The sequence below is a fragment of the Adiantum capillus-veneris genome, chromosome 23 (genome assembly GCF_014529385.1).
Source record: "Adiantum capillus-veneris isolate H3 chromosome 23, ASM1452938v2, whole genome shotgun sequence".
NCBI lineage: Eukaryota > Viridiplantae > Streptophyta > Polypodiopsida > Polypodiales > Pteridaceae > Adiantum > Adiantum capillus-veneris.
The window spans coordinates 128,384,281-128,456,369 of record NC_140953.1 but is presented as its reverse complement, the minus strand read 5'-3'; the positions used below and the strand labels follow the sequence as shown (position 1 = coordinate 128,456,369).

Genomic DNA, 72,089 nt, shown 5'->3' with positions numbered 1-72,089 from the left:
AATGTTGATGCTCCAGAGAGAATGTATGAGTGGCTAAGAAGCCTTCTCAAATGTTCATAACTTATGATTGGAAAAATCCACATGTTTCGTTGACAATTGGGGGATACATGATACGATTTCGCATAAATTGCTGCTGATGGTGGGGATGAACCTTAGACCGATGAGGGATGTGTAAGATTAAGATGTGATGGCTGATGAGATTGACTAGGGTAAAAGCGCGGGGGGGGGGGGGGGGGGGGGGGGGGGGGGGGGGGGGGGGGGGGGGCTAAATGGGTCGACGGTCGTGGTTGGTGGACGGCATTTCCAAGCTTACTAAACTTGGCCAACGAGAAAAAAGAGGCATGTCGCCAAAACAGAGAGGTGCATTAGATTTGGCCAACAAAAAAAGCAAGGCACGATGAGGAAATTTGAACACGTGACTACATAGACTAAACTAGGCATGCGATCAATGGCTGATCCTGCCCCTGCCGTTAATCCCATGAGTTGTGTCCGTGTCAGTTATCAACAAGGGCCTAAACCCCAACCCCCCCCCCCGTCCCTGGCCCAAAACCACCAAAAACAAGGTGAGATTTCACGATGGCTTTTCAAAAAGGAAATCAAGATATGAGGGAAATAAAAATACAATATATATATATATATATATATAGAGAGAGAGAGAGAGAGAGAGAGAGAGAGAGAGAGAGAGAGAGAGAGAGAGAGAGAGAGAGAGAGAGAGTCGCAATCGCTTGTTCTTGTGAAAAAAGCTCTTTACACTTTAAAAGCTTTAAAAATAAACAGGTACACAAAATAAAAGCAATGTAGTCCCATCCTAAGAAAAAAGAAATTGTGTGTTCATGTTGAAAATAATATAAGATGAACAAGGAAAAAAAAGAAAAACAAGACAGTCTTAAAAAGCCCTGTAACGCTATGAAATAAAAGGGACCCATTTGACAAACTCCATCAACATTTAAGATGAGTTTCCATCGTTGGCACTGAAAACATTGGAAGGATGCCCAACTCTACTCAACACTAAGGCTTCTTTTAGAAAGCCAGAAAAGGAGAATGACACCCCCAATGACAAGACAAAGTTGGACCTACTTTGTACAATTCAAAGGATAGTGAACTGCCAATTTATTTGAAATGAAACCTTTTCATTGGACAATGGGTGAGTTCAAGCCTTGTTGGCACCCATGTCTCTGTCTTGTTTTGGGGTTGGTGTGTCTCCTTTCTCACACCCATTTTTGTTACACCACATTGCACAAATGGAATTGTAACTTCCGGCTCTAATTGTCAAACAAGCTGAGATCAAATTTTTTGGAAATCTCTCGATGAAACGAATCAAATGAGCTACTCACCCATTATAATTGAGCTCCGAGACCAGAAATCTAGGCTCCCTTTCTTAGATGGCCTTATATTGGTGGGTGGGATCTACGAAGGGATGGATGAGAACCATATTAAGGCTAGGTTTACATGGGCCAGCGGCATTGCAAAGGAAAGGGACGTCTCTGCTTGGTGGCGTACATGGATTGGATGAAGTAGAGGAGTAGACCTTTCAGACACCTCGATCTTGGGCAACCCTCCCCCCCCCCCCCCCTCCCCAGAAATAAACTGCTGCCAAGTGATTTGCACACTCAAATGGCGGACTGTGCGGCTCGGACTCAATCAATGGTTGCAGTTCTTGTTACTTTTCATGGCTTTCGTCTCTTGTGAACAAGGCAAGCGAAGGCAGTAGAAAAGGTATTCTCTGTTGTCGAGATCGTCTGAACCCACCCTAAGTACAAGGCAATAATGAGTCCCTCTGCCCCCCACAACACTTAAGTCCCACGGGGTATTCAATGAAGTTGGACAGATGGGATCAACGGTTGTAGGCCGAGCGAGGGAATCTCGAGGCAGATGGACGGACAAAAAAAGGTTGTGGTCAATGCCCCCAATGTGAATAGAACCCACCATATGTCCGTTGACACGATGTTGTCCTAACCACGCGGGCACGTAGGTTTTGATGGCATCTAAGGCAAAACACACCCTTATATGGTGAACACAAACGAGAAAAAGTAAACTCGGCCAAAAAAAAAGGTAAAGTTGGATAACATCACACACGCGTTTTTGAATTTCTAGCCCTGCTCGCGCATCGTTAATCCCACGGCTTGGGCTTCGTTAAAGACCCCGTGGTCTTTAGTGTTGAGCACCACACCCCCCCCCCCCCCCCCCAAATACAGGCACACGGTTCTATGTGCCAAAGGGTCTTAAATGAACCCCAGGCGGTGGGATCAACAGTGGGCAGGGCTTTGGGCGAATCTCGAGCAGGATGGACAGCCTACAAAAAGTTGTGTGGTTGACTTCTTGGTTGGTTGCATGCATGCGTGAGTTTGCTTGTCAATTCTTCCATTTCACATCTATATGATCTAAACTGTGCAGGCAAAAGTACATAAAAACATTAAAAATAAATATGGAGCCCATCCAACGACCCTTTGCAATTTTGAAAAACGTATCCGAGTTCTCGACTGTCGATCCCATCCCTTGGCCTTCATTGAAGACCCCATGGTATATTGTGTTGAGTCCCCTGTCCCCCCGGTACACGGCACACGGTGCTATGTGCCCAAAGGGTCTTAAATGAACCCTGGGCGGTGGGATCGACGGTGGGGAGGGCTCTGAGGGCATCTCGAGAAGGATGGACAGGCTACAAAAAGTCACGCGGTTGACTTCCTGGTTGGCTGCTCGGCCTCAAACCCACAACCCCCACAATGGCAAGCAGCTCCCCTGATCGCACGCATGCATGGGTTTGCTTGTCAATTCTTCCATTTCACATTTATATAAGCTAAACCAGTGCAGGAAAAAGTAAATAAAAACATCAAAAGCAAATATGGAGCCCATTCAACGACCCTTCGCAATTTTGAAAAACGTACCCCAATTCTCGATCGTCGATCCCACCCCTTGGTCGTCATTGAAGACCCCAAGGTATATTGTTTTGAGCCCCCTACCCCCCCCCCCCCCCCCCCCCCCCCCAATACACGGCACACATTACTATGTGCCAAAGTGAAAGGCCTAGGGGACTGGAACGTGTGATTCTCCTCCCAACCATGTCCTATATAGGCCCTTGGCCTGGCTAAATATAGGAACCCCCTTGACGCACGTCCGTCTTGTCCCTTGGCCTTGCCCGGTCCTACCCTTGGCATGACATTACTCCCCCTTTGGAGAAGTGTTTTTTTCCTCGAAAACAAGAGTGATAATACACTAATGTTTTCCACAGTGGCATCCTTCATGGATCCAACTGTTTGCTTGATCGGGACACGGTTCAGTAGGAGGTTCAATAAAACCAAGAATACCATCTTGATTTTTCACATTCTTGTCCATTTGCAACCATCTTGTGTTACTGGTTCCTATCTAATCATAGTGTGTAGACTCCATATAGAACGCACATGAGCATGCTAAACGAGTTATCACAACAAAGATGTACCCGAAAGAGTACCACTTTCCATCAAAGTAACTTGCTGACATAACTCATCAGCCAAGTTTAAGTCCTTGACTTGTTCTCAAATTTCATCCGTAAACAACCACACCATAACTAGTGTTCAAGGTTGAGAACCATACTTAAACATGAAGGGACTAAACTGAGTCACAAACATGCTTTACCTTATTGTAAGCAACGCCAACTAGAGCAATACATTCTTGCTAATTGGATTTCTTGGTGCTAATGTACGCACTTTGCATATCCTTCAGCACAAGAGTACACTTGTAACTTGTAATCTACCTATCCTCTTTGAAATCTAACAGTATTGAGATGTGTTTTTCCCCACGGTTTACAGGCAGTCATCCCAGAGGACTGGTAAACGGGGATCACAATATTGTACAACATTGCTGAGGAATCAACAATGTCCTGAATAACCATCGTGGTTAACTTGAAAGATCCACAAACACCCAAACCAAGCCATGACCTCTATTGGTGATTGGTAGACCCCAAAGTAATCTCATAGAGATATTGTACATGGAGTGAAAAATTCTTCATAAGCAACTACTGTGATGAATATGCATGCCGCTCCAAATCAGGCTTTGCTAAACACTAGGGCCCATAACACCTAGTGTGCATGCATTTGACAAAAACAGATCCAAACCTGTATATCCATGATCATCCTTGCCACCAAGACGTATGGAAAATGTGATGCTCCTAGCACACATTAAGAGGAATGTAAATAGTTCTAAAAAGAAACTGAATACTTTTTGCTTCACCTTGTTGCAAGCTGTGCTGAAATGTTTAACCATAATAGAAAGTAAAACATTAATCACTTCTAGGTACAAACAATGAAACCTTTTCATTAACAACTCATAGCCTTGCGATATGCTAAAACAACCATCTATAATATTGTTTAGTTGCACTTGTTCCGTAACAAGTCATTCTAAGTATCCGACATTTTTTTGCCACCGAAATTGCTCCTGATACGTCGTTCTGAAAATGGTCTAGAGAACAAATTTGACCAGCACCTAGGGACTTTGTAGTGACACATACAAATAGTGGGCGCGAGTGTCAATCCCAGAGACTCATATTCTCCATATGTGGAATATGTCTCATGTAAGGATGTTTAAAAAAAAGAACATCCTTTAAGTACAAGATGTACTCGTGCGTGGAGGTAACTACAAACACTCTACGACGAGAGTGAGAGGGACCCTCATTAGCCTTGCTCCAAACTGGCTAAACCGAACTCCTTGAGTTCCTAGACCATGTTGCATCCCGTGTGACAACATGTGTCAAATAAACCCTACAATTGGGTCTATAACTCCATAATGCAGAAACTTATTTTGGACACTACAACCCAAATTTCTTGGCTCTTACATGACCTGGTCATTTCTCTTAAGAGAAAAAATGGATGAAAACATAGAAGTTTCTGCATCCTATTTGGAAAAGGAAACAAAAAACATAAAACCAAATCAGATGCGTACCTGAAGGGTGAACATAGTGTTCACTTATTCAATGGGAAAGGCATATGTCCAAATTTCCCGTATGCAAAGGCCTAGGAACATTAATTGAGAATGCAAGTAGTATTGCACATGTAACGTTGGGTGTTGCCTTTGCAATCCAAACCCCTTGGTGGAAATCAACATTGTCAAACATCTTGGTTAAACTGTGAATAAAAATTGCTCAACTAGCAGTCGGCCCTTGGCCTATGTTCGGGAACCCCCGTGGGTTTGACCATGGTATCACACTACCCCTTGGCAGTCGATGGACTTCCTTTTTTGAAAATGCAAGTGTGAAGGTTCCAAGTATTGACCATTCATTTTTATTACGTGATTTAGTAATAACGAGCCGCGTCTTACCTCAAAATTGTACTCATATAGGCACACTTAGTGCTAAGAGGAGCTCCACTGAAGTTGGAGTTGTATTCACAACTAGATCTTTACCACACCCAAAAATCCATAATCTGGGGTTTTTGTGAGTAGTCGTGCGGTGTGAAATGTTGGCTTCGTCCATACACCTTGGTAGAGATAAGCCATGTACGAGTTTAAGACGTTCCAAAACTCAATTTGACTTTTACACTTAAAGTGTGGAGTGCTAAAATAATGTCCAAAATGGCAAAACTCTTGCTTATCCATTATAATCGATGGTCACTTAACTTAATAGAATTGTTCAATCTTAAAAGAAATCACTTATAGATTACCAACAGATGGCTCTTAGCCTGTCCAAAAGAGGTGGTAATAGATGGCTCTTAGCCCTTCCTGTTACCATATTGTCATAGGAAGATTTCAATAAAATCATGTCTATGTTCAGCTTTCCCGCATGGAATTTGAGGAGAGAGAGAGAGAGAGAGAGAGAGAGCATGCTAGACTGAGGAAAGCCCCGTATTTGAATGTGTTGGATGCCCATTGCATATGATCCCGTGCAGACCATGTATGTGTTTTATCTTATCCTATAAGCTTACAACTATGTACTTGGACCACGCCCTCGTAGAGAGAGGTACCGTAAGTCACATATTGACCCACTGACCGTGTATGTGATCATGACTGTATCAAGGTTACTTTAAATATGGCACTTTGCCTGTGAATAACATAAAAAATATCTTAAGATAGCAATTACTTACCTTGTCCTTGACAAAGTATTTAGAATTATAGCGGAAGCGTATACAATGATGGAGTGTCATACGTCCACCGGACTAGTACGTCGTGCATACATGCCAAAAAATAGAATAATAAGCCCTTGACTTCGAGGACAGTGTCAACCTGTGAGCCATTGGTATACGTGCCATGGATGATTACACTAGCATGGATACATCACAGTGCACCGTGGCATAAAATGTGAGCTTATATCCATATAGTGCTAAAGATGTGTGCCATTAGCATTGAGATGAAGTCAATCAAGAATACCTTGGCACAGAAGAGAAGCAGTGCTTCACATGAAGACAAGCAAAGCACTTTGTTGTATAGAGTGGCTTCTTATAAAGTCTTCCCAAGCACGTTGCTTGCACAGCAGAGAGAGCATTTTCAAAAACGAAAAGTAAAGCATAGACAAAAACAAACAGAATGTGAAAGTTGACTAACCTTGTCGCCCACTTGTGGCCAGGTTTCTGGTAGTTCGCTCGAATTCGGCTCGAGTGAGTAAGTGTATCATATACACCCTCTTGTGATGTAAAAAACTGCAGACATCTCGACAAGTTTCCCTAAGTGCGGATGCTCCTAGCATATTCCAAACATGGAAGTCTTGTCTTTGCATATATTTCTCAGTAGACCCATGTTGGATGCTACCAATGCTCATAGCTACTGATACTCTTGCTCATAGACAAATGTGATAGCAAAATAAAGTCGACCATGTCGAGCATTCATATGTAATCGACCATGTTGAATTGTATACTATATTGAAAAACAGAAAAATACTGGCAAGAGATGTACCTCGTACCTGTTGGACCTGATTATTGTTATCACAAAGAGATGTAGACAGAGCCTTGCTCCCGTGATGTCTTAGCAATTGTCGGATCACGTTGGCCAAAAATGGGTGGATCATGTCATTGTCTGATTGCATTAATGACAGACAACCTGCCTATGAGTCATGCTCTAGCAGCTTGAAGCCTTGCGTCCCCCCTCTCCTTGAGAGTAGGAAGAATATAAATCAAGGAGATACTTGTTGATGACCAATTAAGTGTATGGATCCTTGCTCCTTTTGGGAACTCTGTGGTGCATCGGCATTCAGTGCCACCACCACCTATTGATCAGCCTCAATCATGGTGCTCTTCTTGAAACCGTGCTCCAGTCAAACCATGAGTATATCCCTTGGATTCAAGCTCCCTTGGAGAATCTCGATAACACACTATTTGGAAATTTTACCTTGGAAATCGGTCGAACATTAGACCCTGTCAAAGTTACCCAATGTGCCGACTCTAGCCATTGTAGAATTGTCCCTTTGGCACAGCCATTGAATGCAGCCTTGCGGGTCTTCACAAACCTCCGATGATCCTTTGCTTTAGCCGAGCTCGGCCTCATTTCCATGGTCTAAATCCGGTAGTGCCCATCCACTTGCATGTGTTGGCTCCTAGATTTTCATGGTGCATATCGGGTTGAGCTTCAACTGACAGCTGGAATTTCTTGTATGTTGTGCAGTTCTATGACACATGGTGCCATCATTTCCTTGATTTCCTGCTTGTTCCGTCTCGGCAGCTTGTATGTGTCTTCTTGCGAGTGGCATGGGAGGTGAGAAGGGGCCCTTATAGTGACCCTTGGTCACTTTAGGGCGCCCAAAATAAATCTCTAATATGAAAACCATAGAAAAAAGATGGCGATAGCGCTTGCAGGGATGTGCGCGAGAGAGGAGGAGCCAGTGCCTCATGCGATGCTGGATAATCTGCGCTACTGAAACGGACCTTAATCGTTGCCCCCTTGTGCTCCCAACGGGCCTGACATGCCGAGATTTCATGCAGGTCGCTCCCTTCCCTCCTCTACTAAGCGAGCTTGCCTTTGTTGCTTGTCAGCTTCCAATCTCCTACTTAGGGCTTACTCCTGCCCGGTTAGCCGACTTTTGCTTCCTCTACTCAAGGGGCCATGCCTGCCTTGCAGCAGGGTCTCCTCGTGAAGTTTGCCCACGACCCTCCACACACACACACACACACACACACACACACACACACAGAGTTCATGCAGCCACCATGCAAGTTCATCTTCCCCCCTCCTCCATAGCTCTCCTGCCTAAGCTCTGATACCAATGAAAGGCCTAGGGGATTGGAACGTGTGATTCTCCTCCCAACCATGTCCTATATAGGCCCTTGGCCAGGCTAAATATAGGAACCCCCTTAACGCACGTTCGTCCTTGCCCTTGGCCTTGCTCGATCCTACCCTTGGCATGACACAAAGGGTCTTAAATGAACCCTGGGCGGTGGGATCAACGGTGGGCAGGGCTTTGGGGGGATCTCGATGAGAAGGATAAATAGACTACAAAAAGTCACACACATTGACTTCTTAGTTGGTTGCTTGGGCCTCGAACCCACAATGGCAAGCTTCCCAGTCCTATGCATGCGTGGGTTTGCTTATCAATCCTTCCATTTCACATCTATGTAAGTTATTTCAGTGCAAGGAAAAGTAAACAAAAACATAAAAAGTAAACATGGACCCCATCCAACGATGCTTTGCATTTTTTTTAAACGTACCCAAGTTCTCGATCGTAGACCCCACCCCTTGGTCTTCATTGAAGACCCCATGGTATATTGTGTTAAGCCCCCCCACCCCCTCCTCCTCTCCCAAAACACACACAAAAAAACAAAGGAACACAAAAGCGCACACACACACACGTTTCGACATAAAATTTGTCTTTTTCTGGTTAATGAAAATACTACTGCTATATCCAATGCTATGAGGGCTTTGAGGACCCTTGATTCCAAAAAGGAGCACCCCATACCCAATTTGAGCCTAGAACTGTATCGTCCGAGAATGCTTGCGGAAGCTTAGCTAGGGGGTGCTTCAACCCCCCCATATTTAAGATGCACCTTTTAACAAGCTGCATCCAATTGAGAATAGAGCATGACTTCAAGGGCTTTCTGGGTTATTTCTAGCTCACTGAAATCTGAGGAATTACTTGTTGATCAGTGGCTTATGAGGTGCCCATTCTTTTAGAAAGGACGCTCTGCCCAGTAAATGGCCCTCTACATGGAGGGCCCATGGGGGAGCCCTCTAAGGTTGAGCATTCTCCATGCTATGCTCTTTCAATGACTAGCAAGGTTAGTTATGTAAGGGGGCACCCCCTAAGCACTAAGTTACACCTATATTTAAGAGGGGGAGGCAATGGGATCAAAGGCGGAGAAGTTCACATGCGAAAGCCAAGAATATCGCAGTCGTAAATATGAAATCAAAAACTAAACTTGGACACACATTAAACCTGGACAACCTGGACAATGCATGTTAACTTACAATATAATTTTATAAAAATGGTTGTGGATACACAATGCATGCGCGGGTGAGGTGGTTAGCCTATGTGACCCTAAACTCGGGCGGCGAGGTCATCGGTTCAAATTTCCTCACCGCACCTCGTTTTTCCCATTGATCAGGTTTAGTGCGCCTCGAGATCCCGCCCCCCAACCCGACCATCGATCCCATTACCCCTCCCCATATTAAATATAGGTGTCACTTAGTGCCAAGGGGGGGAACCTACACCAGAGGGGTAAATGTTTTGACTCACCTCCTCCTCCCTTTGCTAATTGCACCTCAAAGTTAGATTTGCAAAAGTTAGCCCCCCTCCTCTTTTAGTGTGGGTACCTCTTTTAGTGTGGGTATATGAGATTGTATACATACAAGAGTCACATCACCTTTTTCCTACAATTACTCCCTCTCTTGTGGGCGTACCTAAGTTACAGTGAGAAATCTTTTGTAGTGGAGTAGGGAGAGGTCCTCTGGTGATCTTTTGTGTAATGTCTATGATTGGCGGAGGCATGACAAGGAAAGGTCAATAGAGGATTTTTCATATCCATCAAAGTCAATGTGGTGGGCTGGGGGCGGGGGGTGGGTGGGTAGGTCAAGCACTTCACATATTGTCACTTGCATGCACATGCACCATGTTCCTACACATCAAGGTGTGCAAAGTATTGAGTTGATAGGTTGTGGTTGCACAACCCTAGACATGAGCATGCGAACAATCTAGTTGCTAAGTGGCATCGATCTTATGGCTTCATTAAAGAATTGTACGCTAGAATGTATGGTGTTTGTATGGATGAGATCGCCTTCCTCTTTGATGGATGCAAAAAATCAAAAATGTCACTTAGGATATGGAGGGATTCTATTAACTTTTCCTACTTACATAAATATGCTCCTCTGTATTGGAATGAATGATTGAAATATGATGAATGATGAAGGTGCTAATACCATCTATATGCGCTAAAGCACATTGGATAAGGTGGATTCCAATGTTGTGAGAGTAGGAAAGATAAAGCCAACATGAGTTGGAAAACTCCCCCTCCAAGTCTTCTCTGCTACCTTTGAAAGAGAGCTAGCTATCATATCCAAGAGACAAGGTTGTGGCATAGCTTGCAAAGGCTAGAGATCTCAAGCACTAGTCATTGTTTGTAGATGTTAAAAGATGTCATAAACTTCAAGATGAAAGATCAATGAGACTTAATCACCTTCTTCTTCGAGAGTGTGCTTTTATTTTGCACAAATTTTTCATGCTTTTTACAAAAAAAGAAAGATGGCATGCTTTGTTTGATTATCATAACCTAAATTAGGGTATAGTCATGGAGAAATAACTGAACCCATAAAGGATGAACAAGCTTGGGTTGTCTAACAAGTTTGTTCAAGGTTTGATTGATATTTTGAACATTGATAGAAGCCATTTTTTAATATAATTTTTGGAATGAGCTCGTCATTTTGACATCTATTCCAAGTTGGATATTCAGAGTCATACGTCAAATCAGGTAGAATGGAACAATAGGTTCCGACTTTAGATGAACATACTAAAATCAGATCATGAACTAGACTGAAACTACAAAGTCAGATGTTGGACACAAGATACTAGAACTAATGTATTCAGATGATGGATTAGAAGTACAACTCGCACTGAATGTTGGATTATAATAGAGTTTGTACAGAAACAGTTCCCACTATCTACATCATCCTCCCCTTCTTTGAATTTTGGCATATTCCAAAATTACAGATGTCATGCTAATGTCAGCATTTGCACTTGCGTTTATCCGGAGCCTTCTTCACATTGGCCTTGTGAACTATCTGGGTTGGCCACTAGCTTGACTATTGGAGCTAGTGTTCTCCTTCTAGATAATTCGATAGATGGCGTCATGCTCCAGCTAGTCCCTCCGTTTAGTGATCATTTCCACCTCGTAGGGTGTTAGTGTATTCCATGTCTTAGTGTCAGGGTCGTACAAGGTCTTCTTGCCTCTAGTAAGCCTTGCCCTGGCCAGTTTGTGACATATTGAGGTAGCGTGAATCCATTCAAAAAAAAATTGGCCATCTCTCTAACCTAAGGTTCACAACTAGCTTTGTTGGCCAAGTCCTTCTCAGGGATTCCAGAAGCCTCTATTGAGAGTTGTAGTAATTCATTTGTATATTGGATCAAACACTGATTTGGCTTTGCCACCACGTCATCATCCCTTTGAAATTAATTGATTCATTTTTCACCTATGAGATGGGGGTCTTCTGCTCTGTCTCATTCATAACATTTTTCCAGACGACCCATAGCACCTTGCTCTGCTCATACCACTCTCTAATCTGATCTACAATTTTGTGCATCTATTCTCATCAGCTGGTTCATTGTACTTAGGATACAAGGATTGATAGAATTGTGGAAGTTCATCATCCTTCATTGGTAAGGCATACATTAGAAAAGGTGAGTCACGAATTGCTTCAATATAGTTAAGCACAATTTGATTCTCTTAATGCATCATCTTCCTCAAGATGCAAACCAGATGAAATAAAAATTTTAGTGAGTCCCCTATTCTTTGAAACTTATCCTGGTTCTTAGGCCCGCATTTAGCATTTACACTTATTTTTCCAGAAGAATTGTAACTTCTTGGTCTAGCAACCGCCTGGAAATCTGCATCTTAACCAAAAAAGCTTGCATCTCTGATCAGACATCTTTCATGGATTTGTGAGTTGGTGAGTTTCCTAACAACACCTCCAGCTAGATACCCAAACTTTGAACTTTCATTGTGGCCAGTTTCAAGCTTGGAGGTTCACCATTACATCATCCTTTGTCAGAACAAATATTCCAGTACTTGAATGGTATTTGAGTGTAGGGGTAGTCTGCAGGCTGTTCATGACCACTAATGATTTTTCATTGTTCAATCATTCGCTTGGCACCCACATAAAGCATTTGAAACCTCTCGAGATCCGAATAGGCATCATCATCATATAGAAAAATCTAGATCTAGAGGACTTTCTCCTCACATGATCTCTTAAACATTGATTTGAGTATTCTATGTTGGGCTCTGCATCCAACTCGATCAACACCACCTTCCTCTTATCTTGTCTAGTCAACATCTTGCTCTATTAGTACTCATCTGCTACTACTGACTGATTTGGCGGCACATCTGGTTGATCTTCCTTAGTTTGGTTTCCTTGATTTTGAGTTTCAGATTGGTATATTGGACCCTTAGACCCTTCATGAGTAGAACTAGGCTGATTAACCCCCGAAGTAGACCTATGAGGTGGAGCAAGTGGAGGGGGTTCATCATCATCATCATCTTTCTTGTCAGGAGGTCCCCCCTCAATCTCCTGGTCCTTATCGTGTTTCACCTAGTCACCTTCGTCATCATTGACATTATGGGTGAAATGCTCAATAAGAGCTTGTGTGGCCATCAAGCTTGTGTAAACTGAACCTTTTTCTTTCACATTATCTTTTATGTTACCAACCAGGTTTTGCAAATCTCTGAGATTTAGGGTTAATTTTTTGTCAAAATTAGATATGTTGACTAAAAATTGGTAAATGTACTTGTCAAGAATAGACTGTTTGAGGACATTTCCTTCATAATGCTGAGGGTAGCATTTTTCTAGTCCAATTGCAATCTCTATGCAGCCATGTCTTTGGTTAATTTTCATTTGTCAAAATTCAAAGTGGAATTCTACACCTTTAGCTGCTCCACCTATTGTTGGAGGTTGGAGGTCCTCGATGGTTTTTATATTCTATTTTCTTCTGCATTCCTCTTCAATCAAATATCCTTTAATTGAAATGATTTCTTTCTTTGGTGCCTCAAACTTGAATATCTCATGCTCAAGCTCTTCCGCTAGATGGGTGATGTCATACTACTTGATTGAAGTTTGTGCTTTCATCATTTGTCCAATAGCATTGAGAATTGTATTCCACCCCGTTTGGATTGTTGCTACACATCTATCTGTAATAATTTTTGGATCCATCTTGTCAATCCTATAAGTGAGCATTGGGAATTTGTAGGGTGCTAGTAATTTTTGAGATACATTGACTACCGTGTTGCCCACTAGTCTATCCTTTTAAAGTGCTTGCAGCCTATCAACTGATGTTTTGACAATAGTGGATGTAACAATGGTAGGCTACTCAGATGTGTTTCCCTGTTCTAGACTCTTCTACAACTCAATGGTAGTCTCTGGAGTAGTGTTGGGCAACAAAATTGCAATCGCAATTGAAGTCCAAGTAGCTTGTTCATAAGCAGTTTCTAATGTCTTCTCAACAGTTGATGTGGCGCAGACTTCTTAGTTCGACCATCTGATCCCAAAATTATCTATCTGTAATAATTTTTGGATCCATCTTGTCAATCCTATAAGTGAGCATTGGGAATTTTTAGGGTTCTAGTAATTTTTGAGATACATTGACTACCGTGTTGCCCACTAGTCTATCCTTTTAAAGTGCTTGCAGCCTATCAACTGATGTTTAAACAATAGTGGATGTAACAATGGTAGGCTGCTCATATGTGTTTCCTTGCTCTAGACTCTTCTGCAACTCAATGGCAGTCTTTGGAGTAGTGTTGGGCAACAAAATTGCAATCACAATTGAAGTCCAAGTAGCTTGTTCATAAGCAGTTTCTAATGTCTTCTCGACAGTTGATGTGGCGGCAGACTTCTTAGTTCGACCATCTGATCCCAAAATTATTCAATCAATATTTCTTTCTTTTCAGTCAGCTTAGGTGTGCCAGCATCGGCTTTGCTCAGATCCTCTTTGTGTTGATTGTATCCAAAGCCATTTTCTCTGTCTAGAACTCTAGACGACTTGTCTGAAGTCAGTTCTCTAAAGTCAGATGTTGCAGCAGACTTCGTAGTTCGACTAGTTGATCCCAAAATTCTTTAGTCAGTTTTAATTTCTTTGTGGTCAGTGAAATGTGACAGCTTTAACTTTGCCCAGATCCCTCTTTGCCTTGATTGTAACCAAAGCCTTTTGCTCTATCTAGGACTCCATATGACTTGTCTGGTCCTTTGGGACTTCAGCCCATTGATCTTCAACATCACATTCTAAACATTGACAAGAGAAACTGCGACACATACTAGGCTTTAAACAAGTTGTGTCATGACTTTGGCAGTCTAGGTGATGACACTACTGAAGAGAATTGAACTCAAATTAATGTATGAATAATTTTTTTGATACATAAGTAGGGTTGTTCCTTAAGTTGATGGCCTCAATAGCAAACTTGTAAGCTACTGTATTTTCTAGTTCCAAAACTAGGATTCCTTGACCACCATCCTTGCTTTTCTTCCTTGATTGAGTAGTTTTGTTTAGAAAACTTTTGATCGTGTCTGCACTGCAAAGTTGGTGTTTCTGGTCAAAGGGGAATCTGGACACATAAGATATCACTGCAGCAGTCATATGAATATTTTTGCCACTGATAATGATTGTCCCCATGACAAATTCAAAAATATTTATGACCTATTGGATGATCTTGTCATTGAAAGACAATCTAGTAGCTTCCACCACAACCTGCATACCCCATGTTTGTAGTAGCTCCTTTTCTCATTCTTGAAAGACGTATTTGTTGATATTCTAGTGAGGGATTGTGGATTGTGACTCCATACACATTAATCCTTGCTAGATTCAACAATGGCATGATTTTTCTCGTCGAGCACAGCCTATGTGGCTTGAGAAGAAATTGCACCTCATTTTACAGTCTCTGAACTCTATCACAAGTTGTGCATGCAGAAAGGGAACTCACTAGAAGATGATGGTGATGCAAATCATGAGAACTCAGCTGAGTCAATCCGTGTAGGAGCTGGAGGTGAAGGAGATACATCAGGAGTGTTTGTAGTTCAGGAAGCTCTGTGTGTGCAAAGGGTGAAGGAATGCTTACAGGGTCACACACCCTCCTTATAGTTAAGTCTCTAATTTCAGCCATGAATGCTCCACTCTTTGCGTGCCTTGGGAGTATAGAAACCTTTGTTGACGTGGACTTCATGCATTGATTTGTCCTTAGGATGATTACTGGCGGGATACTCAAAAAGATGCGGCCTATAATGCACCACCACTAACTGTTATGAATTTTAGATGCCTTCTAGTTAACCCCTATCTGATTTTGGAGTCTGTTGAACCTAATATCATTTTATGCATCCTTTGTTAGCTATCCTTACTGCTTCTGGTCTAACCAAGAACAAATCCAATAGGGGGGTCTTTAGAATCAAATGCTTCCCTATCTTGCTAGAGGTTCTACGGATCTAAAATAATACAACTTAATCTTTTTCCCATTATAGGCCCCTAGTAGCATCAATCCAAAAAAATATTTCAATCTAATTGAGCCACTCGAGAAGACTTAGTCCACCTCATATGGTCTTGACCATGCTATCTTCAGATTGGGTTTCTTGGGGCCTAATTTTGACTAATATAGTAAGATGAAGTCGCCTTTTTTGAACTCCCCAACCTTCAACTTACTATCATGCCACTATTTCCTTTGTTGTTTTACTACTTCCTATTCTAGAATTTCTCTCTCTCTCTCTCTCTCTCTCTCTCTCTCTCTCTCTCTCTCTCTCTCTCTCTTCTCTTCCAAATCAAATAGCTCACCCAGTCTATTCCTTAGTATTAGATTGTAGTCCATATCATGTGCAATAGTCATTTTGAGACTAGGAATAATAAACTCCATAGGTACTACTATTCCGAATGGTGTCATGCTAGTTGTAATCTTGTAATCTATTCTTTGTAGGCCCAGAGTGTTGTCTAAAGCTTGTCATCGCATATGTGAGTCTCCTTCTGAACTATCTCAATCAGAACGATTTGAATGGTCGTATTGCTACTCTCAACCTACATGTTGCATATGAGATAATATGGTGTTGATTTTCATGCTTGATTTAAAAAAATTCAGTTAGAATCAAAATTGTATCATTGATGAAATGGGTTCCCTGATCTGAAACTATCTCGATCAGATAGCCATATCTGTATACAATATGCTCATATAAGAACTTTGTTGTATTATTAGGTAATGCCTTTGCTTTCACCTATTTGCGTACATAACACGTGGCCATAACTATCTAGTCATCATGTGAGTGACCTTCTTAAATGGACCCATGAAGTTCAAAGCCCACTTCATAAAAATACCCAATGTTTGTATTGTGGTCATAGGTATCATGTATATTGGAGTTTTTCTTCCCTCTCTGGCAAATATCATGTGTTTTGCAAAGAGCCCTAACATCTGACATCATACTCTACCACCATATTCCTGCTTGTAAAAGCTTTGTGCAAGTGATAGATCAATGGAAAAATGTTCTCCCGAGCTCCCACTTTGTGCTTCAATTTTATGACTTGCATTCTACCCTGCATTGGTACACATCTTCTTAAAACTCCATCAATTGCTAGCATGTATAATGATCTAACTATGATAGTGAATTTCGGGCTATTAATAATCAAAACCTTCTTGTTGGATTGAAACCAATCCTCTAGAAATCCTTCAAACTATAGAAGATCATACAGATCTTGCCACTTTGGATTTGTCCCATTTTTTGCCATATTTTGGAATATTTCAGCATTGACTAGTTCGTCTCTTATTAATGTAGCTGAAATTATGTCATTACTTCTAGATAAGAAGTCAGCACGCAATGATTTTTTCATCGCTTATGGAAGATCTTGAATTCAAACTACAGCAAAAACATCATTCATCTAAGTGATTGTCCTTGAATCACCAACTTGTTAATCAAAACAAGACATGCATGATGGTCTACATAGACATGAAATGATTCCCCAACAAATAATGCATGAATTGGTTGCACTAAACACCATTCCCAGTGCATGTCTCTCAGTTTTGTGGAGTACCCTTGCTCTATCATACTAAATGTGCAGCTGGAAAAGTATACTAGGTAATCCGTCTTTCCATCAAGCTGAGCCAAAATAGTCCCCCATTGCCATACCATATGCATCCCCATAAACATGGAATACCACTTCCCAGTCTGGCTAACGAAGAAATGGCCTTCATACTAATGGCCTCTTTCAGACACTAGAATTGCCTTGCATTCTGTGTTCTATACAAACTTCACTTCCTTCTAGGTTAAATCATATAAGGGACTAGCCTTTGTCAAAAACTTGTGAATGAATCGTCTGTAAAAATTAATATACCCCAAGAATGAGCTCAACTCAAACACATATGTTGGTGATTTGGCATGTTGGACATAATGGACTTTGTCTTCAGTCATTTGTTGGTGATTTGGCATGTTGGACACACTGGATTTTGTCTTCAGCCATTTCCATTCCATTTTTGGACACAATATGTCCCAAAAGTTGTCCCTTCCATACCATAAATAATTTGAAGGGATTTAGGAAAATTCTTCTCTCTATGTATCTCTCAAGCATCATTTCCAAGAATAGAAGATGCATATCTTCAGTTGAAAACATGGTGAAGTCATCCACAAATATCGTTAGAACTTTTGTAGATTTCCATCATACATCGTTGAAAGGTTACTACATCATTACATAATTCAAATGGCATTACTAAGTACATAAAATCTCCCCATTTAGAGATGAAGGGTAGCTTTTGTCTTGTCCTCTGGTACTATCTTCAGCTGATTGTAGCCACTAAATCCATCCATGAAACTGTACATCTTATGGCCTGGAATCTCATCCAACATCATATCAATAAATGAAAGAAGAAACGGGTCCTTAATAGTCTGAGCATTGAGCTTTGATAATCGACACGGCCTTTCATTTTTTCATTCTTCTTCAAAACAATCACTACTAGAAACAAACACCCACTACTCACTACTTCAGGAATGAATCTTGCCTTCATGTTGTCAATTTCCCCCTTCACCTTCTTGGCATAGTTTGGATTCATTCAGTATCTCTGAAGCCATAGTGGTCATGCATCTAGTTTCAGTTCTATCCAATGTTGGCATATCTCTAGATCTATTCCTTTCAGATCCCTATGCTCTCATGCAAATACATCCTTATATTTCTAAAACAATTTTCCTCTGGCCTTCTCTTTTTTCTCTGGTTTTAGATGTTTGTTGATTTTGACCATCTCATTGGATTTTCTTCTGGACTAAGATTTCATTCTTCAATTTCTTAATCATTGGGCAACAACCAATTTGGTCCACTGCCTTTTCTTTTTGCCAAAGATTTATCTTCCTTAATTAGTTGTATACCTGCTGCATATTCATTGAAGGGATTTCCCATTCCTACTGAATCTGTTTCTCTATCTAATTGGATACTATTCCAACTAGGCATGTTTGCACTTTGTTGCATGTGTTCCTCATCTGGGATAACCTCCTCCGTAGTCTAACTTGGTGCTTCTAGCAGCCTACCGTCTAGATTTGCTAGTTGTCTTTGGATATAGTTGTCTCTAATGCTCTGCTCTCTCTTGGTCCATAAGTACTACATTCAATTCTTCCTTTGCTATAGGAAATATGTTCATAGACGCTAACATTCATTCGATCCTCTTTGTGCCATATTCCCTAAATTCCTCTAGCGTGGTTACCCTCTTCCAAGTTCTGGTATTATTCGCCAAGTCTATCTTTGTTATAGGAAATATGTTCATAGACGCTAACATTCATTCAATCTTCTTCGCTCCATGTTTCCTACATAATATATGTGGCCTCATTGCCCTCTTCCACCAGCTTCCGATATTTATTTGTTTTCAATTGAGTTCCTCTATTAGATCCTTGAATTGTTAACATTTGGTCCGCATGATCATAAATGGCTCGTGCACTTTTGATCCAAGGCCTTCCCAATAGCATATTGTAAGCTCCTTGCAAACCTAGTACCAGAAAGCTAGTTTTGAGTTTCTCAAATCCTACCATGGTCTGTAAGTTTTCAACTAAGCCATTGGCCTGGACTATCCTTTGATCTACCATTCTAATTTTTAAGGGATCCGGTTTCATATCTTGTGTCTAACATACTCCCGGAGGATGTTAACATGAGCCTCGCCATCCAATATCACTCCCCACAGTGGCTCCCACTATTTTCTAAGCTTGTAATCCATCTAGATGATTGGCATTTGATCATCCTTAATCTCAGATAGATCCATGGCCATTGCATCTTATTCCCTTTTCCTTTGCTTTCTTATAAACTTAGTAGCCTCTAGTAAGGTTCGTTTAACATCATCCAATTCAACAATAAGCTTGTGAATTCTTTCATAGACCTTTATATAGATTTGGTCCTACTCATTCTTAAAGCTGCTATCCAAATTGGAGGATCCTTTCTTTGGATAGTTTTCCTTACAATGCCATGCCTCTATTGGCCTCTTGCATCTCCTAGTTGATGGATCCTTCTGTGAGGAATCAAATTGTTGTTGTTGAACATTTTTCATCCCTAGATCCATTTTATCAGCCTCGGCCAAGTCTTCCCTGACTTGCCGAATAACTTCTCCCAAGCGCCCCTTTGGGTCCTTCACTGGTTCTTCAGATTTCTTTTCAACTTCCACCTTAACAGATTTACTCTCTAGGAGTCCACTCTCTAGAACCTCTAGAGCCTTTGGATAGTTCTAGCCTCTGAACATTCAAGAATCTCTAGCATCTTCTTGACAAGATCCTTTGTGATCTGTTCTAACAAATTCCTCTACTCTTTCCATTGATCTACCTCCTTTGCCTTTCCCTTGGCCTTCTAGATGGTGTGGAAAGTACTCACCCCACTCATCTTCATCAAATATCTTTTAGATGTACATATTCTTCAAAATCGTGTACGTGTACATCTAGATCATCCTCTCTTCCACCCTTGAACAGAAAGGCAATCTTCAAACCATTTGATCTTTCCCCATGTCTAGGCCTGTGGTAATCCGACTCTCGTTCTCCGCATTTGATTTTTACTTGTGATTAGACTTTCTCTCCCTATGCCTATGTATGTTGTAATGGCCAGTGTCAGCATCCCATCTATCATTATAGTGATTGTTGGTTTCAATCATAGTGTTTACTTCATTCCTCTTATCTGGTTTCCCATGTGACGTTGCTTTTCTACTTTGCTTGCTACCATGATTGGCATCAGTATGAACGTTTTCTTTTCCCTTCAAGTCCAAATTTTGAGACCCATACTAATGAGAGCGTCTTTTAGACCTCTCTAAATTCCTTCTCCTGGATTGGGTTGAATGATGAGTCCCCAAGCCCCTCAGTGTCTCTCCTTCCAAGGTTAACATCTACTCCTTATTCTAGAATCGAGGTCTATCATCAGAACTCTCCTCCAATTCTTCAACCACCGTGTTGATATGTTCTTGAGCCTCAACAAAGATTTTCTAGATCTCCTTTCTCTTACTGAACGTTTTGGCTGCATTGAATATGTTTAATTGACACCAAAGTCTAATTGGGAGAGAGGTTCTTGTCAAGAGCTTAAGCTCACCACCGTAATCGCAAAAATGGAATGAGCTAGTCATTTTTGCATCTATTCCAAGTTGGATATTCAGATTCAAATGTCAAATCAGATAGTATGGAACAATAGGTTCAAACTTTAGATGAACATAAGGAAATTAGATAATGATGAACTAAAGTAAATGCAAGTTGTTGGACACAAGATACTGGGATTGATGTATTCAGATAATGAGTTAGAAATACAACCTGCACTGAATGTTGGATTATAATAGAGCTTGATTACAATAAGAGCAGTAGATTGATGACTACAAAGGGTCCTAAAATGAAAGTAGTGGGTCCTATTTATAGGTGCCTATATAGGGTTCAGACCGATCGTGCACTATTACAGTAACTCGTTGTAATTACTACTTGTGACTACTAATCCGACTACGTACAAGTGCCAGTATAGAGTCAGTTCCCACTATTTTCAAGGTTGCTAGAAAAAATGTTTCATTTACTTATATGGGAACACACTCATAATAGACACATAATTTAGATGCTCAATAGTGTGAGTCTCTAGCATTTATTTATTTGCATGATTGAATGATAATAAAGATAATATGGTAGTATTAGCATATTAATTTGTCTCTATAAGATATAAGATGTCACTGAGTAAGAGGTAGCACCTTTCCAAGAAAAGTAGTGAAAGATGCCTCCTCTCTTGATGTTAGGATTAAATTTTGTCCTTTATAAAGTAGTACTTGAATACAGTTATTCCTTCATAAGTTCTTTCACATACTAAGTGGAATTGTCAAGCTACCATATCTACCCAATGTATATTCAGTATTTAAATCAAAACCACTCAAGCCTTTGATACCTTGTGTGATGAAGAGAAGAGCAAGAAGGGGGGAAGGGTGAATGTTGCGCTTCAAGAAGCAATGTCGCTTGTCAATCCTAACCTCCCACCACTAAACGAAACTTATGCTAGAAAAGACACTCATGATAGATAGGCTCAAGCAGAGATGGCATCCACCACAAGATTACCCTAGCATGCTCCTAGGACCAAAACCAAACTTGATTATGGATTGGAATTAGATCATGCCAATGTTTTAGACCATAAATTGGTCATGACTGTGTTAAAATTTAATTCTTTGTTTTTGTGTTCTTTGCTCTTTACTATCTAAGCTCCTTTGCTCTTTACTATCTAATCTCCTTACTTGGCAGAGTAACATATTTATATCTGCTCCATTAACAATATTGTGTAGCTTTTTTATCCTTCCCAAGGAATTCATATGTTTTAGTAGGTGATTTTTTTTCTTAAGTCCATAATGATGATAGAGAAATTGGTTTAGACTTTTAAGTCTATCCTTTGAGGGTTGCAATACATTTTGTCATTTTTCCTCTACATTGAAACCATGGAATACTTCTTTGCATATAGGAATTGGTAGTTCAAGATCTGTTGGGTACTTACCTTCTTACACAAAGCTTTTGATGCCCGCCTTAGCTCTAAATGCCTTGAGATGAAACAGTCACCCCAGCCAAGGTCATGCATAAAACAATGCACAGCTCTTTAACCTTCTGACAAGATTAGAGCCAAAGGGTATAACTTTGATTGGAGAGAACACTGAGTCTCCGAGGGTGCAGTTAGACCAAGCTTTATAGTTAGTTAGGTGTCTTTTTAGTAGCAATGCCCAAAAATCTTTTGAGTCCAAGGATCTGAGGACCAATTTTGTTGCTAATTTGGTAGAAATAAGTTTCAAGTTGAGCAGACCCATCCCTCCATTGGCTTTGGGTAGGCAGCACACATCCAAGGATACTTTTGGAACTTTGTGTTGGTCAGTTCCCCCCCCGAGAGAGGATCTATACAAGGCAATTGCTTGTTGCATCTAATTCTTGGCAGGCTGTCAGCAAAAATAAATTAGAGATGGCATCAAATATTGATTAAGCACAAAGGCTTTGCTGGCCAGAGAGATGGGGTAGTGAGGCCATCTGAGAATTTTCCTCTTGTACTACTCAACCTTAAGGCTTAGAATGAGAGAACTCATCCTTAGGCGATGACTCATTTTGATGGGGTGACCCTCCCCCTACCTGTGGGTCAGTGTACTCTTCTTTTTTATTTTCTCCAAAAAAATTATACATTTTGTAATCATATCTTAACTAGTTAAGCGAAAATTGGTCTTGCTTGAGCAATACTCACAAACTCTTAGTGTTATACAAAAACCCAAAAAAAAGAATTACATCAAGAACCCTACTCAAACCAAGCAAAGACATCAACCAAATACAACATAACCGCCGCCAAATGGCAATAAGCAGGATCTTAACTTTATATCCTACTTTATAATTGATTTTAGGCAATTGCTTTTAAGTATTGTTTTTACTTTGTGAACATGTTTAACATAGTAAGATTAGAAGCTTTGATATTCTATTTTACGGAAAATTACCAATATACCCTTGGAATTTTGTGAGATTCCCAAAATAGCCTTCAAATTTCAAAAATTCCTAAAATACCATTGAATCGATTTAAGATGGAGTGCTCCAAATTTTGCATAGTTTAATCTTTTTGGTGATAGAGATCTATCTTAAGCATCATTTATATAACAATTTTCACCAATGTGTCCACAAATAGAGGCATTTGTGTCTACTAATAATAAGCTATTTGAGCTTGCGAGCCCACAGAACCATCCAAAATCCTACTTCTATCATCTTTGGTTGATAGAGAACTAATCTTCCTGTGAAGAGTTGCAAAAAGGAAGGTGTCTGGAGATGTTGGCGAGAATAACAAGGGGTATTTTGGAGATTTTTGAAAATTTGAAGGGGGTATTCTGGGAATTTTAGAAATTTGAGGGGTATTTTGGTAATTTTTCTAGTACCTTTATAATTAATTATAGGTCTCCTCTAGGTCGTTTGATAACAATCAATGGCAAGCACCAAGACAACATAAACACACATACACAAATGAACATATAAACCAAAGGAGACAATACATAACACACACCAATTGCTATTGGCACTACATACATTTGTTCCTTGAGACATGAATAGAAATGAAAATCTTATGGTTTGTGGAGCCACTAATATATTTACTATCCTATGGTTTGTAGCGAAAACATAGTTCTTTTTGTGCTAAAATAGGCCTTTCCAAAATAAGAGTAGCATTTGCAATGGCAATCTGTTACTTCTTTCTAGCCATGTCAAAAACCCAATACTTGCTACCAAGATTTCTTTCAACGGACATTTTACCCGTTTTTGGGTATTTGCCTATTTTTAACCGATAAGAATGTGAGTTACCCTGCAAAAAATACACTAAATTACCACCCAAACGAAACATTCTTGGCCATTTGAAGGGCAACGGTGCCCGTCAAAAATTAACATTGCTTGCTATACTGTAATGCAAAGAGCTATGCGAGTTTAAGAGAACAAAGCTTGAGCTCTTTCCCATTGCATACATACATGCACACACTCTAAGGACTGGTCAAAAATATCTATAACCAAGATCAAAAGTATCAACACTCTTGATTTTTCATCGGAATTTTAGCCCTTTTTTGTATTTTGTGCATTTCTTACGGGTGAAAAAGTAAGTTTCCATAGACAAGTGGAGTAAGAGGTAAATTAAAGAGGTATTTTGATGTTTGGGGTATTTTGCATAGGAGAGTTAAAGAACAAAATATAATCAGGTGTGCACGAGCGGGCGAGGGGCCGTGCGGGGGGGGGGGGGGGGACTCCATAACCATCAAATTTTTAAGAGGAGGATATAATTTTCAAGCAAGCAAACTTACAATAAAAGCATATAGTTGTCAACTCTCAAGGAAAGCTTGCATTCAAGAGCTTAATGGTGCAATTTTGTCTATTATGTCTATTCTTATTCATTCCCACTCTGTTACTTTGGTTTTCTATAGTTATCACCTTTCATTTTTCCTTTTGCACCAATTTTGTTGGGAGTTCACCTTTTTGAGGCCCTAGTTGAAGTTTGGCTAGGTACTGAATTGTAGCATCTTGAATAATCAAGATCAATTATAAAAACTTCAATTTCAAAATCACTGTGCTATTTGACATTTTTGTCTAGAAGAAGATGACTCATATGTAAGAGCACACTCATGTTTTTCTAATCATTCGTCGCAGCTTGAACAATTGAGAGACCAACCTCTCAATCGTTTCTAATTAGCACCTTATTCTACATTCTTGTGAATAATTGCAAACATGTGTAAGGCAAAAATAATGATCCATACATGATAACACAACCTAATAGCATGAAGCTTACATAACCATGTTAGAAAACATAATGCAATCCTCACACCACACACCAAGTCCTTTGTTTGGCGGGTGTTTTATCAACATAATGCAACCCTCACACCACACACCAAGTCCTTTGTTTGGCGGGTCTTGATAAAACAGAGTGTAAGCCAAGAAGGTGGCGGCTAAATCCCTAAAGCACATAAAACCCATACATAAATGTTTTCAACAATGTACCTTGAGCAAAAGCTCTGTTTGTTGAGCCTTCATGATGTAACCCCAAGGTTGAAGGTTAGGGAAGTTGTCACCACAATATGGCCCCTTGAGTGGTAATGTACAGCAATGTACAATTGTCAGTACATGGATATGTTTAGAGTTTTCCCTACTTCCTTTCCCCACACTGATGGCTATAGAAAGAAATTGCTACACCAGAAAAAGAACTTTATTAAAACCAAGATGTGTTGTAATTCTCTCTTCAAGGGAGTAGATTTATCAAGTTGAATCAACCGAGAAACACAAATAGATGTAAAATATCGGTAACTTAAAATTTGTTGGCAACCAAGGAAAACAGATTTTACTTGATACCTGCCTTCTTCCCTCTGAATCAAGAAGATGAATTGTACTCCCAAATTCAGAGGAAAGCATGTCATCAAGGCAGAAGGACTAGAACCGCAATGCCTCTACCCATCAATAGGATTTCTTCAATACTTATTGAGGTAGCATAAGCTACCAAATAGGGAGCAAAGGAAAAGACTAAGCAAAACCAAAGCACAAAAACATGGAAATTGCATTGCAAAATCCTGCCCAAATGAAAGGTTTTACTTATGCTTGTACGCATGATTATGACATGGTAGAGCATACATAATTGATGACAAGGCAGTACTTTTGATGCCAAATGCTTTTTTAGCTTACTTTTTTTCCATCAAAACATTTGGAAATTACATAATCAATACAAGCATCATCAAACTCCTTCACAATGCTCACCAAAGAATATAAAATATTTGCCAAGGCAATAGCCAAGAGAATTACAACTATCCTCATGCAATGGATAAACTCAAAACAAAAGGGACTCATTAAAGGAAAAAGGATCCTAGAGGCGGTCATTGCTCTTTAGAAAGGAATTCAACTTTGTCAAAATAGACTTTGATAAAGCATATGACCGCCTTGAATGGTCCTTCATTCTTCAAAGCTTGGAAAATTGGGGCCTCGTCAAAGGTGTCTCCCTCCCAGACCAGAGAAATCAACAATGTCTCCCCCAATTTGGTGATGACACTAATGCACTTCTGGCTAACGAGGCCAAGGCAATGCATATCTTTTGTGCAACAACACAGACTCAACACAGATTGGATATCTCGGTTTCATCTTTCTATGGCTTAACCTTTATCCTTAACTTTCTGTCCTGTTGGAGCTGACTTTTTATTAGTAGATGCTTATGATTGCCAATTTATGACTGCAGCTTTTGATGCCAACCATCAACAGTCTTGCAGCCAGTTCTAATGGTCACACAAAAGAGTTGTAAACTCTTCTCTTCTTAATAATAAAGAAATAAAGAAATATTGCCAAGCAATTTAAGCTCTCGACTTGAGGGCCGCTAGATTCCAAGGGAAACTATGCCTCTTCTGCATTAGCTCAGTGAAGTGTGAAGTCTCTTTTCGTCACTTTTGTTGTTCCCGTCCGCATGTGGTGCTGGCCAGTTACATATGCTGTTTCAAAGGTTGTGGTCCTTCGAGGCTAGTCCATATGGAGCAGCAGGTACAAGCATCCCACCAATTTTGCAATGAGTACACACAGAGAGATATGGGTCTCTTGAGCCTCCTAAAAGTCTCGAAACCTCTACATTTCGCATGATAGCCTGCAAGCTTCCTATCTTTCCTATCAAACGAGTGCACATTGAGAGAGGATGTATGAACGTATGTGGCGAAGGTGAAGGCAGTGGAGAGCTGTGGAGGCTGCAGTGTGGAACCACACATATGTGGTTGCTGGAGAGTAGTAAGCTACCCACTGCACTGCAGGCAACACTGGGGATGGACTAGTTACAGGATGGATGAAGCGGCCAGTAAATCGTAGGTTTAGGCAAGAGAGCTAGGACCAGCAACAGCAGAATCATAATGGCCTGCTCTTCAGGACACGTCCTCATCTGTCAAGTCAGACGTCTCATCACTTGTGGCACGTGAAAGGGGAGCTGGCTGTGTTAGCTCGTGTAGGAGTGGCACGTATGGAGAGGGAGAATGCAGCCATGGGCAGCAAGGCTCAGAGGTCACACATGTACACCATTCTGTCTCATAGGCCAACTTCGGCCTCTAGAAGAGGTTACCAAAGCCCCTCTCTCTCTCTCTCTCTCTCTCTCTCTCTCTCTCTCTCTCTCTCTCCACCCCACCCCCTCCCCAAAAAACCCCCAAAAGGACCTCAATTCTCTAAATGGTGCCATCCTGAGGCTTTAATTACGCTCTGCTCAAAACAAATCACAAACCACCTGATCTTCACACACATGGAAAACGGTCTCCACAACACCTTGTACCTCTACATTTGAAATCAAGCACAGCACACGTGAACTAGCAGTTAGCGACCCAAAAAAAACGGTCTCTTTCCGGTAAGATAGGGGGGTACACAGAGATCTGTATGGTGAATCCTTGCCAAAGATAGGTAAATGAGGGAGATGTATAGACCATACAAGAAGAGCCTTCTTTGGGCATACATATACAATGCATTGGGACATTGGAATCATAGCCCCACAAAACCGACGCACCAGTAAGATGGCAATAGAGCCCAGGCTAGTAAAATGTCATTAACAATAGCATAATGCACTATGCATCAGCAACAAGATGCCCTCTGCTAAAAGGTTCCCTTATCTTACACCAAGCTGGTTTTCCAACAAGAAAAGTCAGTCTGATCTGTGCTGGCTTCTAGCTTAAATGCGAGCGGCGATTGCTTGCTTCTGCCGTCCGAATAGGGTAAAAGTAAGGGTGGGCCTGCAAGAAGATACCAATCCATCCAAACAAAGATAAGCTTCACACAAAGAAAATCTAAAATGCGTGAAGATCCAGAACTCATCCCAAACTGCTCACCATGGCTTCTCGGGCAGTAAGCCGCTCCTGATGATCATAACGAAGTAGCTTGTCTAGAAAATCAATGGCCTGCATGACAATTCAGTAGGAATGATTTCTTTTAAAAAGAACTTTTAGGTTTGCTGTTTTGAAATAGAACTTACTTTGGAAGAAACATTTTTAAATATAGAATTTTTTTAATAGATTATTTTTAGTAGAACCTTTTGCTTGAAAAAGAACTTTCCATAAGATGTACTGACCTCTGGCGTGACAAGATGTTGGTTGTCAGAATTTATGAATTTCGCCCATGGTTTTCTACTGTGCCTGCATAAAATTTGAAATTTCAAGCCATCGCTATTTGGCTTACATATTTTATATGGCAGCATTGAGCAATCACGGGTTGGGGCCAAGTGAAGAGGCCATAGAGAAAGAGGCCCAACTACCCCACCACCACTGAACTCAATGCTCACCAGACTAAGTACAATATACAACAAACAGACATTGTAAGTTGAAAGCCCCAGGGGTTGTCCTCCTCAATTATATCTTCTAATGAAGCCTTGCAGCTTTTGAGTAATGTGAATAGGTCTCAAGTCCCTTTCCTTTCAGCAGAGAGAAGAAGAAGATTAAAACTTTTCACACCGTAGGAACAATCCCAAGAGACCTCTGTCCGACGAGTCATGAACTGAATACCTGTTATTCAAGAGAGAACTGAAATAACCATTGTACCACGCTTGGCTGACAGAAAGGTTTTTCCAGTTTCTTCTTCTTATTCTTACACCCACATACACACAACACACACTTGGAACTTTTAACATCGTCAAAACAACCAAGAGACCTCAAAAGATGTGGCAAACGAGTCTTGAACTCAAAGACCTGTTATGAGAGCGAGAGAGAGAGAGAGTACAAACCTGCCAACCAATGCCTCCAAATGAGGATCAAGCTCGAGGCAGTATTTGTTCAGGTATGCATTCAGCTCGTCAGTGCCAAGAACCTGCACAAAAGGCACATATAAATTCAATAAGAGGCCCAAGCAGAATTTCAGCAATACCAAGACATCCATCAACATTCTCCTCACCTTCGCAATTTTCACCAACTGATCATAATTATCATGCCCATAGAAGAAAGGCTCTTTTCGAAATATCTGGGAAACACATCGGACAGATAAGAATCTGATTTTACAGATGAGAACATTCGTACAAAAAGCTTCCAAAAAAATATTCCTTCCAAGATGAAAATGAGATGGAACAATATCCATTCAAATTTTGGACTGGACGAAGGGTTTGAGAAGGCTAGCAGTCAAGTATGTTTTCATTTAAAGCTACCGAAAACCAACCCCTCTCACAAGTCGGATGAGAACCAGGAATGTAAAAGCCAGGAAACTGCTAGTCACAAACCTCTGATGAAGACCCACACAAAAGAAGAGGGCAGCACACCAAACCAGATGAGCAGGAGGTAAACAAATAAGCCATGTTGCACTGAGTGCGGGACTCTGCGGCACATATGGTGGCAGCTAATGCTCCCCTCCCTCTCGTTGCGAAAGAAAAACTGATTGACAATCATCATAGTGCGATTAAACTTTCCAAAGCCATCATGTATCGCATAAAGAGTTTAACGCTTGGCCAATGGACCCCGGAATCAAACCATCGGACCTTATGGATTGACATTATGTGTGGAGGAACAACTATGCATGAAAATCTCAACCAAAGGGAAGAGAAGTTATCTCTTTGTATGGTATCAAACGGGCACCAATGTATATTGAAATGGTTGAGCAAAAGTTACAACTGACAAAGCTTTGATATGGCACACCATTGGAAACCAAATGGGAAGCTTTCAAGAAAGTTATTTGTTCTTGCTCCGAAGAATGCTTTGCCATAAAGCATGTCCATGGTATCAACAAAGGTGGATCGCACAAAATGAGGTTTGATAACGAATGTCAAGATGCTGGAAAGTCCTTGAGAAAGCTAGATGCAACTATGGACAAATGATAACTATCGAAGTCATTTGCATACATACGAGGCATTGATTCAATAGAAGAGAAGAACATGAGAAGTCAAGTATCACTTTTTCAAGTCAAAGAAAAAGCACGCGCACGTGGAAGATTTTGAAAAAACTTGGAAGGAAAAGCGGGTTGAGAGCTTTGGTAACTTGAGTCTTACGGATATGTACACACATTGTAGGCAACTATATGAGCAATCAATGCTAGAAAGATGCCATTTTATGGTATACTCCCATGTATGTCCTCTTTTTTTACTATTGAGGATGTGCGGGGCGGCGGGCTTGAAAAGTTGGTCGGAAGATCTTCAAGGTATCAAGCCGGAAATGATTAAATGGACGAGAGATTTTACACATGATTGGATGTGTAATATATTCAACCTTGCACTTCAACATGGTATGCCTTGTGATTGGAGAACTAATTGGGTCAGGCCTTTGCATAGAGAAGATGTAAAGAATGTAAATAACTATCGGACTATAATGATTGGGTCTCTTATAGCAAAGTTCTTTGGGTGCATAATGGAGATAAAATTGAGTGACGGGCTGAAAAGAATGGCAAGCGTGTAAAAGGACAAGCGGAATTCCGTCAATGCAATAGCACCATTAACCATCTTGTCACTTCATGTCCTCATGGAGGAAAGCCGGCTAAAAGGCGAGCGATTGTATTGTTGCTTTGTAGACTTCAAGAAAGCCTTTGATATAATTCCACTTTACCATTTGTGGAGAAGAAAGAAAGAACTCCAAGTGCCAAATGAGTTTATGCTTGCGGTTTCTCGAATCTATGAGAAGGTGATATGTCAATTACGCATTGAAAGAGGAATTTCAAAAAAAATTATGAGCACTATTGGGGTTAAACAAAGATGTCCGTTGTCACCAACTCTCTTTGGTCTATGCATTGATCAATTGGAACAAATGGTACTTGACTTTATGCCAAAAGGAGGTATTAAAGAGGTTACTATTTGCAATACGGTAATCATGCTTTTGTTGTATGCGGATGATGTAGTGCTTCTAGCACACACTTTAAAGGAGGCACAAAAGCTTATGGTTGTCCTTGAGAACTTTTGCTTGCATAGTGGACAAATTGTGAATGGATCAAAAAACAAAGATTATGCTTGTAAAAAACAACCATCAAGAGAAGACATGCACTATGTACAACAATGAGACACTTGGAAGTTGTTGAGAGTTTTAAGTACCATGGCCTTGAAGTTCCGGCCAATCACAAGTGGCATGAATGTGCTATGAGTCGTTTGAAAGCTGGGAAGAAAAGTGTACTATGGATTTGAGAATGTGTAATGCGCGAAATGTCAAATATTGGGTTCTCAAGAAGTACCTTTTTGACACATTGGTGACACTAGTTCTTCTTTATGGAGTTGAAGCGTGGAACGGGAGCATCTCAAAGTCAACTTGAAAAGAGTTTGAAAATGTCAGTGTGTTTTCTTACAAACTTTCTCCAAGTTAAGACACAAACTCCATATATGCTCCTACTTCTTGAGTTGGGATCTCTTCCATATGGGCATGGAAAGGGTTGTAAACTACATGATAGAGATGTGTCAAACCCCCTCACATTGACTTTCTACAATTGCATGGAAAGCAAGCAAAAAAATTCAAAAGACGCATAAAAGCAAGATCTTGAGCACAGGATGGATGCAAGACATAAAGAAGTGGTTTGGGAGATGGGATGCATTACACTTGCTGCATGATGCCTCAAAAGGACTCCCAAGTGAACGAAGCTTTTCTACAACACCAACGGGAGGAATCCGGTGGGTCACGCTTCATACATTACACCGTATTGCCCCAACTACAAAACCATGTTCTTTGTTGAAAGAGGAAACCGGACTCACCCTTACATGCTTGAGCCTATCCCCTTGTCAAGGATATGCACTATCGCAACCATTCAACTTATTTCCCACAAATAGATTATGCATATTATCCGCACTGCAAGTTCGAGTCTAAATACCACACACTATTAGAGTGCTCATCTTTTGGTCACATCCAAACTTGCTTCCCTTACATTTTTAGCCATGACTTAGACCTTTCCCTCTCTCTATTTCTCTCTATACCCTCTAGCTTCAATATTGAGTGATAAATTCTGTTTATCCGAGTATATTTTATACTGTTATGCGCTCCCGTTTGTGACAGAGCCTAATTCTTGCGTCAATTTCTCTTTCCTATTGCCATTAGCCAAAAATTATGCTCTACATCTCAAGTATCTCTCGTAATTAGTCTTTGATCATCATCACATCTCAATTATCTCTCACAATACATCTCTAATCTCTCACAATACATCTCTAATCTTCCTTATACTCTCTTACTAGCTCTAAATTCTCTTTATCTGCATCCTAATCTCTTGGTTTCTAGCCTAAACTAATCTCTATCCACAGCCAAAGGTCCCGCACCTACCCAATCTCCCCTAAAAAGTAACAAACCCCGGCAACAAAACGGATGCGAAAGGGAGGGGAGAAGGGCTGCTTTTATAGATATAGCAAACCCTCAAGGAAATAAAGGGGCTGGCTTGGAGGCGGGGGGGGGGGGGGGGGGGGGGGGGGGGGGTGTTGTGTGGAACAAAAATAGGGGACACCAAAAGTGGAGAGAGAGGAGGGCTGTTTTTTGCACCTAAAACAAGGGAGACGGCTCGCTTGTTATAGGGGGGGTTTGCTGCCATAAAAGGGGCCGCCCTATTTCTGGGCTGAATCCCTTCAAGAAAGAGTAGCCAGATTCCAATTGCTTTTCTTTAGTGAACAGTAAACCAACCAAAAACTCACTAAACAATATTAGGTGAGGCTTCTACTTGCAGACACATTGCCCATGCATTCCCGGATGCAATCTCATGCAAGGATTTATGTAGCCCATTCAGGATGGTCAAATACTTCCTCTAGATGCTCTGAGTCACCCATCCAATGTGATACACCAGAAATATTCGTTCTGGCCTAGCAGATATTCGCTTTCACAGTGCTCTACTCCAGTGTACTTTTTTTGGGGTAGACCCTAAGATTTTTGCTCAACTATTTGGCGATAAACTATAAGTTTTGGAGAAAAATTGTCTTTTTTTTTTGAAGGCTTATAATAGCATTAGAAACAAAATTAGCTCCTCAAACACTATTTAAGTCAAAATGATTAATACGTTGTGGTATGATTTTCACTTATAAGAGGTAATTTTCTAAATCTTATATTGTTTCTAATTTACAATATGTTCTCTAGATAAAACATTACAAATTGGCTATAAAAGTTTATACATCTTACCTAATGCTCATATTTTTGGCGATAATATGTAAAATTTCACTCCTAGTTATAGCCAAAATCTTGGGTTCAAATTGTGCTTTTAGCCAAATTAGCGATATTTAGCCAAAAAAAAAAAACACTGTGAGTCTACTCATTTCCCTAGAATGACGCACTACGAGTATTTGATCTAGGATGGCTCAAGGGGTATCTTTTCTACGATGTTCTATGCCATTCCCCCTAATGATGCACCAAGAATATTCTCTTCGATTCAACTGTGGATCGACTACTTGACTAAAATTTTAAATGTGCACAATTTAAATATAAAAGAGATACATTCATTAACTAGAACTGTACAAATACAGCCAGTTTAACAACACCGTTGCGGACAACTCCTGAGCAAGAAGTAGGTCAAAGTTTCTATGGAACTACTCTCAAGCTGAGCCACTTAGGTAGGTTAAACGAAAGGTAATGCCTGAAGCAACATGCTCAAAGCCCATTGCACAAGATATAGCTTTTATTAGTCAACAGCCCACAAGACAAGATAGCTTTTGAGTCGATTAATTCATGTACTTTCAAGTTGGAGTTCTTCTCAAAGACGGTATCAATGATTTCGTTCCTGTTCCTGTCTACATTCATAACTATATCATCTGCTAAAACCACCTACCAGCTATCAGATATTTGTAAGAAGGGCAGGAAATGATGCAAGGTACAAGGATTGTGCAAATTAGTATTCCCCTCGTTTAACCATGTGGTTTACAAACAATCATTAGTGTAACTTCATTAGCACACATCACGCATGTGCCCACAAGGTACTGGATTATTAAATTACTTTTTATAAGCTTCAAAATATGGCTCTACAAGAACAGCGATCCTTTCCCAAATAAAAGTTTTCACAGCACATCCTTCAAATTCTGGACATTAAAACTCGCACAATCTACCTTTGTTAACTTTGAAAAATGGGCTTACCATTCCTGCAAACATACAACCAAGACTCCACATGTCCAGAGAGTAATCATAATCTTGAAGATCCACCAGCAGTTCAGGTCCCTTGAAGTATCTGCACATAGCCGGTTGATCACCCTCAAAACACAGACAATTTGAAAACCTGAAGGAAATCCTATTTAGCAGTTAAAGATAATAAACCTTGAGGCAACTCTAACGTTGTATTCCTTGTTAGGATGGTAAAACTCTGCAAGACCCCAATCAATGAGTCGCAGCTTCTTTTGGTCATGATCAATCATCACATTGTGAGGCTTGACATCCCTGTGCATGATCCCTTGTGAATGACAATAATCAAGTGCCTGTGGCACACAGTTAACATAAGTATTTACTAGAACAAATAACCTCGAGAGTGCTGAAGTGAAAAATCTGAAAACAAATGATTATGTCACTTGGAACGTCAGAGCAGAGCTGTTTTCTCGAAAACAATACTGAATGAAAATGATAGCCAATGATTTTATGCTAATTCACCTTGTGTCTCTTGACTCAGACACACACAAAAGAACACTTGCCAAAACACACACACAAACAGGGCCCTAGTAATCATCTCAGAGAGCCTATAATTTATTTTTATGATGTCAGAAATGTCCGAACTTACCAACTGAAAAAAGGGTAAAAGAACTTGAACAAAACCACGACACGCAAAAACCCATAAAAAAAAGAGAAAAATGAAGCAAGACTAGTTTAACGGATGGTTCAAAAAAAATTCCAGAACATATATAAATAAACTTTTTAGAAAACAATCTGTACTTCAAAGTGACTTAGACAAAAGAGATGGGCAAAGAAATGAGTGAATCTCATCTGAATGAAACGTCATTAAAGTACATCACTTCAAAGCTTTAAAAACTGAATCCCACAACAGACAAACACAACGAGCAGATTCTTAATTGTTAAACTAAGCTATAGACCCAAGTGAGATTCCCAAATGGAACGAAGCAATGCATAATCAACTTAAGACACAATCTTGAAAACTTAACAATACTTGTGTTAGAAAGAGGCACGAAGGCCAAGCTTTACAAAGGCCGCATAAAGGACATTCCCAAAAGCTGGGCACCCAAAACAACCTGTCCTGGTACCTTTTTTTAGCAAAACAGAGCTAAACTGCAATTTTAAGTTTTTGGCTACTTAAGTGGGCTTCCCACTATACGTTCCCTCTTTTGAGAAACCTCTCGTCAGGCTCTTCGTGCAGGTGGAACCACCTTGCTACCACACCATCAGGTGCCAGATCAACACATGTCATGTCATCATCGGTTGTCAAGTCATCTATTTGCCGCATCAACAGATTGTGACGTCAGCATCCTTTAAGACACACCCCTCTCTCAAAGGAGGCAGGATTGTCCCTGATTACACAAACCTCGAAACGCACCCAAAATCAGAGAGCTGAAAACCCACATGCAATCAGGCACCCACTCATCCCTAACACCAAGCTTTGGTCAAGCGAGATCAATACCGAACATGTCTTAAGTGACTGGACGGCATAGAAAAAAAAACAAACGCAATCATGCATACAACCACTTCAAACCCTGCATCAAAACTTGGTTCCATAGTGAACATGTCTACCTAATAATTACACAAATTATAAGCAAGCCACATATCAGCTACCCATCAAATCCTAGTCTAATAAATTGCAATTGAGCTCCTCATGCCTAGCATCCAAAAGAAATGACCTCGCAATAGACCCTTGCAAAAGAGTTGCATTGCATGGGAATTTGCATGAGATCATCCACTTGTACCAAATTTCAATCAAATTGAAGAAATATCTAGCCAAGGATGCTGACATGGAGGTTCAGTTAATCTCTCTTCTGCACTCAACCCATTCTCTTGTAAGGTTCAGTACAGTGGTGAAAGAGCAAGGTGCTATCTTGCTCCACTACAACCGAAGCAACATCCTTCCTCTGTGCCATGGATTCCAAGCATATTAAATCTATTTGGCAAAACATAGCCCTGCAACTTATGAATGTGAATATTGACGATCTAGCTCAAAGACTTCCAAAGGAGACTCGTGGCCAATGTATGGTGCCTCAGAGAGCCTCCAAATCAAACCTGTCTGGGTTTTGCTTTTTGCAAGTTGCAACAGCTACCATGCATGATTAAAGCAGACACAAAGCAGCATCGTACAAGGTTTTGATCAATTCAAGCCATATAGGTCACAAGGGGTTGATCCATGTTATCATGCATAGAAAAGCGCATAGTTGAATGAAGCATTATTAGCAATAGAGTTATACAAGAAATGTCAATGTTTTGAAGTAACAAGAGTAAGAGAGTAAGAGGTGTCAAAGTGGCAACAGAAAGGTGAATCATATGAGGCATTGGGCTGCAACTCATTGACCAAACAGATGATCTACTCAAACACACAAACTACAACTGAAGAATTCAAACAGAATAAACAAATCACACTTGCAAATTTAAGACAGGACGGGAGAGGCATAGTTGCCTCCAGAGACTGGCCCTCAAATCAAGCACCCTTGGCGGTATGATACTATGATCCACAAAGTTCGTGCAACCAACACACTACTAAAAGCATCCAAAGGTGTCTTCTACTTTCATTAGCTTGGCACCTAAAAAGCACTCCTCAACTCAAACTGTCACGTGCGCATTGCACTTGAGCCACGTGGACAAGCTACTACTATAGGAGTATATAGCTTAGGATCTAGCCTAGCAAATTTGTGAGCCTCTAGCAAGACAGGCATGATCAGTAGGTCAATAGTTGCATTCTACAGTCACTTATGCATATAGGCATACGACCAGTCTCCAAAGTCACGTCAATTTATTAATTAATCAAAATAAGCCTTTTTTTCTTATTAAGTCGTGGGCCTCTCTCACTGACCCTATATAAGCAATCAAAAGATCACCAGAACCAATACCCCTTGCATGGGCAATCAATACCCTAGTAACCAGTACCATTACGCACCAACATTTTCGGCCATGAAGCACCATCGTTTTCGGCCATGAAGTATCAGCCTGAACATGAGATCAGCCCTAGCCTTTGCAGTTCCTCAGCATCCGCATCAACTCCAGCCCTAACGTTTTTGCATCACATCATCGTTAGCGTTTTTGCATCAAATCAGCATCAGTATGAACCATTGAGCCATTGTATCAGCATTTGTGCAAGTAATCTAAAGCAAGTACTTGCTCTGGCAGCAGAGCAAGGGGGCCCTTGATGGTGGTAGGGGGCCGGCCTGCGGTGTCCTCTCTCTCTCTCTCTCTCTCTCTCTCTCTCTCTCTCTCTCTCTCTCTCTCTCTCTCTCTCTCTCTGTCTCTCTCTCTCTCTTTTATTGTGTTCACTTCTCTCTAGTGAAGTAAAGTAACCTTGTGTTTAAGTGAAGTACAAGATCTGAGCTAAAATCCTTAAACCCTTCCACTGCACTTGCACAAATACAACCATGTCTATAGTGCCACATCAACTATCCGTACGTCTGCTCCCACATCATCTCTACAACCCATGATTTGGAACGTAGATTGCGCTACATTTTGCGGGTTGCAAGGACTCCAACCGCATCTACTCACTTCTTAAAGTCCTTGACCACAAAGTCCCCCAAGCTCATATGAGACCAAGACTATTGTCACGTTGGCATGTCAGATAGCATAATTATCACCATTAATGTTATGTGCAAAGGAAGTGATTGATGGTGTGTGTTCAAGATTAGTGCTCGGTGTGTACTCAAAATTCCTTTTAATGAATGAGAGAATTCCTTTTACTTCGTGAGAGTTGTGCAATAGACCCGAGAGAAGAGAGTGACACTGTGAGTGAAGGTTCTGTGAGTGATAGATAGATAGATAAATTTTATTATCAACCTCAAAGGTCAAATATGACCTATGGGACCAAAGTTACATGTGATGTAGTATGTGTGTGGTTGATGAGTGACTCTTGATGTGTGGTCGAGAGAGAAAGAGAGAGAGAGAGAGAGAGAGAGAGAGAGAGAGAGAGAGAGAGAGAGAAGACTGACACCAAATGGTGTCCCAAACCCCCCTCCAAGGGCCACCCTCTCTATCGCTAGAAAGGTATTTGCTTTAGATTGCACAAATGCTGATACAATGGTTCTAAATGCTGAGATGCTAATGGTACTTGCGGTCGACGCTAGGAACTGCGAGGCTTAGGGCGAAATTCTGAAAACGCTAGTACACGCGGGCTGAATTCTGCAGATTGCTGGTGATGCACGCTGAAATCTGCCATGCTGCAAAACGTTGATCTGCTGGGCTGAAATCGCTACTGCTGGGGCCTGAAAGGCTGGCTGATGAAGTCCTGGAAACGCTGGTGCTTCTGAGGTAAAAATGTTGGGAGTGCTGAGGTGTTGAAAACCCTGAACTGATGGCTGGAAAACGCTGAGGTGCTTCTGAGTCCTTGTGCTGCAGGTAGTTCTTCTTGCCTTTGAAGTGACCCCCGGGCCCCATAGGTTCACTTATATAGCACAATAATGTTGGGTCGAGCTGTCATCAAGAGGTGTATTTTTCATGTTGCCTTCTTTAAATATGTACTCAATATTTTTATTTATTTCATTTCTACTTGTTTTCCCCAAAACCCTTGAAAAGGTGCAAGTGGACATTGCATGGACAATGTGAAACGATTGCGGCTGACTGGGTTTCTCACATCGGGAATCTAGGTCGGTCAATTTGGGACTAGTCGGGCCAATTAGCACTGAATTATGATGAGTATGGATTTATTGCTAAAAGGCAAGTCTGTTCCAATTGTTTCTCCTACTGCTATTTCGTCTGTAATAAAGAATCATATTTCTACATACTTGATCTTTGCAAAAGAAGTACCTTGAGTTGTATCTAATTTGTCTACCTTAGATAAAGACAGGTCAACTTTTCCAAGTGGTCTCAATGATTGTTTTTTGGACTCTTTGCCAGGGGAGATACCTCCTGAGAGACCTGAGGATCATACCATAGATCTTGTGTCAGGTTCTGGTCCACCGAATAGACCACCGTACAGGGTTGGTGCAACCCAGCAGAAAGAGATTATGAGTCAGGTCAACAAGCTTTTAGAGAAGGGGCTGATTCAGCCTAGTTCATCCCCTTTTTGTTCACCTGTACTCCTAGTGCAGAAGAAGGATAGTTCATGGCGCATGTGCATTGACTATCGCACCTTGAATAAGAAAACCATCAAAAACAAGTTCCCCATACCGAGGATAGAAGACATCCTACATCGACTTGAGGGAGCGTCATTGTTTACCAGGATAGACCTAAAGAGTGGGTACCACCAAATACGCATTAGGCCAGAAGATGTCCATAAGACTGTGTTGAGGACAACATTTATTCCCTCTATGAGTTTCTTGTCATGCCATTCGGTCTCACAAATGCTCAATCCATGTTCAATAGAATGATGGACAAAATATTTAGACCACGTAGAAACTTGGTGGATACCTTCTTTGATGACAAGATTGTCTACTCAAAAGTCTGAAGAGAAGCATAGGGATCACTTGACTGCAGTTTTCAATGAGCTACACAGGAACACGCTACTCATTAATGCGAAAAAGAGCGAATTCTTTCTAAAAGAGATTCACTTCCTTGAGCACATTGTTTCAAAGGATGGGGTGAGCATGAGTCTCGCCAAAGTGGAAGCAATCAAGTCATGGCCAGACTTGAAGTCCGTACATGACATCAGAAGCGTTTTAGGCTTATGTCCCTACTATAGGAGGTTCATCCAAATTTTTGTTGAGATTGCTTCTCCACTCCGTGCACTACAAGGAAAAGGTGTTACTTTAAAGTGGACAGCCTTTAGCCTTCAAACACTTGAAAGAAAAGCTGACTTCGGATCCAATAATCCTTTTGCCAGATCTTTCAAAACCTTTTGTGGTTCAATGTGATGCATGTGGCCGCAGCCTTGGTGCAGTTCTACTGCAGAATGGCCGAGTAGTCGCATATGAGAGAAAAATTCTTTTGAAGACCGAAAGGAACTTGCAAGTTTATGAGAAAGAATTGTTGGCAGTGATTCGCGCTCTCACTAGTTAAAAACACGATCTGCTAGGGGCTGATTTTGTTATCCAAACAGATCATCAAACCTTACGATACTTTCTCACACAAACGAAGTTGCTTGAGAAACACATGCGATGGGCAAAACATCTTGTCAATGTTCCATTTTTAGATTATGCATGTGGAAGGGAAAAAGAACATGGTGGCTAATGCATTGTCACAAAAGCCCCAATTTTCAACAATATCAATTCCGTACCATTGTGAACTAGACGAAATGAAGACACAATATGGTGAAGATTCAAATTTTCCAAGGATCTATGATCAATTTATTGATACGCAACATCATGGACATTATATGCTTAAGAATGACTTTCTCATGATGCATGGAAATTTATGCGTTACTAAACACTTAGAGCCAAAGGTTTTGATGGAAAGTCATGCTCCACCATATGCTGGGCATCGTGGAATTGATGCGACAGGGAAAGGGGTTGAGGCATTCTTTTATTGGCCAGCTTTGCGTCAAGATGTTGACACATTTGTGAGATCATGCCTAGTATGTCAAAAAGTCAAATTTGACAGGCAACAGTAACCGAGATTGTTGCAACCATTGCCGATCCTCGATAGGCCATGGGAAAGCATCTTTACCTTTGATCTTCCAAGAACGCAAACACGCCACGATGGGATTTAAGCTATCATTTGTAAGTCCAATAAGCAAGCCCATTTCATTCCTGTTAAGAAGAAGATAAAGGAAGAACACATGGTCAAGATATTCATGAGCAATATCTTTTAAGTATCACGGGATGCCTCAGTCAATTGTCGATGAAAGGGATCCACGTACGACGAGTCCTTTTTGGCAGGCATTGTTTGAGAACATGGGCATTACGCTAAAGTTCTCATCTTCGTTTCATCCACAAACTGATGGACAGTCAAAAGAGGCAAACTCTAATGTCCTACATCTGCTCAGATGTTATGTGTGAGAGCACAAGGCAACTTGGGAACACCATCTCCCATTGGTTGAATATGCTTACAATAACACTACGCATACGTCAACAGGCAAGGCACCATTTAATATAGTCAAAGGAGGGAAGAAAGTCCCACCCATATTGCAAACTAAGGACAAGATATGGATGAAACATACAGAAAGATAAAGGTTGTAAGCTAAGCAAAAGAAAGCTACTGACCGTCACCGTCGTGAACTTGTATTTTCACTTGGTGATTGGGTACTTTTGCGCTTTGAAAAGGCCAACTTAAGGAAAAGGAAAGGCATGGAATGTTTGTTTACAAAGCTCAGTATGCGATGTTATGGTTCTTTTCAGATTTCACAAGAGATTAGCGATGTAGCTTATAGGTTGAAGCTACCAGAACGTTGGAAAATACATAATGCTTTTCATGTCAACCTTCTAAGGCCCTTTGTTGGCGATGTGCAAGAGAATATACTTGATGAGGAACAACCCGAAGTGGAAGAATTGGATGAGATTCTTGTTTCTAAACAGATATTGGCATATAAGGAAAGAAAGGTTAGAGGAAAGATTGCAAGACACTATTTGGTGAAGTTAAAGAACTATCCATCTTTGGATGCTAAATGGATGGAAGAGTTTGAATTAGTTGATTCACCTCAACTATTGCAATCGTATCTTGAAGCCTTTCAAATGGAACCCACACTGACTTGAGGTAGCCCTTTGAAGCAAGGTAAGAGCATGGTTCATGATGCTCAAAGGAGTAGTTAAGCAATTATATCTACTCTTTCTAGACAGAATTTGGCTAGAGAAGTTTGTGCTTGAGAGTACACTAGAATACTTCTATGCTTTATATATGTGTGGTAGCCAGGTTGGTGGGATTATCTAATCGACCAACACTACATTTCCGACACAATGTATATCTTGGATTCCCATCCTAGAATATATGTGATATCAAGAGATATCAGCATGTATTATTGGCATGCAAGCGAGGTCGCATGCAATATTTCAAGGGTGGGGTGTGTCAACAAGAGGTGTATTTTTTCTGTTGCCTTCTTTAAATATGTACTACATATTTTTATTTATTTTAGTTTTACTTGTTTTTCCCGGATACCTTCAAAAGGTGCAAGTGGACATTGCATGGGCAGTGTGAAACGACTGCGGCCGAACCGGTTTCTCACATCAAGAATCTAAGTTGGTCTCTCTAGGACTAGTCGGGCCAGTTAGCACTGAATTCTGATGAATATGGAAGCTTGTATGCGCCAGAAGAGAATTTGGGCCACTCGGCGAGTCACTTACAACTTTATAAGTTGGCGGGAACTAGGGGGACGCCCAAATGAGAGTGAAGGCTGATTTTTCTTCATTGTGAATTACAAAGTATATGTGAGTAGTGGGTGCAGGTTCACAGCTTTGATGGAAAGCTTGCCTTCTCCTTTGTCTCATGTAGTGTGATCATTTGCTCTCATGAATCTCTCTCTCCCCTTTGCACATATGGTAATGCCCCACTAGGCCACTAGTTGGGCTTCTCAATTGACTGTGCAGTTCTAGCGGTTTTATGCACGTTTGCCAAGGCAAGAGCCTTCTGATTAGGAACCGGATCAGCTAATTGCTAATCCCCCACAAGTAGGCACACTTCCATCGCGTAGGATTGCAAATTTGAAGAGTTTTCTTGCGTGAGAACTCGTCCAAATTACAAGGGAATTGTCCCTTTTGCATGCCAGAGCCCTTGGAACATGCGTAGACGTGTTTGCTCCACTAAAAACGATCCAAAACAAAGAATTACAGTCTGCTGTGTTTTACTGCACGTTTAGGATTTCGCATCTAATTGCAAGAGAACACCAAGGGAGCCTCAGGAAGGCCTTGGGATGCTTAGACAAGGCTTTGGGCACCTCGAAGTGGAAAAGCAGAGAATTACAACACGCTGAAATTCTGTTACAGCTCACCAGACAGCTCCTAAACTGCGACGGAATCCCTCATACACATGTGCTTTTGACCTACAAGGGTTTTGACGTCGTTATGCTGCCGAATTGGGTCAGAAACCTGCAATTTCAGCCCTCGCCAGGTTTGAACAGCTTTGTGAGACTTTGATCTACATGTCCGGATCGTCTATTCTTAATTGATAAAGAAATACCGAAAGAGGCGCCAATTTTTGGGGCCTATAGGGTGTCGGTCTTCATGTGCGCAGTGACATTCTAGTCGTTGGATGCTTATGTGCTCTCTTTTCTTCTCAGTGCTCTGTGTAAAGGTAACAGGTAATTGAAATAGTACAGCCCTCTACTATGTACAAGCCGGTTATACGAGCAGTAACCTGATGAGCCGAGACGACCTTGGAAAAATAATTCTTGATAGTCACTCATTAAAAATTTGGGAAACTAATAATAAGCGGTACGTTGCATGCAGTTTTACCTAGGCTTCGTACTAATGGGAAAATTCTTCAATGCCTACACCTAATAGACACGGCTCGTGCTCTTGGGCAATCAGAGGGTATGCAACTACACTAAAGTGCCTAGGCCCTGGACATGCATGTCCTGCGTACAGGCTCACAAGGGTGTCAGAACACTTCCTAGGCTGTCTTAAACCCTAGAAATAGAAGTTAGCTTGTCCACATGCACATAGGGTTAGATGTGCACGTGACATCCCCTCTTTTCAAGGTGAGATATTGGTACCAAGCTGTATGGCTTCCGTGTAGTCCGGCAACAACTCCAGGTTATCTGCGAAGTAATCTTCGTTGGTCCACTCTGCTGCGTGGGTGTTGCGATACTTGAACTTCAAAAAGGTCTACAATGCTTGCTTCTTTGGACCGCGCCGAAAGCGATGCAGAAAAATCTGCTTCGAGTCCATGTCAACTTTGATTACGATCTCAGGTACATCTTCTTCAAGAATCTCCTTTAGGAATTTCCCTAAAACAACTTCAACCACAATACCATAGACACATCTTTTACTTTTCGGCCTTGAGCCTTGAGCTTGTCTTGGAAGTCAACCCAACTGAAAAACATTGGCTCGCCATCCGCGGCACGATCAAGATGCTCAGCCATCTGTGCCTCTTGTCAAGCTTGATATCAATAAATGGCATCACCCGACAAATACATGGCAACAGTCAAAACTTTATTGTTACTGGTTTTCTTATTAGTCGCAAGGTAAGCATTAAATTGATGCGACCAAGAATGAATTACAAAAGCATCCATCTTACCATCATACTTACTGAAAGTCAACTTCTTAGTGACTGGGTTATTGGAGTCGTCATCTCTACCTGGGCTACGTGATGGCTCGTCAACCTCCTTGAGTGGCTTGCTCTTCGAGGATAGCAACTCTTGCATGCATTCATCTCGCTGTGCCTCGCACTCTAGCTCCATAGCTGCTCTTTTCTTCAGCCACTATGCGTTGAGCTTCTCGTGCTTGCTGACGCTCTAGCTCCATAGCTGCCCTCTTTTCTTCAGCCGCTATGCATTGAGCTTCACGTGCTTGCTCACGCTCTAGATCTATAGCTGCCCTCCGTTCTTCACGTTCCCTTTCGCCACAACAGCCCGCTAAGCCTCTTGTTGTAGCATCATCTCCATCATGGATTTCATCAAAGTCTCCATAGAATTTGGTGCAATCCATGGCGTAGATGGGGACGAAGACTTCTTCTCCAATTCCACTCTCATCACCTTCACACAAAGTATCCATTTTGCTTTTGGTGATGACCATGCACTGAGTACTTGGGCACTTGGGGTACTTAGGTTCTTGGGGTACTTGGGTACTTGGGATTCTTGGTACTTGGGGTACTTCAAGTTCTTGGGTACTTCGGGTAGTTGGGGTTCTTGGGATTTAGGTACTTGGTACAACTTGCAATCTTCGTTTAAGAAGGCTTTTCTCTTACCCAAGCTCAACTACTTCCTGCGGGTACTTACATTCTTGGGGTACTTGGGTACTTGGAGTACTCGAGTACGTGGGGTTCTTGGTACTTGTGGGATACTTCGAGTTCTTGGGTACTTGGGGTTTTTGGGATTTTGGTACTTGGTACGGCTTGCAATCTACGTTTAAGAAGGCTTTTCTCTTACCCTAGCGGCCTTACGCTCACACCAAGGTTGTTTTTTCCCACCTCACGTCCATTGGCATGCTACAATGTGCAAGGTCCAAGGGAGGCTAGACAAGCTCTTCTTTTCTGGGTTACTTGTCACTCTTCAAAAACACAAATTAAAGAGATCGACGGCTTACCTTTGTTGTGCTTCATTTCCTGCGCGAGAGCAATTCTGAAGTCGTCATTGTAGTCCTTGGGGTTGAAGACTTGCAAATCGTTTTTGATGTACTCGTCCAAACCAAAGAAAAAAGTCTCCTTACGATCCGCATCGGACTTGAGCAATTGAACACCTATCTATGAAATACCGTTAGAAAAAGACATAACAAGAGTGCCATTTTGCTTGAGGCCTCGCCAATCTTCTTTCAACCGATCAAGGTACTGTAGGGGCATAAAACGAGCCTAAGATTGACTTGGAAGTCGACCCAACTGAAAGACAGTGACTCGCCATCCGCAACACGATCAAGGTGCTCGGCCATCTGTAACAAACTTGGACACTCCAAGTCAAGAATCAACCGCGACAGCACCAAATAACCACTTCAAAACAATTCACAGATCACAATAGATTTGCACTGGCCCGGCGGAGTTCCGTGCCTAGAGATATTGGCCCCAAAGACTGGCGCCCCTTTCGGTATTTCTTTTTGTATTAATCAATCATCAAAGTACAAGAGAGCGGTTAGGGTTTCACTCTCAGACTCTGCGTCCAGATGCCCTGAGAAGTGAGGCCCTCACCACTAATTTAAAGGTTACAAGGGATGCCCAAAAGCAGAGCCCCAAAAGCTTTTAAAATCAAAAGCATCAGTTCTCTCTCTCTCTTAGAGAGTCTTTTCTCTTTTTTTAATAAAAAGCAAAAGCAAAATTCGCGTCGCTCATCGTTTTCCAAAAAATTTTTATTTTATTTTTTTTTTAATAATCCGCCTCCGCGATTTCCGGAATTTAGGGTTTTTGGCAAAAATTAGGGTTTGCAGGAATTTTAGGGCTTCTGGCAGAAATTAGGGTTTTTGTTGTCCGCCACGTCATCACTTTGTGACATACCCCCCTCTTGAAAGCATTGTAATCGACCGCGATTACGCCTGCAAAACCGACAAAAGCCATAAACCGTCTTAGCAGACACTGACTGTTAGTACCTACGTACTAGGAACGCACATCTAGCACATGTACAAAATCGACAGTCACATCACACGACATCACAGGACATCACCAGACATCACAGGACATCACATGACATTCAACATTCATTCGGATCTTAGACCATGATTTATCGGCAATGTAGCTAGCAATCACATCTAGGTCCAATCAGGACCTCATCGATGTCCGATTGACTAACCCCTATTGCAACCATGTCTATTCGAGATCAATCAGACCAAAATGCTGCAGTCATTTCGTCTATCAGTTCCTGTACTCACAAGAAGTCAAGAACAAATCAATATCATAATCAGGAATTCCATTTCATAAAGTCATCCAGCAGAATACTATCAGCTCTCAGTATCCCTGAAGCTCAAAGAGACATCAGTGACTTTAGTATCAAAATCGAGGCATCTGTTGACAAAGGAGTGGAGTAACTCCCCTCTTGTGCATCCCACTGCACCAGATCTTCGGCCAAGCTGAATTCAGGGTTCCATTTGGAGTAGACTATGCTAAACCAAAAGCATCAAGGTAAAGTTTCACAATCTGAGGAGTATCTGCTAGGTCCTCCTCCTCCATCCACTTCGCATCAAGTGCAGGATAATTCTTGAACTTAGCCAAGAACCGCCTTCGAACTTTACCCTTATTCTTCGTATCCTTATGTGCCAAAATCTGTTCAGGAACAAGGATCTCCTCGTTTTCTTCCGCTTCGGGTTGCTCATCAGGCTCCCCATCATCAGGCACATCACCTTTAAAAGGTTTCAAGAGATTCACATGAAATGCATTGTGAATCCTCCAAGTATCTGGCAGTTTCAATCGGAAGGAGACATCATTTATCTTGTCAATAATCTGGAAAGGTCCGTAGTATCACATACTAAGCTTTGGAAAAAGCCTCTCCTTTCCCTTTTTCTTTCTTAGGCGTGCCTTCTCAAAAGTAAGAGCACCCAATCATCCTCCTTCAGTTTCCAGTCGCGACGATGGCGATCCGCTGCCTTTTTCTGTCGTTCTTGAGACTTCTGTAAAGTCTCGCGAACCTTGGCAAAAGCCGTATCCAAATCTCGCGAATATTCATCCGCTTCAAATTTCTAATCTTTCGTGCTCAGGAAGGATGGAACCTTCGCAGCAGTTTCAACAATGTCTCATGGCGTCTTCCCCGTCGAAGAGTGTATCGTGTTATTGTAGGCAAATTCCACCAAAGGTAAGTTCTTTTCCCATTGAGTCTTCTGATGTGAGATACAAGACTTCAATAAATCTAAAATCACTGAATTGGCAATCTCAGATTGCCCGTCAGTCTGCAAGTGGAACGATGACGAGAACTGCAACCGCGTGCCAATGTTCTCCCAAATTGCCTTCCAAAACAAACTCATAAATCTGGGGTCTCTGTCGGAGAGAATCGTCTCAGACGTGCCATGTAATCGGAAAATCATCGTGATCATTCTGTATTCTCGGGAGATCAAAAATGAAATCCATTTCAATATTTTCCCAGGGGCGGGTGGGTATGGGTAAAGGCTGTAACAATCCCTGTGCCTTATGCCTGTCAAACTTGACCTTCTGGCATACCAAGCAACTGCGCACAAACTCTTCCACATCCTTCTTCAGTCTCCGCCAAAAGAAATCTCTCTCTACCCCTTTCATGGTGGTAGCAATGCCGCGGTGACCCGTAAAAGGTGGACAGTGGCAATCAGTCATAACCTTTTTCCTCAACGGCTGTGTAACGCACAACATAGTCTTTTTCATCAAGTAGCCTTCCCGAAGGGAGTATCCAGCTACTGTCTCCCCATCCCGTATCCGTGTGAAAATATCTGCAAAATCTGTATCTGTGGCATACTGATCGACCATATCCTCGAAGCTCCTATGATGTATCGCGGAAATAGCCAGAACCAACGGTTTCCGAGACAAAGCATCTGCCACCACATTCTTCTGTCCCTGCACATGGACAATCTGGAAGTGGAACTGTGACAAGATGTTCGCCCACCGCATCTGTTTTCCCGAAAGCTCCTTTCTGTGTCAAGATATGCAAAGGGGAAGCAACCTCTGCAAACTTTCGTATGAACCGCCTGTAGTACAAACACAGTCCCAAGAAGCTTCTAACTTCATGGACATTCCTCAAATCGGGCCAATCACGGATAGTCTCTATCTTGGCCGGGTCCATTCGCACTCCTGCTGCTGACACAATGTGTCCCAAAAAGTGTATCTCTAGTAGGAAAAATTCACTTTTCTTAGCATTAATCACTAACGTGTGATCTCGTAATTGCCTGAAAGACTTGAAGCAGATGATCTCTGTGTTCTGCCTCATTCTTGGAGAAAACAATGATGTCGTCAAAGAAAGTGCCAACAAATAGTCTGTACTCTCGAAAAATCCTGTCCATCATCCGGTTCAATGTCGCAGGAGCATTGGTTAAGCCAAAAGGCATCACCAAAAAATAACCCAAAAGTCGTCCGAAAAGCTGTCTTGTAGACATCTCCTGGTGCTATCCTGATCTGATGATATCCACTCTTCAAGTCAATCCTTCTAAAGCACGAGGATCCCTGTAACCTGTCGAGTATATCATCGATCCTAGGAATCGGAAATCTGTTCTTGATGGTGATTTCGTTGAGAGTGCTATAATCGATGCACATTCTCCAAGATCTGTCTTTCTTCAAAACCAACAACACTGGAGAGCAATACGGTGAAGTACTAGGCTGGACAAGACCCTTTTCCAAGTGGTCTTTCACTGAGTTCATAATCTTTTCATTCTGTACTCGGCTCACACAATAAGGTGGCCGATTCGGTGGTGTGCTTCCAGATATCAGATCAATGGTATGATCTTCAGGCCCTCTCAAAAGCAATCGGCATGAGCGTGGAGAAAAAAATCTTGGCGTTCTTTTCTTCAGGTCAAAACATATTCAACTTTTATCCATGGTTCAGTTCTCCCAAAAGAATGAGTAAGAAAACTGAAGTTCATCAAGTACAATCTCTAAGCCCTTCATTTATCAAAGTCGCTTTCTCGGCCCGGTAGTCAACCACGGCGTAGTTCTTGTGGTACCAAGGGATCCCGAGTAGAACGTCACTCGCGTGCCCTGAACACCCCTGTCATTGCAAACAAAGTTTGCCAATGCTCGGTGTAATGGCAACATCCCATCCGGGTGCCAGTCGAACTACCTCCGCCTGTGGCGTCAGTCTGTCGGGCGTAGTTCCAAATCGAGCCGCCAATTCCAAGTGAAAAGAAGTTGGCCTTGGCTCCTTCAAAAGAGCTTCCTGATCCTTCACTTTGCCCCAAAAAAAAAACGGCAAAGTTTGTACTTTCATTCATTTGATTCGGTGCAAGTCCCACGCCATGTGGTACCGGTTCTACTTTTCTATCTGCCTTTTCTGCCACATTCCTCAGCTGCTCTCGAACTCTCAGACCTGTCGTCGTCTTTATCATTCTGTTCTTTCTGTGCCTTATCAGGGCACTTCGCGGAAATATGTCCATGTTCCCCGCATCCAAAGCACTTCCCCTCTCTGATGAAGCGAGCTCTCTCCTCAGGAGTAAGCTTGGGTCGTGCATCCTTTTTTTTTCTCTAGGTTGCTCTTTTTCATTCTACTTTCATTCCCAAAAGTCTGTTCGGCTCGTTGTGTCATGGCCTCATCTGTGGGGTAGGTCAGACTACCAGAGTGAATGGCAAAGCCCCGCTTCGCATGACTCATCAACTCCTGAATAGAAGCTGACTTCTGTTCCAAGCAGTGATCTCGGATCTCTGTAGGTAGACCCAAGGTAAACCGCTCAATCTGTTCTCTGAACGAGATCTTCTTGAAGGAAGAGGCGGGTAGAAAAGAGCTCCAGAATCTCTCACAATAAGCATTGATTGCATCTTTCTTGATCATCCGAAGATGGTTCCAAGCAGCTCGTATATCTCGCTCAAACTCTTGAGTCAACCAAGAAGAAATAAAAAGCCTCTTGAATTTCAGCCATGTAACTGGCACAGTCTTGCTTAATAGAAGCGTGGACCACCAAGTACGAGCATTCCCCTTAAAAGTAAGAGGCAGCTCTCCGAATCTTGGAGTGCTCTGAATAGCGTCCTCCCGCGAAAGCGATGTCAAACTGCTGTATAAAAGACAAAGCCTTCGAAGCATCTGAGTATCCTGAAAAGTATCAAACTTGATCGAGTGGCCACCTTCCTTAAACTCTCGGACTTTCTTGCTGTTATCTTCGAGAAAGTCATACTGGTTGGCTTTGTAAAAATTCTTCTTGTTCGCATAAAACTTTCCGTCATCGGAATCTGAGCTGTCTGTAGACGAGTCCTCAATAGAACTGTCAGTCTCTGGGCGAGATGTAGCCTTCTTTGCCTTTTTCTTGCCCGTTCCGAAGCTTTGTGTCTTGGTTCGCTTTTTTTGCTTTTTTTCTGTCTTCTTCGCTATAATCCGAGGAGCTAGAAGAACTGTCAGAAGAAGAAGAAGAAGAACTGGGTACTCCTTCAAATCGAACACGCTTCTTCCGTTTCTTTGCTTTGTCGAATGTCGACTGACGACCCAAATATCCCGGGAAGTCAGTACCTTTGTTCTGCTTTTTGCGGTGCTTTTTGCCTTTCTTTTGCACGTCGAAAAGCTGAGCAATCCGTGCATCAACCACGTTCTCCAGTTCCTTCTCCGTATATTTCTTGGAGGCAGAAGGTTTCTTGAGAGCGGGTTTCGGGAGTGGTGTTGTGGTTCTCTGCCACTCCATCTGTACCTCTTCCAAAGAGGTCTGGTTCATATATTTTGCCATCTTCGGGTCCTTGGCAAAATTGAGCATCATCTTTGTTGCATCGCTTATCAACTGGCGACGCTCTATCTCTCGCCGCTTCGCCTAAGTAGGCCAAGGCGGGCCATACTCTCTGCCTGAATCTTCGTTGTGATCCCAGCCCGCATCTCCAGATGCAGAGGGAGTCGACTGATCATTGCCTGAAGCCATAGGTGCCGCGGAAAAAAAATTCGGGGATCGGATTTCCCGTAGAAGAGAAATCGGCCGTGCTCTGATACCACTGTAACAAACTTGGACACTCCAAGTCAAGAATCAACCGCGACAGCACCAAATAACCACTTCAAAACAATTCACAGATCACAATAGATTTGCACTGGCCCGGCGGAGTTCCGTGCCTAGAGATATTGGCCCCAAAGACTGGCGCCCCTTTCGGTATTTCTTTTTGTATTAATCAATCATCAAAGTACAAGAGAGCGGTTAGGGTTTCACTCTCAGACTCTGCGTCCAGATGCCCTGAGAAGTAAGGCCCTCACCACTAATTTAAAGGTTACAAGGGATGCCCAAAAGCAGAGCCCCAAAAGCTTTTAAAATCAAAAGCATCAGTTCTCTCTCTCTTAGAGAGTCTTTTCTCTTTTTTTAATAAAAAGCAAAAGCAAAATTCGCGTCGCTCATCGTTTTCCAAAAAAAAAATTATTTTTATTTTTTTTAATAATCCGCCTCCGCGATTTCCGAAATTTAGGGTTTGCAAGAATTTTAGGGTTTCTGGCAGAAATTAGGGTTTTTGTTGTCCGCCACGTCATCACTTTGTGACACCATCTATGCCTCTTGCCAAGCCTGATACTAATTAATGGCATCACACAACAAATACATGACAACAATCAAAACTTTATTGTTACTGGTTTTCTTGTTAGTCGCAAGGTAAGCATTAAATAGATGCAACCAAGAATAAATCACATAAGCATCCATCTTACCATCATACTTATTGAAAGTCAACTTCTCAATGATTATGCGTTGAGCTTTTTGTGGTTGCTCACACTCTAGCTCCATAGCTGCCATCTTTTCTTCAACCTGCTTGCTTGCGCTTTAGCTCCATAGCTGCCCTCCATTCTTCACATTCCCTTTCCGCGACAGCCTGCTGAGTCTCTTGTTGTAGCATTATCTCCATTATGGACTTCATCAAAGTCTCCATACAATTTGGTGCAATCTGTGGCGTAGATGGGGATGGAGGAGGATAGGGAAACCGTCCTCCTCGTGTAAGGACTTCTTTTTCTCCAACTCCACTCTCATCACCTTCACGCAAAGTAGACATTCCTCTCCTCGTGATGACCATGCACTGAGTACTTGGGTACTTTGGCTACTTGGGATACTTGGGTTCTTGGGGTACTTCGGGTTCTTGGATATTTGGGGTACCGGGTTCTTGGGATTTTGGTACTTGGTACGGCTTGCAAGTTGCGTTTAAGAAGGCTTTTCTCTTACCCAAGCTCAACTCCTTCCTGCAAATGCCCCCCTTGCCAACCTTATGCTGACACCAAGGTTGCTTTTTCCCACCTCACATCCATTCGCCTGCCGCAATGTGCAAGGTCCGCTCTCAATGAGTGGAAACGAGGAACGATGAGAGGCTAGAAAAACCCTTCTTTGTTGGATTACCTGTCACTCTTCAAAACCACAAATTGGAGAGATCGACACACCCAGGTGGTCTTGGGTTACGTGCAATCTCAAAAGAAAAAAAATTGCGGTTCTTTATAGATTAATTGCCCTTAAGACAGAGCGATGAAGACGGGAGCACCCCCAATGCGCGATGGACTAAGGGTGGGAGTGGCTAATAAGTCCGAGCCAAGGACACGGCGATTCTTTGATGATACCGAGCACTACCAAAGAGCTATAATACCAATGTTATGTGCAACGGAAGTGATTGATGGCGTGTGCTATAGATTAGTGCTCGCTGCGTACTCAAGATTCCTTTTAACGAATGACAGAATTCCTTTTACTTCATGAGAGTTGTGCAATAGACTCGAGAGAAGAGTGACATTGTGAGTAGAGAGAGAGAGAGAGAGAGAGAGAGAGAGAGAGAAGACTTAACACCAAATGGGGTCCAAAACCCCCCCCCCAAAGGGCCCCTTCTTATCGCTAGAGAGGATTTGCTTTAGATTGCACAAATGCTTATACAATGGTTCTATATGCTGAGGTGTTGATGGTACTTGTGGTCGATGCTTCGAACTGCGAGGTTGCGGGCTAAATTCTGAAAATGCTGGTACATGCAGGCTGAATTCTGTAAATAGTTGGTGATGCACGCTGAAATCGGCCATGCTGAAAAACGCTGATCTGCACGGCTGAAATCGCTACTGCTGGGGCCTGAAAGGCTGGCTGATTAAGTGTTGGAAACACTAGTGCTTCTGAGGTAAAAACACCGGAGTGCTGAGGTGCTGAAAACGCTGAACTAACGGCTGGAAAAAGCTGAGGTGCTTCTGTGTCGTTGTGCTGTAAGTACTACAGTTACTTCTTCCCTTCAAAGTGACCCCTATAGGTGAACTTATATAGCACAATGATTCTCGATCGGGCAGTGTCCTGATGAGCCCCCATGACCTTGGAAAAATAATGCTTGAAAGTCACTTATTAATAAGTTGGGAAACTACTAATAAGCGGTGCGTAGCATATAGTTTTACATAGGCTTGGTACTAATAGGAACACTCCCCAATGCCTAGTACCTACACCTAGTAGACACGGGTTGTGCTCTTGTGCAAGCTACACTAAAGTGCCTGGACATGGACATCCTATGTAAGGTGCAGCGGAATGAATGTTTGCGCTTTGCTCGAGATGAGTGCTCCGAACTGTGCTCAAGGTTCCTTTTGTTCTTATGGAAGGTAGAGCCTTCCGTTCTTAGTGAGAGAATGCTATGATCACAAACAAAGTGAATGGACATTGTGCGTGAAAGTGTATGAGACTGAGAGATAGAGAGAGAAGAGAGATACGACACCAGAGACGACGTAAAACCCTCCTCCGAAGTCCCCACTCTCGTCGGCGAGTGGTCTACTTATGGTTGCACAAACTGGTACAAATTGAATGCATGTGACTGATGCAAGGGCTATGTCGACGATGACAACGGTGATGACGAAGTCGACCGGCTGAAATCTGCAACCTTTCTACTGCTGTCCAAAAACGCTATGGGTTGAAATCTGCGACTAGTCCAAAAACGCTGATTTGGGGGCTGTTTTTTGTAGGTCTTTGACGCTGAAAATCTGCAGGTTTAGGGCTGAAAACTGAGGTCTCTTTAGGCTGAAAACTGATGTGTCTTTCCGAGCTGAATCTGCTACCTCCTTTAGGGTTGAATCTGCAAGTGCTTCATTGTTGAAAAACGCTGCAGGCTGGTCATAATTGCTGCAAATCTGCAATCGTGGGACATGCAAAAACGCTAGACTAATGTGTTTCCAAAAACGCTAGGGAAGGTCTTCAAAAACGCTGGCTCATGGGGGTACTGTGACGGTGGTCTTCTTGCTGAAAACGCCAATGGCTTGGAGCGACGACGAAGATGATCCAAAACGCTAGGAATACTTGTGGAAAGAAAACGCTAGGCTAGGGGGATGGTTCTTCTTTTGCTTGGAGGAAAATCCACCAAGTTCCTGTTGAGAAGTTGCCTACTGAGCTTGGCTCCTGTTGCCTCTTCTGCCAAATAGTGCTAGCTCTAGTTTGCTTATATACAAACTTAGCAAAATTGCCCTACCTACTTTCCAACAAAAGTCACTTAAAAATAATAAGTGAAAAATGTCAAAAATAGGAAAAATAAGCTAAATGCACTGGAAAATTCCCTTGAAGGATTATGATGGATTCTAATGGGAATGCTTATGATCATGCTGTGTGCAACCAGAGGATATTAAGTGACTGGGCATGCACGGTCTACGAATAGACTCACAAAAGTGCCAAATCACTTTAATCTAGACTGACTGGATTGACTGAACCCTAATCATGCTGTAGCTTGTCCACGAACACATAAGGTTGGATGTGTCACATGACATCCCCTCCTTTTCAAAGTGAGATACTGGTACCGAACTGTATGGCGTCGAGGGAGATTACCAATAGCATCCGGAATCTTGGAAGGGACTCTTCGCCGGCCCAATCTAATGTGTGGGTCGTGCAGTACTTGAACTTCATAAAGGTCTACAACGCTTACTTCTTTGGGCCGCGCCGAAAGCGACACAAAGTCTTCTGTAGCTCTTTTAATGCTTCAACTTTGTCTATGGACGTAGGTCAATCTTCTTCAAGAATCTCCAAGGCTGAAAATTCATGAAACCACTTCCAACACAAAAACATGAACATACCCATTCCATGTAAAGTGAGTGGAAAAAATCTTGTCTTCCTCAAAGTCTGTGCATGCAATGTAGATGAACAAATAGACAACCGTTCATCACACACACGCAAACAATGAGATCGAATCTTGTCATTCTAATCTAAATCAATCAACTTTGGCAATTCACAACGGAAATGCACATCCTTTGTGCTCATACTTTCATGTGCTCTTTCTACAAATGTGTCATGCCAAGGAAGAGACAGGGAATGTGACTTCCTTGAATGCATACTTTTCAGCTTTTCATGAAAAATACGCATACATCCGTGCTCATCCATGAGTGAAACGTGCTCAATGTACAATATGTCATGCCTGGGAAAAGGGATCACATAGAGACGCTGACTAAAATACAAGAAACGATCGCGAATGAAACACTCGAACAATGCGTGCGTATCAATCATGCAAATACATAATACTTCCTGTGAGGGTTCTGTGGACCTAGGCTCGAGAGCCAAGATCGATTCTTCCTGAATGATCGAATCGTCCTGCGGGGGTTCTTTGGACCTCGACTCGAAAGCCAAGATCAGTTCTTCGTGATTGATCGAATCTACAACGAGGTTAGCTTCGCTAGAAAAAAGCATCTACTAACTCATCATCCTTGTGAACAATCACGTCATCTTCATGCAACTCATCATGCTTGTGAGAAATCACATCTTGATCATGCAAATCATCATGCTCATCTTATCATTCAAATCATCATGCAAATCATTGTCATTCAAATCATCATGCAAATCATGTGTGTCTTGCTTTGGAGAAGAAGAGACTAAGAGAGTCTCCTTCTCCTGAATCCTTTCAATCTTGTCCTGCATATTAGCAATGAGAGAGGGAGAATGAACAATATCCTCTCCACGAATGACAATGGGAGAATCACTTTTGGCATAGAGAGTGAAAGTGTTAGCCTCCCAATCAATGAGAGGGTTAAGATCACGAAACCATCGAATACCCAAAATCATATCACATCCTGAGAGAGGAGAGACCAAAAATCTTCTCGTGAAGGCAGCTTGCTGTTGAGTTGTTAACAAAACACCAAGACACTCCTGCGTGATGAGAGAGTCCATACCGGGAACAAAGCCAGAGACCTCGAGAGGAGATTTCTGACTAACTTCTACGTGGGCTCTCTCAACAAGAGAGGGACTGATCACATCATGCATACTACCTGGGTCAAACAATATGACAAAACGCTGCCCCGACACCTGACCATAACATTTAATGAGAGAATCATCAATGGGAGGGTCAAGAGAAACTTGGGGTACACTCGTGTTATCATTAACTCTATTGACAGAGGAAGTGGGTTTTGTGGATTCTTTAGATTCATTCGATTCAAGCTTGGGACGTGTTCTTTTTATGTGACCCTTAATGTGACAATGAAAACGACCTTCCTTAGAATAAATGCTTCGCTCTTCCGACGTGATGTATCCTCCTACAACTCCTTGTGCTACCTTTTCATCTAAAGTAAGCTTAGGTTTAGCAATTGTGTTAGCTTTACCCTTAGAGTCATTGGAAGAATTCTTTTTTGAGAGACTGTTGGAAGATTGGTTAGAAGAGTTACCATTCTTACCGTTCTGAGGGTTCTGAGAAGTCTGCGAGGGTCTTGTGGAAGTCTTGTTCTCCTTGGGCTTTCCCTTGTTGTGCTTCATCTCCTGTGCGAGAGCAATCGCTACCGCCTTGTTGAGATCGATTGGGTCGAAGACTTCTACATCAAACTTGATATAGTCGTCTAATCCAAAAAGGAATGCCTCTTTGCGTTCATCATCCGACTTGCGTAACTGGGTACCTAGCTGCAAAACACGATTAGAAAAAGACATAACCGGCATACCATTTTGCTTGAGAGCGCGCCAATCGTTCTTCAATCGTGCGAGGTACTGAGGTGGCATAAACCATGCCTTGAGCTTGTTTTGGAAATCAACCCAATTGAAAGAAAGGGGCGTGCGCCGTGAATTCGCCGGCTTCCTCTACATGCACCGCTAACTGTGCCTCTTGCCATGCGTGGTACCAATTAATGGCATCACCAACAAGGTACATGGCTGCCATCAAAACTTTGTTATCTCTTGTCTTCTTAGTTGTCGCAAAATAAGCATTAAATTGATGCAATCGAGAATAAATAACCGTAGCATCCATCTTACCATCATACTTACTGAAAGTCAACTTCTCTGTGATTGGATGGTTGGAATCCGCATCGTGGCTTGCGCCACTTGAGGAACTCCCACGATCTTTGGCTGGTTCGGACTTCGCGACAAGTACTTGTCGAATCGATTCTTGAGTGCGTAGTTCTCTTTGAGCCTCACACTCGACCTCCAAGGCCACTCTTTGAGCTTCACGCTCGATCGCCAAGGTCACTTTTTGAGCTTCACGCTCGGCCTCCAAGGCCGGGCGTCATGCTGCCTATGCTTCCTTTCTTTGTTCTTTTCTTTCTTTTCGTTCGTCGCGTTTGCCTTCCAAAGCAATGCGAGTCTCTTCTTGTTTGGCCATCATGTCCATCATCTGCTTGACCATTGCCTCCATAGGGTTTGGTACACTATGCGGCGTAGATGGCAAAGGGGGAGGGTCGAAAAAACCTCTTGGTGGGGAAAATTCTTCGTCGCCTCTCTCATGCTCATCACCTATATGCAAAGTATCCATTCCGCTTCGGGTGACGACCATGCACTATGATCTTTGGTTCTTAAGTCCACGAGGGACTTGGGTTCTTAAGGGTCTTGGGTTCTTGGGTTCTTGAGGTTCTTGAGGTTGTCTTTCGCTTGCAAACCGTGTTTGAGAAGGATCTTCTCTTCACCCGAGCTCTACTCCTTTCCGTGGGCGCACCCCTTGGCGGCCTTGCGCTCACACCAAGGTTGCTTTTTGAAACTAATTTGACTATTTTGTTTCTAATTTCTATTTTCTAGAATTAGGACTATAATAAGAAATGTGCACAAGTTAACTAATAAGTTAAGGAATCACAGATCTGTAAGAAAAGCCATCAGGAAACAGACAACTTTGGTGTGTCATATGATGGGTGACAAGAAACACCGTGAAGGAGTTGGCATGTTAGTTCGGTGGGAGAAGACCAGGTAATGGTGGTCCCTGATGAGTCACAAGATGGGTGACAAGTTCATCAGTAAGGGGACACACTAAGGGTCTAAGGAGGAAATCCGAACTGAGTAAGAAAATATGCGTAAGAACGCAAGCACATGGATAAAGATGGGTTCTAAGAAGCTTTGGTAAAAAGCAAGACGAGAAGCAGATGTTTTTCCGCGAGAGAATGCTTGAGTTCATATCCAGGGACGCCTGGAAGGAATAAGTGCAAGCATTAGAATGAGTTTATAAGGTTTAAACTGAGTTTAAACACGTTCACATTGACCGGCCAGTCAATTTTAAGTGAACAGACTAACTTTTAATAAGTTTATTAAGTGACCGGCCGCCCACTTAATAAGTGGGCAGCCAAGTACTAAAATTGATGTTGGACATTCTCTTAAAAGAAGAAAAAGCCAGCGCCTTCTAAATCTGCAAGAAAAAGCCAGCGCCCACTATTCCGGCAAAAAAAGCAGTCGACCCTCCCTATTCTGGCCGACGTTCACGGCTTATACAACAGCCAGCGCTCTCATCTCTGGGAGGTAGAATTTGCAAGGGAAGAGCAAAAAGCAGCCAGCGCTAGCAGATTTCAGCAATTGGAGATCGCAGAAGCACCCTCACGCTGCCCTACTGCTCGCATGAAGAGATCTCGTCGCCAGAATTCAATTGCAGGAGGATTTACCGCAGTCCTACCCTGCTGTCCTGCAATTTCAGCAAGCTTTCATCGCGAAGAACGAATTCCAGAAGAAATCTATCGCGACAGAAACTCTCCTCCATGTCCGAGGGGTGATAGGTAACGATTTTCAGCTTTGTTTATGATGAAGTCTTTGTGTTTGGATGATGATGCAGGAGTGATGACCGAGTTCCTAGCAAGGTAAGGAAATTGACGACGGAGTTCCCAGCCAGGGAAGTGAACTGATGCCTAAGTATCCAGCAAGGGAAGTACAGCCTCGTGCCTAAGTCCTTTACGGGAAAGAACGGCTTCGCACCTAAGCCCTTACGGGAAGGAACAGCCTTGTGCCCAAGCCCTTTACGAGAAAGAACGACCTTCGGGTCTAAGATTACAGAATGGAGGGGTTTCCTCGGGTTCTTGTGCTTGTATACGACTCTCCCTGAATAAAGAATACTCTTAACGGGGGGGGACCAGCCCATCTTCTGGTCCCCAATACTGTGTCAATTCTCTCTCTCTCTCTCTCTCTCTCTCTCTCTCTCTCTCTCTCTCTCTCTCTCTCCTCGTCATGATGAACGGTCTCTCTCTAATTTCCGCATGATATTTATCTGAGTGAGCAGCTACGCTTCCGTATTTGTGACACTTTTTCCCACCTCACGTCGATTGGCCGGCCGCTAAGTGCACGGTCCGCTCTCAATGAGTAAAAAGAGACAAGGGGAGGCTGGACAAGCCCTTCTTTCTTGGGATTCTTGTCACTCTTCAAAAACACCACTAGGAATCGACACGCCCAAGCCAACCTGGGTTCGTGCGACCGCAACAAGCAAAAAAAATTATGTGGTTCTTGTGGTTCTTTCCTTGAGAGATACAGAACAGTGTCAAAGCTTTGATACCAATGTAAGGTGCAACGGAATGAATGTTTGCGCTTTGCTCAAGATGAGTGCTCCAAACTGTGCTCAAGGTTCCTTTTGTTCTTATGGAAGGTAGAGCCTTCCGTTCTTAGTAAGAGAATGCTATGATCACAAACAAAGTGAATGGACACTGTGCGTGAAAGTGTATGAGACTGAGAGATAGAGAGAGAAGAGAGATACGACACCAGAGACGTAAAACCCTCCTCCGAAGGCCCCACTCTCGTCGACGAGAGTGGTCTACTTATGATTGCACAAACTGGTACAAACTGAATGCATGTGACTGATGCAAGTCTAGGCTATCGTTGACAACGGTGATGATGAAGTCGACCTAAGGGCTGAAATCTGCAATCTTTCTACTGCTGTCCAAAAACGCTATAGGCTGAAATCTGCGACTAGTCCAAAAACGCTGATTTGGGGGCTGTTTTCTGTGGGTCTTTGACGCTGAAAATCTGCACGTTTAGGGCTGAAAACTGAGGTTTCTTTAGGCAGAAAACTGATGTGTCTTTCCGAGCTGAATCTGCTACCTCCTTTAGGGTTGAATCTGCAAGTACTTCATTGTTGAAAAACGCTGCAGGCTGGTCATAATTGCTGCAAATCTGCAATCGTGGGACATGCAAAAACGCTAGACTAATGTGTTTCCAAAAACGCTAGGGAAGGTCTTCAAAAACGCTGGCTCATGGAAGTACTGTGGCGATGTTCTTCTTGTTGAAAACGCCAATGGCTTGGAGCGACGGCGAAGATGATCCAAAACGCTAGGGATGCTTGTGGAAAGAAAACGCTAGGCTAGGGGGATGGTTCTTCTTTTGCTTGAAGGAAAATCCACCAAGTTCCTGTTGAGAAGTTGCCTGCTGAGCTTGGCTCCTGTTGCCTCTTCTGCCAAATAGTGCTAGCTCTAGTTTGCTTATATACAAACTTAGCAAAATTGCCCTACCTACTTTCCAACAAAAGTCACTTAAAAATAATTAGTGAAAAAATGTCAAAAACAGGGAAAATAGGCTAAATGCACTCGAAAATTCCCCTGAAGGATTCTGATGGGAATGCTTATGATCATGTTGTGTGCAACCAGAGGATATTAAGTGACAGGGCATGCACGGTCTACGAATAGACTCACAAAAGTGCCAGATCACTTCTAATCTAGACTGACTGGACTGACTGAACCATGATCATGCTGTAGCTTGTCCACGGACACATAGGGTTGGATATGTCACGTGACATCCTACGTACAGGCTCACAAGGGTGCTAGAACACACGTCCTAAACCCTAGAAATAAGAGTTAGCTTGTCCACATGCACAAAAGGTTAGATGTGCACATGACAATTCAAGTGTTCATCTGTCGAAAAGGTTAAGAAGGTAGGAATCTTAATTGGCTTGTCGTGTACACCAAAGAATAGCTTTGACCAATCTCCCATCATCACATATATCATCCTTAATAATTAGACATTTCTTTGATCCTTCACCTATCTCTAGTGACTCAAGTCATGGTTTTCTTCCCACATGTTATCAAAGTATTCAATACATCCACGTACAGATGTATACAAATTTTTTTTGGGGATGGTGCCTTAAGTGAATCTCACATATTTCCGGGAAAAGAATCAACCCATTTTTATATATTCCTACATGCTATTTGGAGTTGCTCATTTCCTGCTCTTGGTAGATTAGTTTGGGAGCAATCACGGAGAGACGACCCTTGAACATTTTATGAAACCGGCCCGTGGGGCGGTAGACTTTGGCTTTCACCCAAAATTCTTTACTTTACTTTAGACACACACACAGAGAACGTGCAAAGGACACGTGACGGGAATTAACACTTACGCACACACACGGCTCGGAAGCTAGAATGCTCCGAACAGACGCCGACAACCTGTAGGCCACAAAATTAGCGCCCCTTTCGGTATTTCTTTATTCTATAGGAGGGTAAATTACGAAGTAGAGTCCTCAGAATCCTTTGCCAGTATCCCGCTAGATACCACTTGTTTTGGCCAAATTTTGGCAGCATAACAACCCCAAAACTTGTGCGAAACCAATTCCCCTACTAGAACTCACTTCCACTGGCGTATACCTTCTAATTCCTGCCAAAAACAGTAAATTCAGCACACTGTATTTACTGGTTTTTGCCATGTTTTCAACCCCAAACAGTCCCCTAACTGTCCTCTGCCAAAGGGGCACTATTCCCAAAGGTTCTGGCATCTGTATGGCTGAAAAACAGTCAATTTACAGCGCACACACACCGCTGAAAACGCACCTGTACGGTGAGGTTATGACCCTCACCGGTGCATGCTTTGGAGTAGCAGTCAGCTACCCCTGTTCCTACTCAAGGAGCCTCTTGCCTCAGCACAAAAGCATAAAACCACACAACTGTACATCAGTCAAATGAAGAGCCCTCTTGTGGGGCATCACATAACTACACGTAGGGGGGGGGGGGGGGAGAGAGAGAGAGAGAGAGAGAGAGAGAGAGAGAGAGAGAGAGAGAGAGAGCAATGTGTAGTGTGTAGGGCATCACTCCTAGCACCACACTATACATGAGAGGGAAAGAAAGCACTCCATAGCCCTTAACCTGTGACAAGTTCTCAGTGAAGCATATCCCCCAGCATAAATCTAGCGCCCCCTCTTCTGCGCTTGACCTATAATGCATCTGTGAACAAATAGATGCAAAAGGGGAAGATTTCCATGGTTGCCAAAAGCTGCGTACCGCTGAAAACGCAGCAAAATAACCCTGTAAACACGCATACGATGCCTTGGTCCTAGGCAAAGTCATGGGAAGCTCAAAAATGGAGCGAAATTGCTGAAAATCATAGTTATTAGCCTCCAAAACTGCTCTACAAAGTCAGTTACGAGTTCTGTTCTCCCAAACTTGGTAAATTGACCAAAAAGTGCCACTTGGCACTCATGCGTGCAATTTTCCCACATTGGGCTTCCTGCTTAAAATCTCTCAACTGGTGCATTACTTGACTTTGCAACAGAGTAATGAAATTTTTCCCTTGTCATACCGGAGGTAATGACGTGAACACATTTCACGGCCCAAAATAGCAGTTTCCTAAATTTTAGGAGATGCTTCCGATGGGCTCCCACTGGTCATCTGACCATCTATCCTCATTGGGAACACATCCAAAAGAGCAATCTGGCCCAACTGTCGGATACTTTCTGTTGGTGATCCCACCTCGACTTCATGCCTTTATTGAGTTCACTTCCTAGTATCCACCAACTTGCTAAGTGCGACGGGGGAACCTACATGACCTTGCACTGAGCCTAGACATCCTCTTACTATACGAATTCCAGTGCCGACCAACTTCCTGTCTGCGGATGAAACTATCGTTCACATTGGTCATACAATGTCCGACCATTTGCAAGTTCAAAAAGAGGGTCTCAAAAATATACAAAAATCATTGGAAAGAAACTAACAACTAAGGTTAGCAATTGCCACGTCCTCATGACATACCCCCCTCTTGAAATCGCAAACGTCCTCGATTGCATACCATAAATACATGCCATAGATAATCTTGTGTGGTAAGCACCCTTTTATCATCGCATGTATCCGCAAGAAAGACTATCAAAACATGTGTACAAATGACTTAATGAGACCTTCATACTTTTGTCAAACTGTACAATGTTATTGCACTGAATCCATGAGTACATTTGATTTGCTAGCTCTATCATTACCCCTCCTTTGCAGACATTGGGTTGGGACATATGTAGGCTATAACTCAAAGGCCTCAAGATAAAGCTGCCATACATTTGGTGACTCTGACTGTTCATGCTCTTCCATCCACTTTGCATCCATAGCTGGATGGTTCTTGAACTTCACCAAATAGCATCTAGCAACTTGTCCCTTAACTTTTACCTGTGCAAGAGACTCTTGCCTCTGCAAACGAGCATAATTCCACAATACTATGACGTACCACCCACGACCAAGTAAGCTCAAATTTCAAGATGATTTACCAATGCGTCAAAGAATCCAAGCAATCGCCTCAGAGAATCGACGAGCAGCGTGCCACTTGGCAAACCCACATCACTCGCGCAGGAGATCTAGTGGCCAATCTACCACCGTGAGACCTCTCCCTATCTCATCTTGGTTCATACTTGCAAACCCTAAAAACGCAGCAAAAAGTCAGTCCTAATTTGACCACTTTTTCGCAGGACGAACATGCGGAATTTCCTGTTTATCTTGGAAAGAGGAACCCTCTTTCATAATGCCCTTCTCTTTGTCGGCCATAGTGTAATCACGCGTTCCTGTTCTCTCTGTCTTTACCCAAAACAACCGAGGCTCACTCTATGAGGAAAAAATGATTAATGTCCGAGCAATGAAACATTGAAACCGGCCCGTGGGGCGGTAGGCTTTAGCTTTCACTCGAAATTCTATACTTTACTTTAGACACACACACAGAGAACGTGCAAAGGAAACCTGTGACGGGAATTAACACTTAAGCACACACACGGCTCGGAAGCTAGAATGCTCCGAGCAGACGCGACAACCTGTAGGCCCCAAAATTGGCGCCCTTTCGGTATTTCTTTATTCTTTAGGAGGGTAAATTACAAAGTAGAGTCCTGGGAATCCTTTACTAGTATCCCGCTAGATACCACCTGTTTTGGCCAAATTTCGGCAACATAACCACCCCAAAACTTGCGAGAAACCAATTCCCCTACTAGAACTCACTTCCACTGGCGTATACCCTCTAATACATGCCAAAAAAAGTAAATTCAGCACGTTGTATTTACTGGTTTTTGCCATGTTTTCAATCCCAAACAGTCCCCTAACTGTCCTCTGCCAATGGAGACTATTCCCAAAGGTTCTGGCGTCCGTATGGCTGAAAAACGGTCAATTTACAGCGCATACACAGCGCTGAAAACGCACATGTACCGCTAGGTTATGACCCTCAGTGGTACCTGCTTTGGCGTGGCAGTCAACTACCTCTATTCCTCCTCGAGGAGGCTCTTGCCTCGGCACAAAAGCATGAAACCACACAGTTGTACATCAGTCAAATGAAGAGCCCTCTTGTGGGGCATCACATAACTGTACGTAGGGGAGAGAGAGAGAGAGCAGTGTGTAGTGTGCAAGGCATCACTCCTAGCACCACACTGTACATGAGAGGGAAAGAAAGCACTCCATAGCTCTTAATCTGTGACAGGTTCTCAATGAAGCATCCCCCCGCATAAATTGAGCGTCCCCTCTTCTGCGCTTGCTTGTAATGCATCTGTGAACAAATAGATGCAAAAGGGAAAGATTTCCATGGCTTCCAAAAGCTACATATCACTGAAAAGCAACAAAACAGCCCTGTAAACACGCATCCGATGCCTTCCAATGCTGAAAATGAGCTCATAGGTCCTAGGTAAAGTCATGGGAAACTTAAAAATGGAGAGAAATGGCTGAAAATCACAGTCATCAGCCTCCAAAACTGCTCCAAAAAGTCAGTTACGAGTTATATTCTCCCAAACTTGGTAAATTGACCAAAAAGTTCCACTTGGCACTCATGCATGCAATTTCCCCGCCTTGGGCTTCCTGCTTAAAAATCTCTCAACTGGTGCATTAGTTGACTTTGCAACAGAGTAATAAAATGTTTCCCTTGTCATACCAGAAGTAATGACGCAAACACATTTCACGGCCCAAAATAGCAGTTTCCTAAATTTTAGGGGATGCTTCCGTTGGGCTCCCACTGGTCATCTGACCATCTATCCTCATTGGGACCGCATCCAAAAGTGCAATGTGGCCCAACTATCAGATACTTTCTGTTGGTGATCCCACCTCGACTCTGTCTTTATTGAGTTCACTTCCTAGTATCCACCAACTTGCTAAGTGCAACGAGGAGACCTACATGACCTTGCACTGAGCCTAGACATCCTCTTACTATACGAATTCCAGTGCCGACCAACTTCCCGTCTGCAGGTGAAACTACCATTCACATTGGCCATACAATGTCCGACCATTTGCAACTTCAAAAAGAGGATCTCAAAAATAAAACAAAAATCATTGGAAAGAAACCAACAATTAAGGTTAGCAGCAGCCACGTCCTCGTGACGTTTTACCTTTGTGAAGCAATAATAAAGAAATACCGAAAGGAACACCAATCTTTGGGGCCAGTGCTTTTGGAAGCGGAACTCCGCCGCTTCGTGTTCTCTCTCTCTCTCTCTCTCTCTCTCTCTCTCTCTCTCTCTCTCTCTCTCTCTCTCTCTCTCTCTCTCTCTCTCTCTCTCTCTCTCTAACACAAAGGAAGGTCACTAGACTTATAACAAGATTTATTTCAGTTGGAGACCTAGGGGACATGTACACAACCTATATAAGAGCTGGGCTTGAAGATGACTAGACACAGAGCATTTTCTTCGGCTCATAGAGGATGGGTTCTTATGCAGGCTTGCCTACATGGACACTTACTTGTCCCGCAGATTACGGAAAGGACACAAGTACTCATAAGTGAGGAGCATTAATCGACCTAATAACACTTCTAACTAGTCAATCCACCTTCGTCCTCTTACATTTGTCATAACTATTGACATATACAGAACTATTGACATATACAACCCATGACATAAAGAACCAAAGTGATATCACTAGCAAAAGAATTCTCATCGACAAACTTGACATCCAAGTGAATTTTTTTCCTTGTTTCGAAGTACATACTACACATATGGAAGTATCACCTTCAGCAACATTAAGCTAAACTCTTCCACAAAGTATGAGGAATTATTAGTGGATGAACAATATTTTCTGTAAGAGAAAACTCAAGACGTGAACATATTATGTTGCTTAGTTGCACCACTATTTACACATTAGATTTGAAATCCATATAAAAGCATGAGAATAAATGCTCAATTTAACACTCTAGAAACAGCTTGTAAGACCAGAACAGTAAATTTGCCCTACAAAATTTCAGTATATATTAATAAAGAGCTTTACCTTCAGAAGCTCGTATATGTAGTAGCGGATATCATAGTCTGTCAAAGTCGGATAAAGGACCTTGAAATCTGTGTTATTGACATATTCAAAAACCAGGCTTGGTGTCTTTGACTGAGGATCCCGGACAATGTCTAATAGCTTGATAATATTAGGTCCTCCACAAAGATTTTGTAGAATCTTAATCTCCCTTTTGATCTAAAATAAAGTTACAAAGCTCTCAGAAGCTGCACACAAGAAACACATTCTGCGCACAAAATCTTTTGATTATGCATACCTAGAAAAAAACCATAATGCAGCAAAAGAAAGCTTCACATCCATGTTCCATAAGGTTAACTCTTGAGAGGCAATCCATGACATGAACAAACACCAGACAGCATTCCCGATGCTTCAAGGTGGCCATATACCACATGTCACTCATATAATCGAAATTAAAAGAATAATAATAAGAGCAGCACCCACAACAGACCTTCTTCTTCTTCACTGGTTTCAGTATTTTTATGATGCAACGCTCGTTGTTGACAGTGTTCACTCCTTCAAAAACCTCGCTGTATTTGCCGCGACCAACCTTTCTCACAACTTCATAATCTTCCTGATCCCTGAAAGAGCAGATCCAATCAAGACAACCAATAAAGAACTCTCTCTCTCTCTCTCTCTCTCTCTCTCTCTCTCTCTCTCTCTCTCTCTCTCTCTGAGTCTGCGTGTGTGTGTAGCGTGCAACTTAAGTGATTTACCCCCACTGCACGACGAGCGACTCGTAGTCCCAGTACTCTTTAGGGCGATTTAGATTCACATCTGCGTACACGAGAGCCTTGGACATAACACCAGGCTTGCGAGTCGATTTCCCGATCTTCTGAGCCAGGGTTACCGAATGGGTAGAATCGCAGCTGACAGCCCACAGAAGAGGAGATATGGAGTGGGGCTGACGAGCGCAGGTTAGGCAGAACAGAGAAAGAGAGGCGTCTTCTCGTTGCCCGAGCTCACAGGTAAAAGCTTAATGGGTCGGGACTCGGGGCTCGGGACTCGCTGATCTAGAGAGAGTGAAAAACCTTCCTGAAAGGTCGCTTTATGTTGTTCCCATGTCTAATGTTGGGAAAATTACCAAAATACCTCAAAAATTCTCAAAACACCCTTGTATCTATTTTGGCTGGACTGTTCAAGATTTTCTAATCTTTATTCCTTTTCGACAATTAAGACCCATTTTTTAGTGCTTAGCACAAAAAATGTCACAAATTACCTCGCAAAAAAAGGCAATTATGTCTAAAAATAATGAAGCAATTCATCTCCAAAGCCCACATAACCTACTCTAATGCTAGTTTTAGCATCTTTCATTGATACACAATCGGTCTTCTTATAAAAGCTATAATTTTTTTGTCTTTGGAGAAATTTAATCTCACAACCAAGGATATTTTGGGAATTTTGAAAAATTTGAAGGGCATTCTGGGAATTTATAACAAAATATTGGGGGTACTTTGGAAATTTCCACAAATTAGAGGGTATTTTGGTAATTTTCCCTCTGATGTTTAATGCTTGGTAATCTATTGGGTGTATAAAGACCCAAGTTCAATTTCCATTTGACATATTTCAAAACAGTTTAATCCTTGATATGTGAATTTAAAGCTTGCCTCAAATATACGTGGAATCTCTTCTTTTGTTATAAGCAGAGCTTTTCACACATGCCAATTGACAATAGTTGTTGATCAACTCGTAAAAAGCATCAAGGTTAATATACTTGAATTTTTGGCATAAATGTGTTGTACCTCTATTTCAATGTTGCTTTTTCTTTGTAAATTCGCTTTATGGAACTTCTTAACCTACTTATTAAGAATCATAAAGGGCACACACCTTGAAAGGCCAAAAAATAGGTTACACTTCCATGCAAGCTTGATGATGTTCGATCCATGAACTTTTTGGGGGTGTGTTCACACTTTCTCTTAGCGAAAATGGTGTGGATTAGCTAGTGGAAATCATCAAGGCCAATGCATGATCATATACCATAGTTTTTGGCATAGATGTGGTGTACCTCTTTTTCAATGTTGCTTTCTATTGTGAATTAAGTTTTATGGATGTTAAATCAGTAGGCCCTAGGCACTTCAACAAGAGATATTATTTAGTGTATGGGTTTAAATACAATTATTTATAAGTTTTCTCAATTTAAAGCACATCCATGGCACTAAATTTATAATAGATTGTTGGTTTTGATTATTGGCATGGATACTTGCTTCTACATTGCTTAATTATTTATGGAGGAGTATATGTTGGTGGGTATACATGTGGGTCTCACCTTATGATGCTCACAAGCAGCCTTAAGTGTTGCATTGTTTCATTATTGCTTTAATTTGCACGTAGAGGATATGGCTTGAAATGTGCAAACGCCATTACTTCCTTTAATGTCCCAATGTTAGGCTACAGTGCCATTTGGCGGAGGTGTTAATCAGGTTTTGTTGTCCAACTGAAGCATATTATGGTGTGTGTGTGTGTGTGTGTGTGTGTGTGTGTGTGTTTGGGGGGGGCATATCCTCACGTGCGCACATGTGTGAGTGTATGGTTGGGTGGGTGAGGCAACCACAATGCGAAAGCAAAGCCATAGGCATTGGCAACCAAGAACATCCTACATGTCAAGGAAACTTGTAAGTTGGCATAACCATTCTCGACCTCTCTTTTTATGCATTTTTGGTGGACTAGCATGCTACGTGAAAATGAGACTACGTGGTTTTTTGGCTTAATGCTTTTTGTCATCATCATCATGCCTTCTAAGGTTTGATTTTTCTCATCTTGCAATAGACAGTGGCCCTAAGTATAGCAATGCTTTCTTGCTTCTCCTCAATCAATAGTGCATAAGTAATATGTTGTCCCTTTTAGATTGCTTCGCTAAAACCCACTTTTAAATAGGGATTAGTCACCATTGGTTGTGCATCAGAAGACCTAGCCCTCTAAAAATATTTCAAAAATCATAGATTATACCCTTCAAATCACAAGAATAGTGCAGAAAAATGAAACGATAATCTATCAATCAAATCCATAGAGGTAGGTTGGGCCACCCTCCACATGCCTAATAGATTACGTGAACTGACAAGAAATCACAAATTGCAGACCGTTGAGGTGATATGTAAATCAATGTTGCACTATAAAAATAAGTTGGGTTGAGTTCTATGGTTTGGTAAAGTCACAAGATGGAAACTACCTATCAAGTACACGTCCCATCCAATAGAATGTATTCCACATAGTATGAACTAATCATATAATGGACCATGCATAGATCATATTGTTTACATAAAAGAAATATTTGTAGAGCTTAAAAGCTGATCAAATATTAAACATCAAGCAGTGCCAAGCAAGCAACAAGACCATTAAACAACAATGCAGATGCAATCACATGGCCTACTCAGCATCTCCATAAAACCATACACGTATTCGATATAACATGAGCTAGACAAATTACAATGGACAATGGTAGGGCATGACCTATGAAACTATCATTTGTCATGATTTCCATGAGCTTTATACAAAGTGTATCTATGTAGGTGGAATGGATATGTGAGTAGCCATTACCACAATATAGGCCAAGATACAGAGAATTTCTAAAACTACTATCACAAGTAGCCATCACTCTATAAGTTCTATGTTGGTTTAGCACGTGCATATGCTTAATGCAACTCATTTGGGTACGTGAGAGGGGGATCCTCATTACAAGACTGAGTGATCTTCAAACAAAGACTTTAGTTAGATTAGCAATTAGTCCAAGAAAGAGGTAGTAAGGACACAAATGAGAGAGAGAGAGAGAGAGAGAGAGAGAGAGAGAGAGAGAGAGAGTTTTCAATATCCCACATCATAGTATATTCGTTAGAAGTGCCTAGTACACGGTATATAGTGTAAACATGTGTGTTAAGATAAGAAGTATTACCCATATGAAATGTGAAAAGGGAAAAACTATTACATGTAATGCAAAAGTTTGAGGGTGTGTGTGGGACACCCGACCTATTCCCAAGATCAACACACTACCTAGTGTGTGGAGGCAACACTTAGTAGTGTGCCTACCCCACAACCAAGTCAAAACATAGCATAGAAGGGCCAAAAGTGCATATCCTATAGGGTTGCTATGATGGAGGTTTTGACTTCTTCATTGGATTTGAAAAAGGGGGGTAAAACTTTGGGTCACTTGCTTAGAATTCTCTCAAAGCGCTTGAATTCGTCGCAAAGTGTCAAAAACAGGTTCGCTACTAAGAAATTGTTCGCACATGGCTATGCAATTTTAGTAATACATTTTCTTTTATATACTTACAATATCTAGCAAAACTAAAAAAGTTTGCTTTTCACCTAAACTCTTAAGATAGATAAGGTAAAGTTGACTTCTATTTACTCTACTTCTTTTCAATTATTTTATAGAATAATTAGATGATAAATTTGTCCAAAAATAATGGCATTAGGGAAATAAAGACATTCCTTCTAGATACAAAAGCAACTATCCTTGATTAAAGAACCGAGAAAGAATTGGCAATTTACAAGTTGGATCAAGTGAAGTAGTTCGAGTGAATGTCCCAATGTTCATAAAAAAGTTAAGAAAATAACATTTGAATGCCCATTAAGAAAGACAAAACAAGATCATGACAATAGTAAGAAAGTAATCATTCTTTACACAATTGAAAGCGTGAACTTCAATAAAATTTTGTTATAGATAATGCATTGAATAGCTGTTACAGAGTGAACCTTGGTTATAAAATATCGCAAACTATTGGTCAAAGGTCAAACCTTAGGTGTGAAAGACCACAAATTATCAATTAAAAAAGGCAAGCTTCGACGTCAAATTTTGACTGAATAGACGGTGAAAGGCCAATCTCAAGTATGAAACACCATAGTCATCAAGAAAGAAGCAGACTTCAAGCTAAAACAAAGTTCAATTTCTTGAATTTCAATATGCTTCCTAGATATTAGGACGAGAGACAAAAAACTCTTGAGCATCCATTTAGCACTTCCAAAATCATGATTCTTATACTAAACCAAATACTTAAGATGCAACATGCCACAATGAGTGAAAGTGTCATGATGGTCTATGATGGTATTGGGAACATGAATTTTAAAACCTTTTTCTAAAATGAATGGGTGATCGATGGGAGAGTGTAGGCAAAGAATCTTTAAGGGTGAAGAAGACTAGTTTGGGATGCATTGTGAATTTCGAAATCTCAAGAATAGCCAACCAAATTGAACTTTCATTAATACATTGAGTGATTCTAAAGAGATCAGAATACCTTAGGACTAAATTGGTGGCATGGAACTTTTATGTCCTTGGGAACTTTTGTGTCCTCTTAACAACTTCCTAGAATTATTGCTTGAGATGCGAAGGAGGTTTTAAAGTGCTCTATATCCACAAAGCTAGCTTGTGAAATGGAAACAACTTGAAATTATCATAGGCT

The 72,089-nt window shown here is 41.8% G+C and overlaps 1 protein-coding gene across 1 annotated transcript; it reads right to left on the bottom strand.

Annotated features, from left to right (window-relative positions):
• Positions 1 to 27,574: 27,574 nt before the first annotated feature.
• On the bottom strand, positions 27,575 to 67,705 carry LOC147428525 (casein kinase II subunit alpha-2). The gene is made up of 10 exons (XM_086497714.1): positions 67,413 to 67,705; positions 67,148 to 67,277; positions 66,682 to 66,876; positions 34,224 to 34,381; positions 34,047 to 34,137; positions 28,945 to 29,010; positions 28,778 to 28,860; positions 28,130 to 28,193; positions 27,891 to 27,959; positions 27,575 to 27,794 (listed from the first exon to the last, which is right to left on the bottom strand). The coding sequence occupies exons 1-10, from the start codon at positions 67,496 to 67,498 to the stop codon at positions 27,729 to 27,731; spliced, it is 1,008 nt and encodes a 335-aa protein (XP_086353840.1). The 5' UTR covers positions 67,499 to 67,705; the 3' UTR covers positions 27,575 to 27,728.
• Between the last annotated feature and the right edge of the window lie 4,384 nt (positions 67,706 to 72,089).

Excerpts from the sequence above, each read along its gene's own strand:
- LOC147428525 (XM_086497714.1), bottom strand. The coding sequence starts at position 67,498 with ATGTCCAAGGCTCTCGTGTACGCAGATGTGAATCTAAATCGCCCTAAA. Across the intron at positions 67,278-67,412 it reads TCGCTCGTCGTGCAGTGGGG|GGATCAGGAAGATTATGAAG; the intron begins GTAAATCACTTA and ends CTGCTCTTTCAG. Across the intron at positions 29,011-34,046 it reads GTTGTATGTTTGCAGGAATG|ATATTTCGAAAAGAGCCTTT; the intron begins GTAAGCCCATTT and ends TGTGTTTCCCAG.